This window comes from Petromyzon marinus, chromosome 74 (assembly GCF_048934315.1).
Source record: "Petromyzon marinus isolate PM22_M1 ecotype Great Lakes invasive population chromosome 74, UKy_Petmar_22M1.pri1.0, whole genome shotgun sequence".
Lineage (NCBI taxonomy): Eukaryota > Metazoa > Chordata > Hyperoartia > Petromyzontiformes > Petromyzontidae > Petromyzon > Petromyzon marinus.
Window position 1 is genome coordinate 272483 of NC_133740.1, and position 72089 is coordinate 344571.

General features: G+C 43.9%; 1 long non-coding RNA gene across 1 annotated transcript; it reads right to left on the reverse strand.

The window, feature by feature from the left end:
• Positions 1-21381: 21381 nt before the first annotated feature.
• On the reverse strand, positions 21382-27047 carry LOC142907037 (uncharacterized). The gene is made up of 2 exons (XR_012930627.1): positions 24252-27047; positions 21382-23827 (listed from the first exon to the last, which is right to left on the reverse strand). It is a non-coding gene; the product is annotated as an uncharacterized LOC142907037 (long non-coding RNA).
• Positions 27048-72089: the final 45042 nt, after the last annotated feature.

Here is a 72089-nt window from a genome sequence, read left to right on the forward strand (position 1 = left end):
ACAACAAAAATCACGACGTTTCAGCCACAACACAAGCGGCCTTCATCAGGTGAAAGGACCAGACTGTTTCGAAGACTGCGCTAGAGTGAAACAGAGCCAAGCTCAGACTACGACCTTTAAGCTGTGTGAGAGGGATTAAGGTGCCTTGACAAAGGAATTACCATAAAAAATTAGCATTTCATTGGCGGACTTAGCATGATGAAAGGTGTAGCACACGGCAGTGCACCTTTAAGCTGTGTGAGAAGGATTAAGGTGCCTTGACAAAGGAATTAGTGTAAAAAATTAGCATTTGATTGGCGGACTTAGCATGATGAAAGGTGCAGCTCAGTGATCGGCACCGGCAGTGCAACTGCCTGTGCTGTGAAAGTTTGAGGTACCACTACTTGAAAAAATATACTGTACCAATGAAAATTAGTTTAATGTTTGGTTCGATTTAGAACATCTTTCCAATGGTTGCTTAATTTGAAACCATCTTCTCGGTTGAAATTGTGTCTGTTTGTAGATTTGAATTGCCTCGTGATAAAAACCTGTGGGTTTGCAAAGAACCTCGGTATCGGAGAAAATTATATCGTGATCACCCACAGCGTTGTAACAGTGATCAGCCAAGGCAGAAGAATTCGTTCTGCAGTGTTTCAAATCAGGTTTTTATCAGAGATTTGTTCACGAGGCAATTCAGATCTACAAACACAGACACAATTTCAACCGAGAGGATGGTTTCAAATTAAGCAACCATTGGAAAGATGTTCTAAATCGAACCAAACATTAAACTAATTTTCATTGGTACAGTATATTTTTTCAAGTAGTGGTACCCCAAACTTTCGCAGCACAGGCAGTTGCACTGCCGGTGCCGATAACTATGCTACACCTTTCATCATGCTAAGTCCGCCAATCAAATGCTATTTTTTTACGCTAATTCCTTTGTCAAGGCACCTTAATCCCTCTCACACAGCTTAAAGGTCGTAGTCTGAGCTTGGCTGTGTTCACTCCAGCACAGTCTTCGAGACAGTCTGGTCCCTTCACCTGATGAAGGCCGCTTGTGTTGTGGCCGAAACGTTGTGATTTTTGTTGCTTTATTTTTTACCTACGTGACTTTACCGAGTAGAACCAAAGAGTATGGATCCTTGCAGTCACGAAAGCTTCAAATCTCTCCCCTCTCTTCTAACTCTACTCCCCTCCACAAACTCACCTGTCTCTCCCTTCTCATCTCACTCTGCTCTGCTCCACACTCACCAGTCTCTCCCCTCATCTCAATATTCTCTCCTCTACACTCACTGTCGCTCCTCTCAAATCCCCCTCTACGCCCCTCCACACACTCTGCTTCCTCTGTCCCCTCTCATCCACTGTACTCCACCTCCACAAACTTCCCTGCCTCTCCCCTTCTATCTTACGCTACTCCTCTCCAAACACTCACCTGTCACCCACTCTCGTCCCACTCGACTCCTCTCCACAGAATTGTATCTTACCTCTCATCTCAGTGCCCCTCCACACACTCCCATGCCTCTCCCTTTTCACCTCCCTCGACTCGGCTCCACACACTCACCTGTCTCACCCCTCTCATTCCTCTCTACTCCCCTCAAAAAAATCACCTGTCTCCTCTCATCTCACTCTACTCTCCTCCACACACTCAACTGCCTCTCCCCTCTCATCCCACTCTACTCCACTCTACACTCACCAGTCTCTCCCCTCATCTCAATGTACTCTCCTCCACACACTCCCCTTCCATCTTACTCTACTCCCCTCCACAAACTCACCTGTTTCTTCCCTGCGAGTTCGTGTTGCATTGTAGCCATGCCAGCTGCCCCGGGGAGCGCCAGGACCTGCGCGCAGTTCCAGGTAGGCGAGTGGCGCCGCTGGTGTTGAGTTCCCACCACACTCGCAGCGCCACAGCTGGGTGCAGACCCCAGCTGCGCTGTGGGGGTGGGGGGCAGACAGAGAGAAGCAGATGCTCGCCGAATGATTTGCTGCTGGGTGGACGACGTGGCAGCGCATCGACGTGCAGAGGGGGAGCGCAGGAGGGAGGAACAGGATCAGGATCTGCCTGAGCAGACTCCCACCACAGGGAGTTCATGGAATATTCTTGATTCCTCACGGGATACGGTTGTTCTTGCTCTATTTCACCCTTGCAAATGCTTCCAAGCTCCTCTCTCGAGTCCTCACCTGGTGACATAAAATCAACTCTGGGACACTTAAGAATCGTGTCTGGTTCACAGGTGTGTTTCTGGGTCGTGCCGCGAGGCTTGGTTCAGCACGATGAGCAACGTCTTGCTCCACGTGTTGGGGGCTCGTGCAGGAACTGTGGGGAAGGCGGTGTTGGTGGGCGGGGACAATCGGGGTGGGACGGCTTCACGAGTAGCGAGACAACATATGATGAGGACGCCTGTCTCCACGGCTGCATCCCATCGTAACAGCAATGCCGGCGATTGAACTAAGACACCGCGAGGCGGGTGCCGCCACATTTGGATGTTGACGACAAATTCCATTACTCGTCACAGATTAGCATCATGTGGGAGGAAACCGGAGACCCCGGGAGAAAACCTGCCATGTGTAAGTGGAGACAAGAGGCTGATATTTAGGAATCCACTGCACACGTATCACGTGTCGCTGTGCACCACCTGCCCTTCCCGCACGCGTTCTGGGAGTAGCCGGTGAGCCGGTGGCTCCACGCGCCAGCGACGATCGTGCAGATCGACTCTCCACCACCGGGGGGTCCTGGTCCTGAAACAACAACAACAAACACGAAGATTCCCCCATAGCCTCAATGCTACGTTGGGGCAAGTGCCGAGTTGAAACCACGTGCTGAGTCTGTATGGCAGGGGTCGGCAACCTATGGCTCGCGAGCCAGATGTGGCTCTTTTGATGACTGCATCTGGCTCGCAAATAAATCTTAGCTGACATTTCTTTAGTTGTATTCAGTGTTAAAAAATATTATATGGCTCTCACGGAAATTTATTTTAAAATATGTGGCTTTCATGGCTCTCTCAGCCAAAAAGGTTCCCGACCCCTGCTGTATGGTGTCTCCCTTTTTTGCAGAGTGTAGAGTGTGAGCGAGTATATATGTGTTTGGGAGCGTGTCTGAGTGTGTGATAATGTACAAGTGTTTGCGAGTGGGGAGCAGTAGCGTAGTGGCGTGAACCCAGCGAACCGAGTTCTATTCCTGCTCATGACCATTATCAGTGACAAATATACAAACCTGTTCTGAGCCTCCCCTAAATCAGCCTTAAATGAGTACAGGCAGTTCCTGGGTTACGGAAGACCCGACTTTATGAAAATGAATTTTGATTTAAAGCTTTCGTGACTGCAGGGATTCATATTCTTGGTTCTTTTAGTGAGAATTCTATTGTTTTATGAAAATGCTCTGATAAATGCATGAAAAATTTAAGATGCAGAAGAAATGTTCGCATAAGTTAAGCAAGCGCAAATAGTGCAGCGCGGTGAGGTTGCGGATGAATACCGCGGAGGGACGCATAAGGCACGCCGCCTTACACCTCACTCCACCAAAACGCCTCCTTCACCAAGCCCCACCACGATTATGGGCAATGTAATTTTTGTATACCATTACATTATTGTTTGTTTCCTATGCTTCGAATTATCTTTTCCCCCATGTTTCTATTGTTAGGTTTTTACTGTATTTAATGTGCGTGCATGTGTGTTCGTGTGTATGTAAAGTCTAGGCCTAGCCTAATGCACGGTAAACAAACATTCGGAAGTGACTGCTTTCTGTTAACGATTTTTATTAAAATGTTTCGTGGTATTCAGAAACAATTGGATCCAGAATATGTTCCATTAGTTTAATTATGGGTAGTGTTATTCGATTAAATTAAAAACGAATATGAAGTGCAGAGTATGTACAGCAATAGAATATAGGTAGCAATAGAAAACAGCACAATACAGTCCTGAGGGAAAACGAACTAGTATTCAGGTAGGGGAGGCACAACTATTTCTGGCTATTGGATTTTAGCTTTATTTCAGGGAAAAATTGTTCAGTTACTGACATATGGAAAATTCGGGTTACGGATCGTTCTCAGGAACCTAACCCTTTCGTAACCCGGGGACGACATGTACCTGGTGCTGTGTGTAAAACATCAGCACTGGGGAGACTAAGTCAGGTGTGGTGTTGGCCACCCACCCTCACGTGTGATGTGTCGACCTTCACAGGTGCTCTCGAACAGCACTTTTCCCAGGTAGCGTTTGTCTGCAGATTGCCCGATAATATAATCACAACTTTCTGGACCACAGAGGACGCGTGCTGCAGGATTGGAAGGATACCTTAGTGGTCCCCTTCTATAAGGGGGATCGTACTACCGGAGCATCTTCCTACTCAGCGTGCCGGGAAAGGTCCTAGCAAAAAAATGTTCAACATCGCCCTCTCGCCAAACACACCGAAGGCTTGCAGTGCCCGAGTGTGGTTTCAGACGGGGCGGCCTGCACGGATGTAGTATTCTCTGTCCGTCTGCTATAGCAGCAGCAGATGCAGCCAAAGCAGCTCCACTTCTCAGGAAGAAATGCGAACTTGGCTTCCGATGAGGTGGACTCGCCGTGTTCATAATGCAGGTGGTGTCCACCTCCATGAAAACAACCCCTCAGTGTAATAGGGTTTTTCCCCTTTTTTCTGGCAACGAAACTGAAACCTTTTTACAAGGATTCATGTCTGGTCGAGCACCAATTGGGTCGAGGCTCGAAAGAAAGCCGTCCCTTGGTGTGGACCAATCAGTTTCAAGGACAATGCATATATTATCATAGTATGTTTTCCTGTTTGCATTTTGACTGCAAGTATTGTGGTTAATGCAGACATGAATCCTTGTAAAAAGGTTTCAGTTTCGTTGCCAGAAAAAAGGGGAAAAACCCTATTATTATATTTTGGTACTGGCAAAGGAGGTCTAATGATGTAGATGCTAACCCCTCAGTGTTTAGTGGCAGCAGTAGTAGAGGAAGGCACGCCATAAAGGAGCGCGCGTGACAGAGGGGAGCACAGAAATTGTTATAACAGTTTATTATAGTCATGAATAATGTTACCATCTTCGAAATATTATCGTTGTTTATCAAGTAGAATGCAATGTTGTTCATTTTATCATAGTTTATTGTTCTAAACAATGTTAAGAATGTTATAAAGGTTGTCAATGTTGATATAGAAGAATGCAATGTTGTTAATGTCGATTTAGTTCATAATAAAGTTGACTCAATTATCCGCTTGCGATTTATCCGATTTGAGGATTAACCACGCACCTGATATTGACACAAATTAAAAACTCATGGATGTTTCCCTTAATCCCAAATTAATATTCTAAAAACAGTGATACACTTATTCATGGAAGTGTTTATTACAAGTCACGTGCTCCGGTTAATCTGAAATCCATGTGATCGCCCCTACGGTACAGTAGTTGCATATCTTTACAACAGTGGGCGGAGTTTGATATTGATTGGCGTGGCTCTGCTTCTGTCCACTTAGTGGGCCGAGTCTTCTGCGCGGGAGCAGGAAAGTTATCCCTGAGCATGTGCATCGTTCGGTCGATCGTTAGCATTCGTTCTAAATCAAATACTTTTGTAACAAAAAACAAGATCAATACATTCTTTACTAAAAAAATGTAAAAAAATTTATTTAAAGCTTTCGTGACTGCAGTAATTCATATTCTTAGCTCTTTCGGTAAAGTCACTTTTAAAAATTCTCACTATTCCCCCCTATGTTCACTCGTGAGAATTTTTATTGTTTTATATATATTTTATTATTTTAATTGTTTCCCTTCAACGTGACTTTACCGAAAGAGCTAAGATTATAAAAAATGTTGTTCATTAACAAACTCAATTTCCTTAACTTAAACATAATGTATATCTATATTAGTGTTTTTTGGCAAAGAGATCCACGTAAAATGGATATTTTTGGATGGTCCGCAATTTTTAAATTAGCCACGGCTGTCCTCCTCGGCATTAGCACGGATAATCAAGAGGCTACTGTATTGTAAAATGTTACCATTTATCAATGTTGATACAGTAAAATGCAATGTTAATGGGGGAGAACATACAAACTCCACACGCTCTCTTATACTCACTCTTATATTCACTCACTCAACCTCTTGCATACTCACACTGCGGAATAGCGGGCGAACATACAGAATCCACATGCTCTGATACTCACTCGCACACACACACACGCTCTTACCAAATAAATACATTAATTTTAAAAATGTAAAGGTGCAACCCTGGAATTGCTTGCTCACGTCACTGTTGGTGGAAGGGGCCTCCAGTAGAAGGAGCTCTAGTAGAAAAGCCGTGATCCAGCAGTACATTGAACATCGCTGTAAATAGAAATGTGTGGCACCCATGAAATCATAGAAGTCATGTTACCGGCTTCCTGGACTACCTGGGACAGCTTTCCCTGACACTCCCCACCGGCTCGCGGTTGACGACGCACTAACAAACCAGAGTGACTATGCCAATATAGTAAACCCTCTCTATTCACGAGGGTTACAGCCTTGTGTTGCAGTCGAAACGTCGCGAGAATTGTATTGTTTTATATATATTTTATTGTTTCCCTTCAACGTGACTTTACCGAAAGAACCAAGAATATGTAGAAATCTTGTTCACAGTAAAAATGTGATAAGTTATTGATAAGAGAACACAGCACTGGGTGGCGATAGCCGCAACACTTTCCCCGATTGCATTCGCCTCATTCTTGATGGATCTCACAGTCCACGCCAAAATGTCGGCCTATCACAGACGTGCTCTCGAGTGCTAAAATGATAACTGTGCGTTGTTGTTATCAAACGCCTGCATCTCCCGATGAGTCGTCCACCTGAATTCCTCACCATCTCCATTGTCATCAAATCATCATGAAAGGTAATAAAAACGAATTGTCATTCATATTTTATTATTTATTGTAGTCAGTGGTATTAAACATTTACTATTCCCCCCTTTGTTCACTCGTGCCAGGAACGTAACCCCATTTTTCCTGGTCAACAAGGTTTCTACATTCGCGCGCGTTTTCAAGAACATAACCCTTGTGGTTTGAGAGGGTTTACTGTCCATATTTTATCCTGGAAGAAGCCAGTGTTATTGACGAATGCGTCCATGTATTTGTTGTTGTGCTTGTGTACCACTGCCAAAGTAGAAACACCAAGTCATTCGCTGTGCGCTGTGTACATGAGAGCAAACAGTCGGTGCGGTAGACCAACATTGTTAACATGGGTGAGGGAATGAATCTGACTGCTCACCCTTCATCTAGATGAATCATCGATTGTGCATTTCATATAGTGTACCGTCAAAATACACGACTGCATTCTTCTTCAGGGTCATTTTCAATGACGCGACAACTGGGTGGGATCGTTTTGCATTATTTCACCGATTTCAGGCTCACAGCCTTGCAGGTCAATGCTGCGCAAAGAACACATTGGCAGTTCAAACGTCTTTTGTGTATTCCATGTCGCCTTGGGTCTCATAAAGCCATCCTCACTGTCGATGTGATGGTAATGTCTGTCACTAATGGCTTCTCTAGGCCAGTGGCTCGCAACCGGGGGGGGTACGTGAGGTGATTTATAAATGTGTGAAATTATAGCAAACATGAGTCACTGGTGAATAATCACGTATGAATCTGCCACGCTAACATCGAAGTCCATATCGTGACCTAGATCGGTATAAAAGACCTTTCTAAATTAATTATCAACAATGTTGTTTCCAAAAGTAACCAGCGAGCGCGAACAAATTACGCCGTTGATTTTTTTATCCGCTTACAAGTTACTGGCTAGTTAGGGATACCTCACAAAATGGACAACTGGTTAACATTGATGTCCATTAGTCATACATTTATTTCTCAGAGCCGTGACGGGTCAGGCAAGCGAGGGTAATCGGTTGAAACACAATTCTACAAGAGGGCTAATAGTAGCCAGAGAAGGTTGCATTCTTTATCAACGAATCTAGACAGAATATATTCAAACCTACGAACATAAATGTACAAAAGACACTTAAATTGACGACTTGGTTAAGTTTGACTTTTAAACGCTTATCTTAACACTTGTTTTCGATAGAAAGTAAAATAAACATTGAGTGAACCTCTAGGTGGGGGGAGGGGGTAACGCGCAAAACGATTCTGTGATATTTCCACGAATGTTAGTACAGTAGCATTTGTCCCGCCAAAATACTGTACACGTGAGTTACTCAAACTTGCCGCTATCAAAAACTGCAGCCCTTAAGCGCCGGGCACAAAGAGAAGGCTACATACCTGATATATAAAATCTATATGTAACACAACAATAATATATGCATAGTCAAGAGCTTACTTACCGACCGCTGTTGTTTGCGAGGGCTGGCAATTTGCGATGGCGGCCCCGCTCGCCGATCCTCGGGTGTGGGTGGGGTGGCTCACACCACGCCCGGCCGCCTTTGTCTCCCCGGTGGCGATGTTTACACACCGTACTCATTTGATGCCGAGTCGACCTCGGAGTGTCCCAGGACCACCTCGTACAATCGTCACCCGTGTTGGCCGTGAGCGGGAGTCGCGAGTAGCTCCCCACGCGCCGCCATGACAGTGCCGCCACCAACACCACGTGGCCCCCACCTGGGTCACGTGCTCAGGCAGCACGCGCAGCACAGGAGAGTGAGAATCTGACGGCTGGGCGCAGGGCACGTGGTAATACGATCCCATTGTTGTAGCGTAGCGGCCCTTGCCAACATGGGACGCGTTTGGTTGATCGGCCTCCGCTTGTTTCGGGAACATGTTCTCGTGTTGCGAACAAATTGAGCGTTATAGCAGACTCTCGTGAAGGAGAACGCTCGTTAAGCGAGACGCGCCTGTGGTTGGGAAACGAAACGACGTGAATGCAAATGTTGCAATGAAACCACAAATATACAAATGAGCGATCAAATCACAGCATCCGTGAGAGATGGTGTGTGCAAGATGAGTTTGTTGAAGTTGAACTGCCGGCTCCACTCAATTTCCAAAGTGTCTTTCCACTTGGGCGAAGACTCACCACCTCAGCTGCCTGGACGCACACTTCGCAAGCAATTTCCCTGATTTCGACGTGAAAAGGTGTCACTAGGCACGAAACCCATTTCAATGCCCAGCCTAAAACAATGGATGTGACCGCGGCTGAAACGAAACAACTCGTTGAAATGTCACGTGATTAGTTTTTTTTTTCTCACGGAAAAGAGAGAATCCGCAAACCCCGACATCTTAACGCGTGCCTCGAAACCGATGGTGCCCTTTGCAAGCATGTAGTGTACACGTGAGTGAGCGCACTGACTTTGGATGTGACCGCTGAAGGTGGGATGTGCAATGTCAGCCACACCGCAAGATTTTGAGAAGCTGTGTCGCATGCCTCAAGCAACACGCGTCTCGACACTCGACCTGGTGAGTCCAAATTATTGCTTCATTTTTTTATATATATAAAAAAATAATATTTGTTGTTCTATAATACCGACACAAAATTAACGTACAGAATATCCTGTCACTTGAAATGTTTTTAAATTATAGTTATTGTCAGTTTAATAGGAATTTTGTATTCAAATAGGGTCATATTGCAAAATTGTTTTGAAAGTGCTGCTATACAGTGCGGTTAAATTGCAATCTTCAGAATCGAATATTAGTGTAATTGATTAATTGCAAATATTGGAGGTTATTCCACACAATCAAAATATTCAAGTTGATCTGTGCAGAGTCCCAAAGACGCCAAGCGTCCAGCAACAAACAGCACCATCAAATGTCAAAGGAATGAGACCCACGTGAGTATTGAACACATCGAACACAGAGCCTAGGACGAGAGTGGGCGGGGCAGAAGTGGTGGTTACATCGAGTTTCCCCCTCCCAAAGGAATGTGGAATATTGACCACCTTGCTGAGATGCATACAGAATGGCATTGCACCCCATGCTCGTTTGGAGCAGCAAGACTCAGATTTTTGAGTTTATGCCAAAACACACTTTCATTTACAAAAGCAAACCTTACAGCTCATTTGCGAGTCCACTGCTGTACAAGGGCCTCCACACACCGTGTCGGACATTTTTGTTGTTCGACCATACTTGACCATGCTGCTCGGTATGGGTTGGGGGGGGGGTACAGGATCTGTTCAGATGTCACCGATGTCAGCCATGGCCAGGAATCAAACTCAGATGGCGCAGTGCATGAACCACTGCATCATCACTCCATCCATTATCTTGGATCCAGCTAAAGGTAAAAACAATTGCTGTAACATTTTTTTGTTGCAGCAGGAAACCATGAATAGCGAATACAGTACTATAAAGACAAAATCGGTAGCACACGGATACCTTGAGTTTGCTATATCGCAGGTGAGTTCGTTGTCACATTGTGTTTGATATGCCGTTATGTGACACGCACTTGCGAGATCATATGGATTTGTTTTACTGAAATCATGTGTTTTTATAGTGAATTCCTGATTTAGACCCCCACCCCGCCCTCAAGCTGGGCGATGGGTCTTCATCTTCTTTCGCATGGCTAATGTAGACACAGAGCAACAACTGCAATCTCACATTCAGGTGGTCAAGCCAGACAACCGCGCCAAGAGCAGTGGAGTGTATCATCACTGAGATGTCTCTTTCGTATTTGTGGATCGGGCGTTGCGTCGTTATATGCTGTACGGTCTGTTCTGGATGACCACAGTCACACACTACTGGGGAGTTTTTAATTTTCCACTTGTGCATCAGGTATCCGCATCTACTGTCGTGGTTTGTGCAGTGGATACAGTTAGGGTGGACCATGAGCTTCGTGGAAGATCAAACCCAGGGATCTTCTTGCGTTGGCTCTTTCACAACAAGGCGGTGTTTGTGGGCGATGGGTGAGGGGCATGTCTAGTATGCGAGACTGAGACTGCGAGCGCAAGACATTGAAACGTCTCCTCGTGGTACATGCAGGCAGTGGTTTGCAAGGCTGGCACGGCCCGGTTTTATTCATTCGGGCTTTAATCGGTTTTTATATAAAACCGGAGCACCTGGATCCTGCCCAAATCCGGTTTTATTCGGTTTTATTAAAGTGAAGTCGGGATTTCAGTCGCACGCACCCATTAGCGGCGTTCGGGCCGGGGCCTGGGCTCAGCCGCCGTGCGCACGGCGGCATGGCCACGTCGACCGCCGCTGCTGCTGCTGCGTCTGAGCTAAACTTCTCGACGATGGGATTGATCCATTCCAAGTTGAGGAACAGCCTGGCGCCCAGCACAGTCGAGAAGCTCGTCTTCATTAAGTCGAACCTCAACGCGTTCTACGACTACCCCACGCCCGGCGACGGCCACGACAACACCGAGTCCAGCGGCGAGAGCGACGACGAAGACGACGCGGCGGCGGACGACGACGACGAGGAGGAGGAGCAGGATTGAAGTGTGCACGAGACGCCGATAATACAACCAGGTTTTAATCGGCAAAATCGGGTTTAATTCCATTAAAAGCAATAACCCGATTTGTCGGGCAAAAAAATCGGGTTTTTCCCACCCTTGAGTGGTGGTGCTGGCCTATTTGGTGACCCCGAGCAGAAATGGTTTTGCCCCTACCCCTTTCCTATCCATAAACTCATTGTGAGGCGACACGGAAGATGTAGCAGTTTTATATTGAATCGCTTTTTTAAATATTCCTTCGAAATTGAAATCGAGCTTAAATTTAGTCGACCTCTAGTGTCCTGAGTTCAAGACCCTGCATGATTATACAGTTCTATTCCCCTATAACGCGGTAGTTGCGTTCCTGAAGAACACCGCGTTATGGAAAATCGCGTTACAATAAATAATGTACGGGGTGCTTAAATTGTTTTAATACTTGTGAGAATGTGCAACAATACCAGCCTCCGGGCTCTGGAGATCACCTAGAGAAGATTCCAGGCATGTGTTGACAATGATGGCGAGCAAGTGGAGACTCTTTGTGACTTTTTGCAGCTATTAACATACATTTCTTTATCATCTTACAGTGTATTATCCGTTCTTTTTCCATTAAAAACGATAGTCCCATATAAGTGTTAAAAACATGTTGAAGCACCCTGCATAATATAGGGTAAAGCAATGTCTGCGATAACACGTGATGTGCGTACGCAGCCTGAACAAAGACTGAGGCGTGTGGGTAGCATCAAGAGCATCCAGCAGCATCCCACCTTGTGTGATGCTACACCGAGGTCGCCTTACAACTGCTTGTTCCTACTCACGCAACGTAGTTCTGTTCACTCGATTGCTTTATAACCAATTCGTATGCGCGTTATAAAAATGTGTTCCCTAATACATTCATAGAATTATATCCAATTCGCCTTATGAAAACACGCAGCATTACAGAACAGGGGTTGCGCAATCAGAGGGGAGGCTGAGCGCGTCGCTGCCTCACCTCTCGTCTCTTCCTGCATTTGCAGCGGAGCTCCGCAAATTTGGCGACTTTGACTATAAAAATGTTTGGAATAGTACAGAAATGACATTTATAACACAGATCAGTGGGAAAATGTAAATTTTTATTTGATTATTCTTTTTTTTCGTAACAGCTATTCTCATCGGAGTATGACAGGTGAGGCTGTGCCTCCCCTGACCGCACGTCCCTGCGCTACACGTACATACAAGTGTATTTGATTTTACATTGAGATATGCTGTGCTGTATATAAGTTGTTGATCCTTGTTATGGAGGTGGTTTTATTGGAGACTAAAGAGAAGCCATTGAGTTTCAACAGCTCTCTGTGCCACCCCGCCCTCTATAACCCTATATATTGTACGAATTTACAATAGCTTGACATCACATGCCAAGCTATTGTAAATGATAGAGCAGCTAAGCAGTCCGAGGGGCCCGAAACGCCAAATTAGAAGATTGATCAGGTAAAAAGTATTTGTATTGTTTTAATATAATATAAACTACTTTAGTTTTAAAATGACTCCTTGTTAATTGAATTTCGTGGAGATTATAGAAACAAACGTACAGCCAAGCATACAGATTAGCCACTTATAGAGTAGATGCCCTCCAGTTGGCCAGTGGACCTCCACTAACCGATACATTTCAAATAAACCACCCCACCTCAGAAACAATTACGGCGTGTTTCAAGGTACCTACTGAATTTCTCTCTGACTACACAGCACGATAGCATGATGCATGAAAGAGCCATTGTTGTCACGTCTCACATGCCGACTGTAAATACTTTTTTTTCGTAACATTTTTCACCTCGTGCGCATCACTGTTTATGTGAATACACACAAAAAGTCAAAAACACGGTTAAAATCAAAACAATTACAAGAGCAAATTTTGAGTTAAAGCTTTCGTGACTGCAGTAATTCATATTCTTAGCTCTTTCGGTAAAGTCACGTTGAAGGGAAACAATAAAATAATGAAATATATAAAACAATACAAAATTCTCACGTTTCGACCATAACACAAACGGTCGTCATCAGGTGTGTCGGTTTGCATAAATGTATTTATTTTTAAACGGTGTATTTATTTATAAAAAACGTCAGCGCCACGCGCAGCGATTTGGCAGTTTATTTAGAAGGACTAGTCCATCTATGTTCTGAAAAGAGGAGGGGGGAGACGAAAAATTAATGTATGCTGTCTGAAAGCCACTGTAAGCGTGAACAATCAATTAAGACCTGAAATGGTTTATGGTTTATCTTGGGAAAGAGACGATGGGAGGGAATGTCGGCGTCACGGTCCAAATTGTGCAAATTGTCTGCAAAAGCCACTCATTGGGAGAAATGCACAGCAACATCACCCCCCCTTCCACTCCCCCCCGCAAAACTCCTGCGGGTCTGCGAGACAGAGAGAATTGGATCGTCGCTTATTAATGCTCGTGGCTGGCGATCGCGAGAGTCGGCGGAGTGGCGCTGTGGCCCTCCAGCTGCGCTCACCCTGGGGGTTGTAGCAGTCCTCGGCCATGCAGCTGAGCTGCTGCCCGGAAGGGCGCGCAGCGCTGTGCGTGTCGGGGCGCTGCACGCGCGTGGGCCACACGCCGCCTGGCACCGCGAGCACGGCGATGTGGGCACGCCCATCTGTCCCCAGCCGCTGCTCACAAACAAGCAGAATATTGATTTATACTGGAGGAATCCCATGAGCTATGAAACTCTTTTTCACAGATGTCCAGTTAGGGGCGGATCAGAACGTTACAACCACAAATAATACAAAACACGACAGCAGGACAAATTAGGGGCAGTTTAAAACAATATATAGTTGGTAAGGCCTTCTGAGCCATGAGCGCCCAGGGCATCAGAATACGTGCCACGCTTGGGGAAGGTCTTGACGACCCCATCGATTTGTTCCATGCTTGTGATCACTTCAGAAGGTTTATTTGATACGTCTTCATTATTCATCTGTTGTTTATTTTGATAATTCTCTATATTTACTACTTCGTAATCGTATACAAAATACATTGCGCTAATTATTTTCAATTATTTTCGTTCTCATCATCAGCAGCCATGTTCAATCCACTGCCGGATGAAGGCCTCCCCCAAACAATTTAATAATCCACCGAACACGAGCACCTGTGCGCGAGCCAATGTCGTCGCTCCATCTCCGCAGTGGACGCTCTCTGAGATGCGTTTCATTCCTTGCCTGCTGCCACTATCTGTCCTCAACACGGCTTTTGTGGTTCCAGAGGATTTGCTCTCAGTTCGCTTTCACACCCCCCACTTTATACTCTACATCACTATGCAAATGTATTTGAGTGGCGACATCCTTTTAAATGGTTTGCTCCTCTCGTATTACGATATACATTTTTTATTTATAAAACACCGAATCTCATGCGCACACGCGCACAACTCGCGTAAGCTTTGCGAATCAATGCATCAATACACACATACAAGCTGTCCCTTTTATCGCCGTCAACCTGAAGGTGTTATCGCAGGTTGTGCAGTTGAAGAGCGCTCCACTCCCCCACTCCCTGTCCCGTGGCACTGGCTGGTACTTCCTGTTGCAGTTCCTGCACTGGGACACCTGCACAGCAAAGACAACGAATGATCCACACCCCGATCAGCAACGGTGGAAGCAACAGAAGTTGTTGTTGGCGGTGGCATTGCCGCTCGTTGGCAAGGTTCACGATTCATCCCCGTGGCCACCCTGGTTAATGCCGTGGGTGTATTACCAGAAAATATATGCCGTATGCTCCACAGTGGATGTGACAAATCCCGTGACGCGATTAGGAAAAAGAGTAGGCCACGTGCACTAGGGTCATGGTTCAAATAAATACAAATATTTGCAGATTACCCAATTGATAAAACCCATAGAAACATTTCGGGCAACTGGCAAACTACTACCCACTTGCAGCCTGGGGCTGTGTTCACCTTGTGCCATATGGGGACAGCTGCCATCAGGGGCTCTCCTGGGTTAAAAATAAAGTTAAGTATTGGAATGATTGAGATGAGATGGAAGATGCGAGTTTCTGAGGCAAGCACCTTATAAATGGAACTGCAAATCCTACTCGATCTAATTTATATGAGGCAAGGTTCCAACTCACTGCACACTCACTATTGGCGTTCACCTAAGGCAGGGGTGGGTTACCTTTTTTCTGCCAAGGGCCATTTGTATATTTATAACATCATTCGCGGGCCATACAAAATTATCAACTTAAAAATTAGCCTGTTATATTTGGTCAAACATTTAATTAACTCGCCCCTAATGTGATGGCTGGAACTGCTTCTCTTTGGCGAGGCGTGTGATGATGTTGGCTGCTATTGATGATGTTGCTACTCGCAACTGCTTGTCCAGGTTTGCTCCTAGATTTATTGAATTTCGAGTCCTGCCTGCGGTTGCCTTGGCAGGGCCAGAGACCAAATGATTTCGCGGGCCACATACAGCCCACGGGCCGGACGTCCCCCACCCCTGTCCTAAGGTATGGGCTTCGAAGGAAAGACGAGTAAATAATACATGAGGGGAAAAAAGGGAAAATTAGTTCAGTGACGATGAAAGATTTGAAAAGAGAAGTGGAGTGAGCAGTGTGGCTGGCAGGTGGAATTACTTCTAGACAGTGGAGGCAACAAAGGAGAAGAAGCAACAGAGTGGGTGAGATTTACTGGAGAAGAGGACAAATAAGCCAATTGGGAATCAATTCATGATTGATCTTGAAACGTTGAAGGCAGTCGTGTAGCTGATCTGGCAGTGGCTTGGCAGCCAGTGAAGAGATCTGAAGATTGGGGTGATGCGGTCGCACTCATTACACACAAAGTCCTTGCCACAAATGAGCCACAATACCTTGCTGATTTCGTCGCAGTGGCTTTTGGCTGGCCATCGAACAAATACGGTCACTGCATTGCACGCTTTCAGATGCGCTTCTGCAACCGTCTGGAATGCTCTGGCTTCCGATATACGGAAGCCACTGGAGCTCTGCGCTCTTAAATCATCTCGATTGGAAACTTTTTTTAACTGCTTTTTGTGTTTAGTTTGTTGTCCTTCCCCCGCACATACGATGAGCATAGTTGGCTTCATATGGTGCAAAAGAAGTTCAACATACATTTATAGGCGAGTTAAAGCATGGTGCAGATGAGTCTCGTGATGGGATTAAAGTTCAGACCATTGTCCGCCGTGGCACGCGTCTCCATCACATGCTATCGTAGATGCTGCAACGCAAACTGGCAGTCAATTCTAGATTTGAAGCTTTCGTGACTGCAAGGATCCATACTCCTTGGTTCTATTCGGTAAAGTCACGTAGGTAAAAAATAAAATAAAAATCACGTTTCGGCCACAACACAAGTGGCCTTCATCAGGTGAAGGGACCGTGCTGTCATGAGGACAGCATTGGAGTGAAAACAGCCAACCCCAGGTCGTGTCCTTTAAGCTGTGTGGGAGGAAGCAAAACGCTTGACAAAGGAATTAGCATAAAAATGAGCACGATGTACGTAGGAGGTGCATGGGCCATGATGGACCAGCAGCGGGGGGGGGGGGGGGGTGAGTGGAGTGAGTGGAGTGAGTGAATGGAGTGAGTGAGTGGAGTGAGTGAATGGAGTGAGTGAGTGAGCGGAGTGAGTGAAGTGAGTGAGTGCGGTGAGTGGAGTGAGTGAGTGAGTGGAGTGAGTGAGTGAGTGGAGTGAGTGAGTGGAGTGAGTGAGTGGAGTGAGTGGAGTGAGTGAGTGGAGTGAGTGAGTGGAGTGAGTGGAGAGAAATAAGCAGCTGTGAAAGTTTGGGATACCACTACTTGAAAAATTTTTACTGTACCATTGAAAATTAGTTTAATGTTTGGTTTGATTTAGAACATCTTTCCAATGATTGCTTAATTTGAAACCATCGTCTCGGTTGAAATTGTGTCTGTGTTTGTAAATCTGAATTGCCTCGTGGACAAATCTCTGATAAAAAAACCCGTGGGTTTGCAGAGAACCTTGGTATCGGAGAAAACTATATCGTGATCACCCACAGCGTTATAACAGTGGTCAGCTACGGCAGAAGAATTCGTTCTGCCGTGTTTCAAGTCTGATTTGTGCTCGCGAATTCGGTCAGAGACATGTTGTTTCGTCTCCCCGATATAGCAATCACCACAAGTGCAGCTCAATTTGTAAACTCCGGGGTACTGTAAGTCAGGAACGACATCCTTCACGGAAGGGATCAGGTCACGGATTTTGTGTACTGTATTGAACCGGACCAGGATCTTGTGTTTGTTTAGAATTTTGGAGATCTTTTTAGTAACGCCTGCTATATATGGTAGTGTGATGGTTTTGACCGGCGTATCAACTGGTTGTTTCTGTATGGAGGGAGAAACAGCTTGGCGGATGGTACGGTCAGAGTATCTGTTTCTCTTAAGGGCCAGGTGTACATGTTTTAATTCACTGGTCAGGTGGTGTTGGTCCGAAATGCAATGTGCCCTGTGGTATTACGTTTTGATGAGATAATTCTTCTGAGCTGGGTGGTGGTGGGAATCAGGTTTCAAGTAGGAATCTGTTGGGTGGGTTTCCTGTAGACAGAATGTCCCAATGAGCCATCAGGTCTCCTCTCAAACAGAACATACAAGAATGGCAGCTTGTCATCTTTCTCCACTTCTATGGTGAATTTGATGGCGGGGCGTCTGGCATGAATGTGGTCTAGGAAAAGGTTCAAAGCTGGGAGGCCATGTGGCCAAATGACGAAAGTGTCGTCTACATATCTCTTCCACAGGGAAGGTCTGAGGGTGGAAGTCTGGATGGCGTCTGATTCAAATTTCTCCATGCAAACATTGGCTATCACTGGTGACAAGGGGGAACCCATGGGGGTACCCTCATTTTGTTTGTAGAAAGTGCCATTCCAAGTAAAGTAGGTATTGGTGAGGCAGTGCCTAACCAGCGCAGGTGTATCGGGGTCTAGTCCATGTTGGACCAAATTTTTTATTATTTCAATGGTATCAGGTACTGGGACCTTGGTGAACAGAGAGACCACATCGAAGCTGACAAGGATATCGTCAGGGGACAGTACAAAGTCTTGGACCATAGAGACCAATTGGGCTGAGTTAAGTACAGCTATTGTTATATTCATCGGCATGTTGAGCCTCGTTTAGTTTGTCACTGTTAATGTACCATATTATTGAGGGACTGTGTGTTAGCTTGGTGTGACGTTTTCCTTTAACGTGCATTCATTGACAAAGATATGACAGAGCATAGAACAGCAAATAAAATATATTCAAATATATTGACTAGAAACCCCCCATTACTTATTTAGGAACTACCAATTGATTATTTTGCGTGACGCATGAAGGCTGAGTGCTTGTACACATTTCTAAGTGTTGTTTTTAAACATATACAACCACTTGCTATAAATGTGTAAATGCAGTGTTTTCCGACTAGCATATGATCTATCTGCCTGTTGTGGGATGGATGCTCTGCTACCTGGCGAGATGACTTATCATGTAAGATGAACTGATGCGATGTTATTTACAAAACAGCCAATTCTGGCTGTCACCTGATAAGGCTGGTTGTAATTACTGTCGAAACGTCGTACTCGACTTTTTAATGGTGTGGGTTTACTCTCCAACACACAACCGGTGTGCTGAACGAGTAAGGGAAAAAAGTGGGAAAAACGTATTTGATCCCCTGCTGATTTTGTACGTTTGCCCACTGACAAAAGAAATGATCAGTCTATAATTTTAATGGTAGGTTTAATTGAACAGTGAGAGACAGAATAACAACAAAATCCAGAAAAACGCATGTCAAAAATATTATAATTTGATTTGCATTTTAATGAGGGAAATAAGTATTTGACCCCTTCTCAATCAGAAAGATGTCAGGGACAAGATTGTAGACCTACACAAGGCTGGAATGGGCTACAAGACCATTGCTAAGCAGCTTGGTGAGAAGGTGACAACAGTTGGTGCGATTATTCGCAAATGGAAGAAACACAAAAGAACTGTCAATCTCCCTCGGCCTGGGGCTCCATGCAAGATCTCACCTCGTGGAGTTGCAATGATCATGAGAACGGTGAGGAATCAGCCCAGAACTACACGGGAGGATCTTGTCAATGATCTCAAGGCAGCTGGGACCATAGTCACCAAGAAAACAATTGGTAACACACTACGCCGTGAAGGACTGAAATCCTGCAGCGCCCGCAAGGTCCCCATGCTCACGAAAGCACATATACATGCCCGTCTGAAGTTTGCCAGTGAACATCTGAATGATTCAAAGGACAACTGGGTGAAAGTGTTGTGGTCATGAGACCAAAATGGAGCTCTTTGGCATCAACTCAACTCGCCGTGTTTGGAGGAGGAGGAATGCTGCCTATGACCCCAAGAACACCATCCCCACTGTCAAACATGGAGGTGGAAACATTATACTTTGGGGGTGTTTTTCTGCTAAGGGGACAGGACAACTTCACCGCATCAATGGGACGATGGACGGGGCCATGTACCGTCAAATCTTGGGTGAGAACCTCCTTCCCTCAGCCAGGGCATTGAAAATGGGTCGTGGATGGGTATTCCAACATGACAATGACCCAAAACACACGGCCAAGGCAACAAAGGAGTGGCTCAAGAAGAAGCACATTAAGGTCCTGAAGTGGCCTAGCCAGTCTCCAGACCTTAATCCCATAGAAAATCTGTGGAGGGAGTTGAAGGTTCGAGTTGCCAAACGTCAGCCTCGAAACCTTAATGACTTGGAGAAGATCTGCAAAGAGGAGTGGGACAAAATCCCTCCTGAGATCTGTGCAAACCTGGTGGCCAACTACAAGAAACGTCTGATCTCTGTGATTGCCAACAAGGGTTTTGTCACCAATTACTCATGTTTTAAGTCATCTTTTGCAGAGGAGTCAAATACTTATTTCCTTCATTAAAATGCAAATCAATTTATAACATTTTTGACATGCGTTTTTCTGGATTGAAAATGGTCTTGCTGCCGCTGCCGTTTATTTGATTGGAAACTTTGGCATTAGTTCCAGCTTGGTATTTTTCTCCAGTTTGCACTGTGATTGTGTATTGCTTCACCCTAAGTGCTGTAATCTCCATATATATAAAATGGAAATTTGTGATTGTGTGTCTTTCAAATGTTTAGCGTTCTTCCCGACATGCAACAAACTTTAAATTTGCCATGTGGGTACTTTCCAGACTGTACACCATGCAAAAAGTATAAAACAGACTTTGGTATTTTGGGGGGGGGGGGGGCTCAATAATGCATGTATTTTTTTGCACAGCTAGTGAGCTGTGACGTCACATCTGTCATGTGACCCGTGTGCGGAAGCGAAACGGAGTGTGCCTGCTGATCGCGGCTGAAGTGAAATACAAATGTGTTGCAGGTCTAAGGCGTTCTTCGCGCAGAATTCCTTTATTATTTCCGTCGTTTACTGCCGAACGCACCCTGAAAGTTGTGTGTGTCTGCACAAAGACAATGCCACTATCAGGACATTGAGAGCTCGGGGTGAGCAGCTACATCATGGGACCTCCCTTGCCAGTATCAAAATATAATAGGTTTGACCCTTTCTGGCAATAAAACAAATTCTTATATTTTGATTGTCTCTGTGCTGTTCGCCCTTTGGCTTCTTCTGTCTAACTGTTTGAGACTTGGCTTTAAAGAAAGCGATCTCTGGTGTGGATCAATCCGTTTCAAAGACAATGCATATACTATCAGAGCACGTGTTTGTTTGCATGTTCACCACAAGTATATGTGCTTGATGCAGACATGGATGCTTGCAAAATGTTTCAGTTTGGTGTTTTAACATCTTAACACATTTTATTATATGAATTCCTGCAGTCACGAAAGCTTTAAATCAAAATCTTAACACCTGTTTTATTGCCAGAAAGGATAAAACCTATTATATTTTGATACTGGCAAGGGAGGTCCCATGATGTCTGGTGATTGTTGAGGGTGGGCAACATAGCAAGGGTGACACTAATGGTGGAATAACAACCAGTAAGTAGAGTGGAGAAAGGCCAGGGCTACCCTCTACTCCATGCAAAACAACCTAAATAGGCCATCATCCTTTACAAGAAAAAAACAAGTGATTTTCAACAGCCAAAGTAATGCAGTATAGTGTATCCTTTAAGTAATGGGTGAATACACAAGTCCGACATTTTTAAAATCTTTATTGTCGAGCACATGTCATCCACAAAGTTTAAGGCACTTCGGCAAAGTTTAAACCATACTTTTACAAACAGACATACCCCGATTTACGCCCAGGATGCATCCCTAAAAACCAGAAATTTAATCGAAGTAAAGAGATGGGATGGTGGATCAGTCAGGGACGCGAACGCTTCGGTGCCACCTGGCACGTAAATGTCGCTAAACAGCGTAAACAATGTTGGGTCTAAATGGTAAAGTTCGTAAATCTCGAGTATGTTATCGCAACATGCCACAGTATGTTAAACGGGATAGGGTATAAATAAGTTGAGTACGTTCTCGTTAACGTACATAAAACGGGAGAGCATACAGACTTAAAAACACTCGTAAAATAATAAAAATACATTTTTTGGATTTTTAAAAACCAGTAATATCATCTTCTTTCGTATGGCTGATGTAATGATCCCCGCTATGGGGTAAACAGTTCGATGAGAATAAGAGGTAAGGGCATCAAGTGGCCCAGCTGGAAAGTGGCAGGAGTGGAAAAAGTTGACAACCCCTTATCTAAGTAGGGTTGTTATCCTTTGAGCAAGTACAGGCAAGTTATAACATCCCCTGGTCGCATTTCTTTAGGAACCGACAGATTAGTGGGATGCCATCACCAAAACCCCAGACAAGAACTTTGATCACTCTGCACACACCTATCCTCGACCGGCTAGAGGCACCGAAACTTAATTATAGACTAGAAGCATATCGTCTTGTGGACAGTGAGGGATTTTGGATTATACGCAGCATTAGGTGTGGCACATAGTCTCTTGCCTGCTGTTCCAGGCTCACCTTTATCGGTGTTACTATTATATTTTCGGTAAGCCAAGTCACTCCTGTGTATTGTGGGTCAAGTCTAGTGAGAACAGTCGTGCCCATTCACCTGAGGCGATTCAATAGGGTTGGTCTGTCTTAAAAACTTTTAGACAAGCCACCCTGCCAGTCGTCACGCAGTAGCGTATCTCTAGGACAACACGGTGCGCTCACAATGTTACAGGATGACCCCTTTATCCCGACACTCACACCTAAGCCTACACGTTCCCAAACACTCACACACCCTTAAGGCACTTTTAGCCTTAGATGACGTTCACCACCCACTTTGGGCTTTGTGTGGTGGGGTGGTCCATATTTATCGGAAGCTGGGCACACTCAATTGTGATTGACACCTTGTTTGCTGCACACTTTCATAATTTTCAATTACTCCCTTTCCCTATACAGGTGGACCACATCCTCCCCATTATATTTTCCCTTGTTACTTGTACCATGTGACACTAGAACACTCTGGAATAAGCTCCTGGGCCAGGACATCCTCCAACAGAAATTAATTCAAATCTGCCAGGCCCCTGTGTCAGGCCCTAGATCGCTACAAATAAAGCTTATCCAATTCAAATGTATGCACGGCACCTATTTGACCATTGAAAGAGCAAATTCACAGAAGCTTCCCTAGACTGCCCTTTATTCCCTCCAGGCATGGCTCAGACAGACCTTAATGCCTTTTGGTCATGCCCAGATATACTGAAATTCTACTCCGACATTACGAATTATTTTAAATAACATCTGTGGCACTAACCTTAGCCCCTCAATCAAATCAACGCGATGGGGCCTCAAACCAAACGGTGCATCAAAACACACCAGCACGCATGACTAAAAATCGTTCATCTCACTGTAAGGAAGACTATCCTGGCAAATCGGACGAATCATGAACCTCCCTCCTGGAAAATGTGGCCAAACGCCTTCCTAGCCCTTACAGGAACAGAGCAACTTAGCCATAAGCTTAGGGGCAGGAAACGGGAACTTAAGGCTAAATGGTCCCTGTCCCTATTGAACCTGCCGTGAAGGTGTGCATGATCGAGGAGACCGGTGGAGGAGACAGACTCTTGATGCACCACTCCATGGACATGACATAAGGTAGTTGGTTGCCCTACGAGATTTATATTGATGATGACACGTTAACTCGGTGTGTATGTTAGTTTACTCGGTAGATCTCTACTCCCTTTTTCATTGCTTGTGCTCTGTACCGGCCTCTTTTTTCAATGCAAAAATAAGTTAAAGTAAAAGTTAGCATTAATGAAAGGTAATACATTTTTTTTATTTGAGTAAGATTATATGAATTCTAGATTTAAAGCTTTCGTGACTGCTAGGATCCATACTCTTTGGTTCTATTGGGTAAAGTCACGTAGGTGAAAATAAAAATTGTTATTTTATTTTCACCTACGTGACTTTACCCAATAGAACCAAAGATTATATGAACTTTCGAAAAGAGATGGGATAATTCCAAAGTCGAGCAGTGCTATGGAAGAAGCAGAAAGAGACACGGACTGGAATGAATCAGTAAGTGCTGCATTTGTTTAGGGTTCCAATTCTTGGTGATGACCCGCACTATGTAAGAAGCAGGTGTAGCCAAATCTTCCTGCACAAAAGTAAAAAATAATGGTTATTGAATTATATTGTGACCACAAATCCTGACAGTTAATTTAATTATTGACTAGTATTCAGTCACAAAAAACGTATATTTTACAGCATTATATAATAGCTATTTCGAAATACAATACATTATGATTGTATAAAACCATGTTGAAAGTATGCTCTTGCTAGCAAGCGATATCAGGGTTCTTGTCTATGTTACTACACAATCCATGGTTTGGTAATAACCCACGCATTCCTGGAGGCTGGCAGCATTTAACAATTCACTTAAAACTTGTGGAGTGGTAAACTTGCCAACCACGAAGCTATTCTGCCACCGATTTGTTTTCTTTTTATTACACATTCATTTAAAAACATGTATTTACATAAATAAGCATTTAATTACAATCATTTATGGAGGATTTACTCACCTCAGTTTATAGGAGAATTAGAAACCCGATTCAACCGTTCACAGTGATAAGATGGACTGTAAAAAAAAAACAATCATGATTACTTTAAGAATAGTTTGCAATTCCAACTTTTTAATTTCCTCCCGAAAGAAAATACCCACAATGATGGAATTGATTAATTAATCCAATTAACTAAATTAAATACTTATACTCCAAAGTGTATGCTCCCCCAACCTGTACTGACCAGAATAGTGTAGTATAATCAAGTTTATCCATATTATTTCCTATGGTTTACAAACATCAACAATGCAGAGAATCAGAAGTTATGTGATTTTGCCATTTAATTGCTTTGTTTGAGAAATGGCGAATTCATATTTGGGGGAGTGCGAAGTTACCCGGTCCATGGTTTGGAGTTCAATAGCCATAGTTGCACACAGAAAAGAGTCGGTAATTTAGGTATCAGCATTTTCCGTTCATGGATCCGAGTTACTCCTGCCCATTGTTAAGGTGAAAGTAAAATAAACAACTAAGTCGTAAGAATGACCATTAATAAACATCAACCGCACAAAAATATCAGTGTGCAGCAAGTGTGTGGTTTGCCAAGGATGAAATTAGTGATGCAACTATTATTTTATTTTGTTTAACCTTAAATAGTGGATAATTCAATAAAGTTAAAATATTATTTCAGTGAGTGTATCAATTTAACTAATAATATATTCATTTGGCAGGGTGGTCCAGTGGTTAGAGTGCATGGCTGTCTGTTATAATTCTATGTGTTCAGAATTAAACTGAAAGCTGACTCAGCAATTTATCCCTCGGGGTTTGAGAACAATTTTTTACGACCTTGTGGGAAGAGACAAGTCAACCTCCGTTGGAATCGCATGGGCCCGCTATAAATGCAGAGTGTTTAGCACGAGCTTGAAGATACAAGGAAATAAAACAACATCTTGAGATGCATTCAGACGCAAAATCGTATTGTAGCATAGAAACTCCACCCCATTTTTGAGTGGGAAACTACTTTGACACTGAACTTTATTATCTGAGATGTGTCAAAACGTGTCCCGTTTGTATTAGATCAGTAAGACATACTTAAACATCCAAAGTGAATACATAGGTTAATAGACATTAAAGTTAAATCATATATATTTTAATACAAAACACTTCCAATGCATTTTTTTAAATGAATTCTGATAATTAACCAAACCGAAAATATACAGAATAACATAGTATCGGTAAACATGTTTGCGGCTCTAGGATGAGTCATCAAATACAATAAATACTGTTGTAGTTGTCACATCCGAGACATTCCCTACAGCCAACACAAGGCAGTGTAATAGGATAAGCAGCCTAGAAAAGCACAATGCACCACAGAAAGCACCCTTCCTGGTCATTAACCACAGAAATATTCATTCAGAAACTGTGGATTGGCTTAATACATGTAAGTATGGATAAAAGGTGAACATCACAATTGGGAATGAAATATGACTCCTTCCACAGCAGGGTGGTTGCTTATGCAGAGAAATGGATGAGCCAAATGCGAAAACTTTACACACCACCCTGCTCATAAACACCACAGTTATGTCAGAAGAGACCCGTGGAGTGATATAAACTTACCTTAAAGAGTTGCAGCCATTCATTAAATTGGTCTAATTTAGATCGTTGCTCTGGCACGTAGCTGAAGACTGAATTTCATCACAATTCTCATCCATTTCATAAGCGCTCTTCCTGTAACGGTTCACACTGAAAGCCATGAGGTACTGTATGTATTAAATAAGGTACATTTGGGACAGTTTTTAATTACCGATGTGAAATGGCCATTGCTCAATAGAATTAAATGTGCGATGAAACACATTTATTTGCATGTTTACCAAAGTATGCAGTTTGAACATGAATGGGGCACGCACTATCATGTAATAAACATGGATACAACAAAATATTAATATAGATTTGTAACCCTTTCCAACATTTTCTGCTGGATGAGGACCTCCACACAAAGTGGGGGTCGTGTGAGTTAATTGACCATACTTCACCAGGCTAGTCGGTGCAGGTTAGTGAAGGCTTCCAGTATATAGATGTGGGAGCGTGGAAATGGATGTTGCTGCACTGCCCTCTGCTGCAAATCACGCAGCACTCCAGCTTCTTCTAAAGAACCTGCTGTGGTGGGTGCTCTTTCAAGCGCTATCCACCAGGCTCAACACTAATTCGAGATTAGATGCATCCAAGGCAATTGGTTATAGACCAGAAATAGATCAAAAGCCTTGATATCGACCCTGAAGGTCTACATTTGGATTTCATATTGAACCTTTTCTTTATGAAATACCAATTAAGAGCTCTCAAATAACTTTGGCTGGCTACACATCAGCACACACCTTAGCTATATAAAATAACAGGGAAAACAAAGTGCACGCTGACCAAGCATAACAAAGACTGCACTGATTGAGTGTGCTAGAATTAGAAAGTGTTTCCCAGTCAAAAATATTCCCCTGTAGCACCGGATAAGTGAGGCTAAGATGCTTGCCGTTATGGATAAGTATGATTTGTGGGTAGTTTTGAAGTGGTCAGCGTCATGTGGCTGGTAGCCATATAAAATTAATTTGTGGTCAATATGTTGCCCACAGGCCGTAAGTTCCTCACCGCTGTCCTAAAAGCAAACTGATGCTACGTCTCTGCGATTACAAACGCGACGCAAGCTGCGCTGTTCCTGGATTTGATTGGCTTGGTTCTTATCCCAAGATTGACTTGGATTAAACCCCTTCCCTGCCATCCCCTGCATGGCTGGAAGGCAACAATCCATAAAAAATATATATAAAGAACTTATGTTTGGGTTGTCTCAATGTTTTGAAAATGTTTACTATGAAGTCACCACTGTTTCCATCCTAGCTAAAGCAGGTCGAGTGGCCCGATCACAGCTTTCTTGACCTCGTGCCCCACTGCCGTGGGAACCCCGACTTGACCCACTTTTCCAGTTCCCAAACATAGGTCAGTCCACTATTAAATACATATGGGAATGCGGTGTATTTTTTCCCTATATGAAGCTCTGTGAAGTGGCTAAATCTGCCTTTTTATGCAAGTTCCTTGCTATCACTTGTATTTACTGACACCATCTGGTCAAATAGTTACAAAAATGAAACATGGAGAAAAAATATTCTCCATGGAAATACTACAAGGACAAGAAACAACAGCAGACCGAGGGGTAGAAGGAGTAGTCTGGATATCTGTGGAAACAAAAAAAGCAGCCACCTTGAGACATACAATGTAATCGGTTTAAACAGTTTTAAAATACAACACTACAATTGATACACAGTGATACCTCTGTCAACAAATAATCTGGGAAACGAATTCCTTCATAATGAAGTCAACCGTGCAGGGCCCCTTCTGCCCTATTTTTGCAAGAAAAATGAAAAAAATATCTTCAGAAATAATGCACAGTGATTTAAGAGTAAAAGGTTGAATGCTGGGCGTGCACATCACTTTGGACATTTGGACATCTGTGAAGAGCTTTATAGATCATTGGATTCCTCCAGGATAAATTAATATTCTGATTCTGACTGTGTCAGCAGCCAGTGAAGAGCTGTGCAAGTCTGCCTCACTTGGACCAGTCATCAGCAAGTTTCACCAGTCTTCCCTCATCCCGCTAGCCAGTGCTAGAGCTCAAATTTATATTTAAAGCTTTCGTGACTGCAGGGATTCATCTTCTGGGTTCTTTCGGTAAAGTCACGTAGAATGGAGATAAAATAATAATAAAAATAATTACAGAATAAAATTCTCACGACGTTTCGGCCACAACACAAGTAGCCTTCCTCAGGTGAAGAAACAGGACTGTCCGGAAGACAGCGCTTGAGTGAACCCTGCCAAGCTTGGAAGCGTCTTTTAAGCTGTGTGGGAGGAACAGAGCGCCTTGACAAAGGAGTTTTACATATACATTAGCATGTAACTGGGGAATTAGCATGATGTTGGTGTGAGGGATTAGCACCACGGAGAGCGACGAGCTCGGACCGGAGGAGGGAGAGGAGTTTACATATACATTAGCATGTAACTGGGGGATTACCATGATGTTGGTGTGAAGGATTAGCACCACGGAGAGCGATGAGCTTTGTTCAGACGGACGAGTCCATCTACACTATGTATTATTCTACTAACCCTACTGTATACCACACTGCTGTATATTCACTATACAATTACGGTACTATATATTGCCTTATGAAGTATGTTAAACATTACACTTTCGATTTAAAGCTTTCGTGACTGCAGGGATTCATCTTCTTGGTTCTTTCAGTAAAGCCACGTAGAATGGAAATAAAATGATAAAAATAAAACATAATAAAATAAGATTCTCACGACGTTTCGGCCACGAAACAAGTAGCCTTCCTCAGGTGAATAAACAGGACTGTCCAGAAGACAGCGCTCGAGTGAACATTGCCAAGCCTGGACCGCGTCTTTTTAAGCTGTGTGGGCGGAATTAACATATGAATTAGCATGTTACCAGCACCAGCACCACCGGATCGGGGGAGGGCGGGTACACAGAAAAACGGAAAGAAAAAAGGAATAGGATAGGTGCACTGCTCTGTCCTGTATTGCGTTAATAACTATGCTATAAACTGGACTACTATACAATGTAATATTATACCTTCAATCTAAACTACATGGTATATCATATCCATAGACAAAAAATTCACCTTTGAATTATACAATGCGTTACTCTACACTGCCCTATACTTTAGACTATAAAATATTAGACTTGTAATTTTACACTGTCTTATTTTATCAACCCCACTATATGCCACACTGCTGTATATTCACTATACAATTACGATAACTATATATTGCCATATGAATTGTGTTATTCATATTTGGAAAGGAAACTGCAGATCATAAAGAGGAGGGGTAGAGGCGGGAAAGATGAAAAGTGAAGTGACCCATTCGTTGGGGTTGGTGCCGTGCACCTTCAGGACCATTTTAAACCAAGCAGACGAAGTGAAGGCGACTGTGCAGCAATGTTTTCCTATTGTACCCCCTTCTCTGAAGTCCGGAAACGCATCCCCTATGCCTCAGATGTTATACCTAACTCTGGTAACGACGTTTCTGATAACAAAGTGACGTCATGGAATGCATTTACTTCGTTAACCGAGGTATTACTATACACACACTATGTATTAACAGATTATAAGCTGCATGCACACAGGTAAGTCTTAGCTCTACGATTACTTTTATTTGCCAATCTTAAGACTCCCTAGGGAAGGAGTTCTTAAATCCTATTTTAATATGACCAAAACACATGCGATGAGTAGAAATTTTAACTATCGATAGTGTAGTCAATAGTTTGATGAGAACTGTAGAGTAGCTATAGTTCTTGCCCATCGTGCCCCTGCGGCTTGACCATCCACAGTTGACCATGAGATGCCTTTATGCATCATAAAGAAGTACTGTACTCTAACTGCACTGCTCCCGATGATGAGACCATGAAATACACATGAAATCATCTTTCATAGTATGTAAAAGTATTTTTAGTTCATGTTTTAAACTGCAAAAAAAAGTACATGTTATTAACCTCATCTTAATTTTCATATTTACTTTAGCGTGTACAGTACAGCACTAGACATTACACTAAAAACATAATAATCATATTTTACATTTAAATAAATACTTCCCGCTCCATGGTTGGGTTAATGTAGAGTAACATAAAACAAAATGAGCAGTTGTCGTATTACAAATCAAACCCTATTTGTCTTATGCCTCAGAGTTTGTGGATTTCGTATTTGCCGATTGTGCCAGGGACCCTTGTTGACTCCAGTATGAAGGAGCGTAGATGGCTCGATTTTTTTTCCCCCAAAAGTATTTAATCAACAAAACGATATCAGGTACAGAGGATGTGAAAGGGGGTTGACACCAGTACAAACACACGTTACGAATTACAGTTCAATGGAAACCTGTCTAAACTGCATGTTTAAATACAATCGACAACCCCAGTCTTCCTAAGCTCTGATACCCCTGTAGGAAAAAAGGGAGGGGGGGAAGTGCCTAAATGTCCTAATGAATACTCTTAAGAATCAATGTCCACTGGAGGAGAGGTCGTGAAAGGGTTCCATGGTTGGTGGTAAGCTTCTTAGTTTGGCACTTAGATGCTCTAGTGGCAAATTTTGAAAGTTTATTGGCCCATTCCTGCACTGTTGGGGGAGCATGCTCTTTGCAGTTGGCTGTAATGGTGCGTTTTGCCATAACATTGAACATTTGGAATACAGTAATGTATTTGCCCCCCTGGAAAGGCCTTGAGGTTTCAACCTCAATAGGGATGTGTCTGGTGAGGGTGAGATGCTCGTTTTGTGAATGTGGTTAAAGTAGCAAGTGTTGATTTGAAAAAAACTTGTTAATGTCTGGACATTCCCAAAAGGCATGCCTGTATGTTTGAGGGGTATCCGGGGGGCATCGTGGGCAGTTGGAGGTTTGGATGACAAATGTTGACGAAATACATTTCTGTGAAATAAAACGTTTATACCAAAGTGACACATTTTTTAAAGATCATCAACAAACTATCCATCACAATTATAAACTAACAATCAGTGTAGTTATTTAAAACATTAAGTACCGTTTATATGCCATTATTTCTGCATCTCTTCAGTTTTTTCATAAATCCACTGCATATGATTAAAACTTCTCCCCAACAGTCTGCACATAACAATAGCCCCTATGTCATAAAGCAGGAGTTTTTGCTCACCTCTGGGATTTACATCAAGACTTATATTATCTTTCACCACTGCAAGGTTTTGGAAGTGTTATTTGGAAAATATATTCCCCACTTTCATTCTTCTGAACGTTGCTCAACGTTATTGTTGCTTTGCCCTTAAGGATGTATCCAGACCATGCAGTATTCTTTCGAGCAGATCATAGGTGTTCAAGGTAACCAAGGACCAAAGCAAAGAACATTTTTTTTATTTACTCATTAACGGTCTTTGAAATGTGAATTGTGGTATAAAATATTAAGTGCACCGTTAAAGACACGCAAAATAATGCACGTGCTAAAACTAATCATAGTAATTGTCAATGTTTTACTTTAAGAAAAACGTGAGCATCCAACAGCAATGTTGGTAATGCTCGTCATTGAAAATGGATAGATATATGGCTACAGAGCACCATTCCTGAGTAGATATTAAGGATCATGTTCAGGAAATGTACAAATTAAATTAGAAAACGAGATGACTCAGATGTTAGTGTTGAGTTAACACCACTCAGATCCTGGCTTTTAATGCCTTTAACTAAATCTAGGTTCTCAAGGTAGTGAGTTTATGGTCGCAACCTAGAGATCAATGATTGCACTAAAATATCTATATAAAGACCTTAATCTGCATGTCTCAAAAACCTCGAGGGTACTTCTCGACATGGTAAAAATCTGAAATTAGGCACAAAGGTAGCTTTGAGGACAAATGACAGGAAATATGAGAATCTGAGATTTTTCATTTGAAGGCCCCATAAAAGTACCCCCTAAAAATGTTTGTCATTCAGAAACCGTTCAAAATATAAGATTGCGGTTTTTTTCGTTTGATAGAGCATTAAACATCAAATAACATTTAATCGAGAACCATTGTTTCATCTTTTATTGTTTTTTACATATTTCGGACACATTATGATGTTCAAATTTGAATACTAAAACAGTAAAAGATAGGAGCTTCCCCTCGTAGTATTAAGAAAGCACCCTTGCTGGTCATTGACCACAGAAATACATTCATTCAGAAACTGTGGATTGGCTTAATACATGTAAGTATGGATAAAAGGTGAACATCACAATTGGGAATGAAATATGACTCCATCCACAGCAGGGTGGTTGCTTATGCAGAGAAATGGATGAGCCAAATGCCAAAACTTTACACACCACCCTGCTCATAAACACCACAGTTATGTCAGAAGAGACCCGTGGAGTGATATAAACTTACCTTAAAGAGTTGCAGCCATTCATTAAATTGGTCTAATTTAGATCGTTGTTCTGGCACGTAGCTGAAGACTGAATTTCATCACAATTCTCATCCATTTCATAAGCGCTCTTCCTGTAACGGTTCACATTGAAAGCCATGAGGTACTGTATGTATTAAATAAGGTACATTTGGGACAGTTTTTAATTACCGATGTGAAATGGCCATTGCTCAATGGAATTAAATGTGCGATGAAACACATTTATTTGCATGTTTACCAAAGTATGCAGTTTGAACATGAATGGGGCACGCACTATCATGTAATAAACATGGATACAACAAAATATGAATATAGATTTGTAACCCTTTCCAACATTTTCTGCTGGATGAGGACCTCCACACAAAGTGGGGGTCGTGTGGGTTAATTGACCATACTTCACCAGGCTAGTCGGTGCAGGTTAGTGAAGGCTTCCAGTATATAGATGTGGGAGCGTGGAAATGGATGTTGCTGCACTGCCCTCTGCTGCAAATCACGCAGCACTCCAGTTTCTTCTAAAGAACCTGCTGTGGTGGGTGCTCTTTCAAGCACCATCCACCATGCTCAACACTACTTCGCTTCTGAGATCAGATGCATCCAAGGCAATTGGTTATAGACCAGAAATAGATTAAAAGCCTTGATATCGACCCTGAAGGTCTACATTTGGATTTCATATTGAACCTTTTCTTTATGAAACACCAATTAAGAGCTCTCAAATAACTTTGGGTGGCTACACATCAGCACACACCTTAGCTATATAAAATAACAGGGAAAACAAAGTGCACGCTGACCAAGCATAACAAAGACTGCACTGATTGAGTGTGCTAGAATTAGAAAGTGTTTCCTGGTCAAAAATATTCCCCTGCAGCACCGGATAAGTGAGGCTAAGATGCTTGCCGTTATGGATAAGTATGATTTGTGGGTAGTTTTGAAGTGGTCAGCGTCATGTGGCTGCTAGCCATATAAAATTAATTTGTGGTCAATATGTTGCCCACAGGCCGTAAGTTCCTCACCGCTGTCCTAAAAGAAACTGATGCTACGTCTCTGCGATTACAAACGAGACGCAAGCTGCGCTGTTCCTGGAATTGATTGGCTTGGTTCTTCTCCCAAGATTGACTTGGATTAAACCCCTTCCCTGCCATCCGTAGCATGGCTGGAAGGCAACAATCCATAAAAAATATATAAAGAACTTATGTTTGGGTTGTCTCAATGTTTTGAAAATGTTTACTATGAAGTCACCACTGTTTCCATCCTAGCTAAAGCAGGTCGAGTGGCCCGATCACAGCTTTCTTGACCTCGTGCCCCACTGCCGTGGGAACCCCGACTTAACCCACTTTTCCAGTTCCCAAACATAGGTCAGTCCACTATTAAATAAATATGGGAATGCGGTGTATTGTTTCCCTATATGAAGCTCTGTGAAGTGGCTAAATCTGCCTTTTTATGCGAGTTCCTTGCTATCACTTGTATTTACTGACACCATCTGATCAAATAGTTACAAAAATGAAACATGGAGAAAAATATTCACCTTGTTTATAATGGCAATGGAAATATTGTTAACTACAAGGACAAGGAACAACAGCGGACCGAGGGGTAGAAGGAGTAGTCTGGATATCTGTGGAAACAATAAAAGCAGCCACTTTGAGACATACAACAATGTAATCGGTTTAAACAGTTTTAAAATACAACACTACAATTGATACACAGTGATACCTCTGTCAACAAATCATCTGGGAAACTAATTCCTTTATAATGAAGTCAACCGTGCAGGGCCCCTTCTGCCCTATTTCTGCAAAAAGAATGAAAAAAATATCTTCAGAAATAATGCACAGTGATTTAAGAGTAAAAGGTTGAATGCTGTGCGTGCACATCACTTTTGGACATCTGTGAAGAGCTTTATAGATCATTGGATTCCTCCAGGATAAATTAATATTCTGATTCTGTGTCAGCAGCCAGTGAAGAGCTGTGCAAGTCTGTCTCACTTGGACCAGTCATCAGCAAGTTTCACCAGTCTTCCCTCATCCCGCTAGCTAGTGGTAGAGCTCAAATTTAAATTTAAAGCTTTCGTGACTGCAGGGATTCATCTTCTGGGTTCTTTCGGTAAAGTCACGTAGAATGGAGATAAAATAATAATAAAAATAATAATAACAGATTAAAATTCTCACGACGTTTCGGCCACAACACAAGTAGCCTTCCTCAGGTGAAGAAACAGGACTGTCCGGAAGACAGCGCTTGAGTGAACCCTGCCAAGCTTGGAAGCGTCTTTTAAGCTGTGTGGGAGGAACAGAGCACCTTGACAAAGGAGTTTTACATATACATTAGCATGTAACTGGGGGATTAGCATGATGTTGGTGTGAGGGATTAGCACCACGGAGAGCGATGAGCTTTGTTCAGACGGACGAGTCCATCTACACTATGTATTATTCTACTAACCCTACTGTATACCACACTGCTGTATATTCACTATACAATTACGGTACTATATATTGCCTTATGAAGTATGTTAAACATTACACTTTCGATTTAAAGCTTTCGTGACTGCAGGGATTTATCCTCTTGGTTCTTTCAGTAAAGTCACGTAGAATGGAAATAAAATAATAAAAATAAAACATAATAAAATAAGATTCTCACGACGTTTCGGCCACGAAACAAGTAGCCTTCTTCAGGTGAATAAACAGGACTGTCCAGAAGACAGCGCTCGAGTGAACATTGCCAAGCCTGGACCGCGTCTTTTTAAGCTGTGTGGGCGGAATTAACATATGAATTAGCATGTTACCAGCACCAGCACCACCGGATCGGGGGAGGGTGGCGACTGGTACACAGAAAAACGGAAATAAAAAAGGAATAGGATAGGTGCACTGCTCTGTCCTGTATTGCGTTAATAACTATGCTATAAACTGGACTACTATACAATGTAATATTATACCTTCAATCTAAACTACATGGTATAATATCATATCCATAGACAAAAAATTCACCTTTGAATTATACAATGCGTTACTCTACACTGCCCTATACTTTAGACTATAAAATATTAGACTTGTAATTTTACACTGTCTTATTTTATCAACCCCACTATATGCCACACTGCTGTATATTCACTATACAATTACGATAACTATATATTGCCATATGAATTGTGTTATTCATATTTGGAAAGGAAAATGCAGATCATAAAGAGGAGGGGTAGAGGCGGGAAAGATGAAAAGTGAAGTGACCCATTCGTTGGGGTTGGTGCCGTGCACCTTCAGGACCATTTTAAACCAAGCAGACGAAGTGGAGGCGACTGTGCAGCAATGTTTTCCTATTGTACCCCCTTCTCTGAAGTCCGGAAACGCATCCCCTATGCCTCAGATGTTATACCTAACTCTGGTAACGACGTTTCTGATAACAAAGTGACGTCATGGAATGCATTTACTTCGTTAACCGAGGTATTACTATACACACACTATGTATTAACAGATTATAAGCTGCATGCACACAGGTAAGTCTTAGCTCTCCGATTTCTTTTATTTGCCAATCTTAAGACTCCCTAGGGAAGGAGTTCTGAAATCCTATTTTAATATGACCAAAACACATGCGATGAGTAGAAATTTTAACTATCGATAGTGTAGTCAATAGTATGATGAGAACTGTAGAGTAGCTATAGTTTTCTTTAAGGAAGACTCCAAATTTGAATTATTGAAATCCAATAGCATTGTTTAACAAATACAGATTCGATTGCAGGGCCTTCGGCCCTCTATAAAATTAAGAATTAAATTTCGCCAGCAAGCGTACAACATTTCTAAATTAATTATCAACAATGTTGTTTCCAAAAGTAACCAGCGAGCGCGAACAAATTACGCCGTTGATTTTTTTTATTCGCTTGCAAGTTACTGGCTAGTTAGGGATACCTCACAAAATGGACAACTGGTTAACATTGATGTCCATTAGTCATACATTTATTTCTCAGAGCCGTGATGGGTCAGGCAAGCGAGGGTAATCGGTTGAAACACAATTCTACAAGAGGGCTAATAGTAGCCAGAGAAGGTTGCATTCTTTTTAAACGAATCTAGACAGAATATATTCAAACCTACGAACATAAATGTACAAAAGACACTTAAATTGACGACTTGGTTAAGTTTTACTTTTAAACGCTTATCTTAACACTTGTTTCCGATAGAAAGTAAAATAAACATTGAGTGAACCTCTAGGTGGGGGGAGGGGGTAACGCGCAAAACGATTCTGTGATATTTCCACGAATGTTAGTACAGTAGCATTTGTCCCGCCAAAATACTGTACACGTGAGTTTTACTCAAACTTGCCGCTACCAAAAACTGCAGCCCTTAAGCGTCGGGCACAAAGAGAAGACTACATACCGGATATATAAAATCTATATGTAACACAACAATAATATATGCATAGTCAAGAGCTTACTTACCGACCGCTGTTGTTTGCGAGGGCTTGCAATTTGCGATGGCGGCCCCGCCCGCCGATCCTCGGGTGTGGGTGGGGTGGCTCACACCACGCCCGGCCGCCTTTGTCTCCCCGGTGGCGATGTTTACACACCGTACTCATTTGATGCCAAGTCGACCTCGGAGTGTCCCAGGACCACCTCGTACAATCGTCACCCGTGTTGGCCGTGAGCGGGAGCCGCGAGTAGCTCCCTACGCGCCGCCATAACAGTGCCGCCACCAACACCACGTGGCCCCCACCTGGGTCACGTGCTCAGGCGGCACGCGCAGCACAGGAGAGTGAGAATCTGACGGCTGGGCGCAGGGCACGTGGTAATACGATCCCATTGTTGTAGCGTAGCGGCCCTTGCCAACACGGGACGCGTTTGGTTGATCGGCCTCCGCTTGTTTCGGGAACATGTTCTCGTGTTGCGAACAAATTGAGCGTTATAGCAGACTCTCGTGAAGGAGAACGCTCGTTAAGCGAGACGCGCCTGTGGTTGGGAAACGAAACGACGTGAATGCAAATGTTGCAATGAAACCACAAATATACAAATGAGCGATCAAATCACAGCATCCGTGAGAGATGGTGTGTGCAAGATGAGTTTGTTGAAGTTGAACTGCCGGCTCCACTCAATTTCCAAAGTGTCTTTCCACTTGGGCGAAGACTCACCACCTCAGCTGCCTGGACGCACACTTCGCAACCAATTTCCCTGATTTCGACGTGAAAAGGTGTCACTAGGCACGAAACCCATTTCAATGCCCAGCCTAAAACAATGGATGTGACCGCGGCTGAAACGAAACAACTCGTTGAAATGTCACGTGATTAGTTTTTTTTTTTCTCACGGAAAAGAGAGAATCCGCAAACCCCGACATCTTAACGCGTGCCTCGAAACCGATGGTGCCCTTTGCAAGCATGTAGTGTACACGTGAGTGAGCGCACTGACTTTGGATGTGACCGCTGGAGGTGGGATGTGCAATGTCAGCCACACCGCAAGATTTTGAGAAGCTGTGTCGCATGCCTCAAGCAACACGCGTCTCGACACTCGACCTGGTGAGTCCAAATTATTGCTTCATTTCTTTATCAAAAAAATTCATATTTGTTGTTCTATAATACCGACACAAAATGAACGTACAGAATATCCTGTCACTTGAAATGTTTTTAATTATGGTTATTGTCAGTTTAATAGGAATTTTGTATTCAAATAGGGTCATATTGCAAAATTGTTTTGAAAGTGCTGCTATACAGTGCGGTTAAATTGCAATCTTCAGAATCGAATATTAGTGTAATTGATTAATTGCAAATATAGGAGGTTATTCCACACAATCAAAATATTCAAGTTGATCTGTGCAGGGTTTCAAAGACGCCAAGCGTCCAGCAACAAACAGCACCATCAAATGTCAAAGGAATGAGACCCACGTGAGTATTGAACACATCGAACACAGAGCCTAGGACGAGAGTGGGCGGGGCAGAAGTGGTGGTTACATCGAGTTTCCCCCTCCCAAAGGAATGTGGAATATTGACCACCTTGCTGAGAGCTGCATACAGAATGGCATTGCACCCCATGCTCGTTTGGAGCAGCAAGACTCAGATTTTTCAGTTTATGCCAAAACACACTTTCATTTACAAAAGCAAACCTTACAGCTCATTTGCGAGTCCACTGCTGTACAAGGGCCTCCACACACCGTGTCGGGCATTTTTGTTGTTCGACCATACTTTACCATGCTGCTCGGTATGGGTTGGGGGGGGGGGTACAGGATCTGTTCAGATGTCACCGATGTCAGCCATGGCCAGGAATCAAACTCAGATGGCGCAGTGCATGAACCACTGCATCATCACTCCATCCATTATCTTGGATCCAGCTAAAGGTAAAAACAATTGCTGTAACATTTTTTTGTTGCAGCAGGAAACCATGAATAGCGAATACAGTACTATAAAGACAAAATCGGTAGCACACGGATACCTTGAGTTTGCTATATCGCAGGTGAGTTCGTTGTCACATTGTGTTTGATATGCCGTTATGTGACACGCACTTGCGAGATAATATGGATTTGTTTTACTGAAATCATGTGTTTTCATGGTGAATTCCTGATTTAGACCCCACCCCGCCCTCAAGCTGGGCGATGGGTCTTCATCTTCTTTCGCATGGCTAATGTAGACGCAGAGCAACAACTGCAATCTCACATTCAGGTGGTCAAGCCAGACAACCGCGCCAAGAGCAGTGGAGTGTATCGTCACTGAGATGTCTCTTTCGTATTTGTGGATCGGGCGTTGCGTCGTTATATGCTGTACGGTCTGTTCTGGATGACCACAGTCACACTACTGGGGAGTTTTTAATTTTCCACTTGTGCATCAGGTATCCGCATCTACTGCCGTGGTTTGTGCAGTGGATACAGTTTAGGGTGGACCATGAGCTTCGTGGAAGATCAAACCCAGGGATCTTCTTGCGTTGGCTCTTTCACAACAAGGCGGTGTTTGTGGGCGATGGGTGAGGGGCATGTCTAGTATGCGAGACTGAGACTGCGAGCGCAAGACATTGAAACGTCTCCTCGTGGTACATGCAGGCAGTGGTTTGCAAGGCTGGCACGGTCCGGTTTTATTCATTCGGGCTTTAATCGGTTTTTATATAAAACCGGAGCACCTGGATCCTGCCCAAATCCGGTTTTATTAAAGTGAAGTCGGGATTTCAGTCGCACGCACCCATTAGCGGCGTTTGGGCCGGGGCCCGGGCTCAGCCGCCGTGCGCGTGAGTCACGCGCACGGCGGCATGGCCACGTCGACCGCCGCTGCTGCTGCGTCTGAGCGAAACTTCTCGACGATGGGATTTATCCATTCCAAGTTGAGGAACAGCCTGGCGCCCAGCACAGTCGAGAAGCTCGTCTTCATTAAGTCGAACCTCAACGCTTTCTACGACTACCCCACGCCCGGCGATGGCCACGACAACACCGAGTCCAGCGGCGAGAGCGACGACGAAGACGACGCGGCGGCGGACGATGACGACGAGGAGGAGGATTGAAGTGTGCACGAGACGCCGATAATAAAACCAGGTTTTAATCGGCAAAATCGGGTTTAATTCCATTAAAACCAATAACCCGATTTGTCGGGCAAAAAAAAATTCGGGTTTTTCCCACCCTTGAGTGGTGGTGCTGGCCTATTTGGTGACCCCGAGCAGAAATGGTTTTGCCCCTACCCCTTTCCTATCCATAAACTCATTGTGAGGCGACACGGAAGATGTAGCAGTTTTATATTGAATCACTTTTTTAAATATTCCTTCGAAATTGAAATCGAGCTTAAATTTAGTCGACCTCTAGTGTCCTGAGTTCGAGACCCTGCATGATTATACAGTTCTATTCTCCTATAACGCGGTAGTTGCGTTCCTGAAGAACACCGCGTTATGGAAAATCGCGTTAGAATAAATAATGTACGGGGTGCTTAAATTGTTTTAATACTTGTGAGAATGTGCAACAATACCACAAGAAATGTGCCTCCGGGCTCTGGAGACCACCTAGAGAAGATTCCAGGCATGTGTTGACAATGATGGCGAGCAAGTGGAGACTCTTTGACTTTTTGCAGCTATTAACATACATTTCTTTATCATGTTACAGTGTATTATCCGTTCTTTTTCCATTAAAAACGATAGTCCCATATAAGTGTTAAAAACATGTTGAAGCACCCTGCATAATATAGGGTAAAGCAATGTCTGCGATAACACGTGATGTGCGTACGCAGCCTGAACAAAGACTGAGGCGTGTGGGTAGCATCAAGAGCATCCAGCAGCATCCCATCTTGTGTGATGCTACACCGAGGTCGCCTTACAACTGCTTGTTCCTACTCGCGCAACGTAGTTCTGTTCACTCGATTGCTTTATAACCAATTCGTATGCGCGTTATAAAAATGTGTTCCCTAATACATTCATAGAATTATATCCAATTCGCCTTATGAAAACACGCAGCATTACAGAACAGGGGTTGCGCAATCAGAGGGGAGGCTGGGCGCGCCGCTGCCTCACCTCTCGTCTCTTCCTGTATTTGCAGCGGAGCTCCGCAAATTTGGCGACTTTGACTATAAAAATGTTTGGAATAGTACAGAAATAACATTTATAACACAGATCAGTGGGAAAATGTAAATTTTTATTTGATTATTCTTTTTTTTCGTAACAGCTATTCTCATTGGAGTATGACAGGTGAGGCTGTGCCTCCCCTGACCGCACGTCCCTGCGCTACACGCACATACAAGTGTATTTGATTTTACATTGAGATATGCCGTGCTGTATATAAGTTGTTGATCCTTGTTATGGAGGTGGTTTTATTGGAGACTAAAGAGAAGCCATTGAGTTTCAACAGCTCTCTGTGCCACCCCGCCCTCTATAACCCTATCTATTGTACGAATTTACAAGAGCTTGCCATCACATGCCAAGCTATTGTAAATGATAGAGCAGCTAAGCAGTTCGAGGGGCCCGAAACGCCAAATTCGAAGATTGATCAGGTAAAAAAGTATTTGTATTGTTTTAATATAATATAAACTACTTTAGTTTTAAAATGACTCCTTGTTAATTTAATTTCGTGGAGATTATAGAAACAAACTTACAGCCAAGCATACAGATTAGCCACTTATAGAGTAGATGCCCTCCAGTTGGCCAGTGGACCTCCACTAACCGATACATTTCAAATAAACCACCCCACCTCAGAAACAATTACGGCGTGTTTCAAGGTACCTACTGAATTTCCCTCTGACTACACAGCACGATAGCATGATGCATGAAAGAGCCATTGTTGTCACGTCTCACATGCCGACTGTAAATACTTTTTTTTCGTAACATTTTTCACCTCGTGCGCATCACTGTTTATGTGAATAAACACAAAAAGTCAAAAACACGGTTAAAATCAAAACAATTACAAGAGCAAATTTTGATTTAAAGCTTTCGTCACTGCAGTAATTCATATTCTTAGCTCTTTCGGTAAAGTCACGTTGAAGGGAAACAATAAAATAAAATATATATAAAACAATAAAAAATTCTCACGACGTTTCGACCATAACACAAACGGTCGTCATCAGGTGTGTCGGTTTGCATAAATGTATTTATTTTTAAACGGTGTGTTTATTTATTTATTTTAAAAACGCCAGCGCCACGCGCAGCGATTTGGCAGTTTATTTAGAAGGACGAGTCCATCTATGTTCTGAAAAGAGGAGGGGGGAGACGAAAAATTAATGTATGCTGTCTGAAAGCCACTGTAAGCGTGAACAATCAATTAAGACCTGAAATGGTTTATGGTTTATCGTTTTTACAATTACAAGAGCACTTTAAAAAGGAGGAAAAAACCTCCCGCCGGCCCTGATAAGTCCGGTATGCCCGATACCTTAGATGCCCCTTGGAACTGCTGCCCGGAGTGTCAAAATATTGCAATGTATGATGCGAGGGAGGATGTGGACTAAAATATTTTTCATGAATAAAAATTTGGGCCAAAAAAGAAATGGTCAAATATCCTCAAGCAGTGCTGTTCACGAGGGATGTTTGACTATACTTCACTCAGCTTGTCAGTGCTGTTTAACAAAGGGGGCATCCAGGACCAGTTCAGATACCACTCCGCACTGCTTTTTAGCGGTGGCCGGGGATCGAACTTGCTTCGCTGGGTTCACAGTGCAATGCACGAAAACCACCGCGCCGTTCATCCACCCCCATTTTCGATAAATAAGGGGTCATCGTTGGCTTTAGAAACGCAGTGTAAATATTGTGCTTCGGTTAAACGCAAATCAACTGTAGGCAAGTGCTATTTTTTAAAAGCTGAAGAAAACAAGGCACTTTCACAGCTCGATTTAAAAACACGACCCAACGCAAAGGCGCCGAGGAGGCTCGCGCGTTACTCGCGTTGGAACCTCGCTCGCGGCACGCTCAGTGGCGCCGATTCTCGTCCTCCTCCAAGAGGTCCTGCTCGATGAGGACGTCCTCGTGCTCCACGAGGCTGCCCTGGCTGACGCACGTGGCCACCGTGGAGGCGCTGCTGACGTGCGGCTCGCTCGCGTGCAGCACGTGACGCGCCTCGTCACGTGCAGGGTGCGCGCGTGCACACAGCACGTGACGCGCCTCGTCACGTGCAGGGTGCGCGCGTGCACACAGCACGTGTGACGCGCCTCGTCACGTGCAGGGTGTGCGCGTGCACACAGTGCGTCCCGGGGACCCGGGGGCCCTGCCACGCGTGCTCACGGTGCACAAAGCACACCGACCTGAGACTCTCACCACACTACCACCAGCGTATCGCAGTCGTCTACGGTTGGCCACGTACGGTGCTAAAGAAGTTCAACGTACGTACGTCTCTACTACTATCCTCACCACTGCCATCGTTACAAAGATGCTCACCACCATCGTCGTCAGCCAATTCCTATCCCTCCTCACCACCCCCATGATGACGCAGCCAATCTCCTTCTCTCGTGATCGTCATCCAACGTCAACCATCTGCCGAGACTTGTCATCGTAATCATTGTTACCCAATGAATATGTATGTTGAACTTCTTTCACGCCGTACGTAGAGAACGTGCTAATCGGGGGTGCGGGGGTAGGACAACATACTAAATAGGATTGGTTCAAGTGTCGCTCACGTTAGCCTTGGCTGAGAATCAAACTTAGGGTCACGGGGTTTTCATCAGTGGTACGTGTTAAATGCTACTGTACTGCTCCACCCAAACAATTACAGCAACAAACCTTATTGGGTTGGTTATTTATGCATGTCATGATGTCTTAAAGTGAGGTTTGTGTTTATATTATGCTGATAAAACGATAGCGGTATAGAGAACGGATCAGATAATTGTCGATTCACTCACGCGCTTTACTGCAGTGTTAATTTCTTCATCGGGATGCTGTCGGTAACTACCCCCAGAACAATATGCTGCCTTGCCCAAATCTTTTGTTCTATCACAGTTGCTTAGCACAGGCCCAAAATGCCCATCGGCCATCAACAAACAGCATTCCTGAAGTTGAAAAAAACGAAATATATTTCTTGCATTGAGCGAAGTTACAAGATCTTGGGAAAGAGCCGATGGGAAGGAATGTCGGCGTCACGGTCCAAATTGTGCAAATTGTCTGCAAAAGCCACTCATTGGGAGAAATGCACAGCAACATCACCCCCCTCCCACTCCCCCCCGCAAAACTCCTGCGGGTCTGCGAGACAGAGAGAATTGTATCGTCGCGTATTAATGCTCGTGGCTGGCGATCGCGAGAGTCGGCGGAGTGGCGCTGTGGCCCTCCAGCTGCGCTCACCCTGGGGGTTGTAGCAGTCCTCGGCCATGCAGCTGAGCTGCTGCCCGCAAGGGCGCGCAGCGCTGTGCGTGTCGGGGCGCTGCACGCGCGTGGGCCACACGCCGCCTGGCACCGGTGGCACGGCGATGTGGGCACGCCCATCTGTCCCCAGCCGCTGCTCACAAACAAGCAGAATATTGATTTATACTGGAGGAATCCCATGAGCTATGAAGCTCTTTTTCACAGATGTCCAGTTAGGGGCGGATCAGAACGTTACAACCACAAATAATACAAAAACACGACAGCAGGACAAATTAGGGGCAGTTTAAAACAATATATAGTTGGTAAGGCCTTCTGAACCATGAGCGCCCAGGGCATCAGAAGACGTGCCATGCTTGGGGAAGGTCTTGACGACCCCATCGATTTGTTCCATGCTTGTGATCACTTCAGAAGGTTTATTTGATACGTCTTCATTATTAATGTTGTTTATTTTGATAATGCTCTATATTTACTACTTTCGTAATCGTATACAAAATACATTGCGCTAATTATTTTCAATTATTTTCGTTCTCATCATCAGCAGCCATGTTCAATCCACTGCCGGATGAAGGCCTCCCCCAAACAATTTAATAATCCACCGAACACGAGCACCTGTGCGCGAGCCGATGTCGTCGCTCCATCTCCGCAGTGGACGCTCTCTGAGATGCGTTTCATTCCTTGCCTGCTGCCACTATCTGTCCTCAACACGGCTTTTGTGGTTCCAGAGGATTTGCTCTCAGTTCGCTTTCACACCCCCCACTTTATACTCTACATCACTATGCAAATGTATTTGAGTGGCGACATCCTTTTAAATGGTTTGCTCCTCTCGTATTACGATATACATTTTTTATTTATAAAACACCGGATCTCATGCGCACACGCGCACAACTCGCGTAAGCTTTGCGAATCAATGCATCAATACACACATACAAGCTGTCCCTTTTATCGCCGTCAACCTGAAGGTGTTATCGCAGGTTGTGCAGTTGAAGAGCGCTCCACTCCCCCACTCCCTGTCCCGTGGCACTGGCTGGTACTTCCTGTTGCAGCTCCTGCACTGGGACACCTGCACAGCAAATACAACGAATGATCCACACCCCGATCAGCAACGGTGGAAGCAACAGAAGTTGTTGTTGGCGGTGGCATTGCCGCTCGTTGGCAAGGTTCACGATTCATCCCCGTGGCCACCCTGGTTAATGCCGTGGGTGTATTACCAGAAAATATATGCCGTATGCTCCACAGTGGATGTGACAAATCCCGTGACGCGATTAGGAAAAAGAGTAGGCCACGTGCATGAGGGTCATGGTTCAAATAAATACAAATATTTGCAGATTACCCAATTGATAAAACCCATAGAAACATTTTCGGGCAACTGGCAAACTACTACCTACTTTTGGGGCTGTGTTCACCTTGTGCCATATGGGGACAGCTGCCATCAGGGGCTCCCCTGGGCTAAAAATAAAGTTAAGTATTGGAATGATTGAGATGAGATGGAAGATGCGAGTTTCTGAGGCAAGCACCTTATAAATGGAACTGCAAATCCTACTCGAGCTAATTTATATGAGGCAAGGTTCCAACTCACTGCACACTCACTGTTTGCGTTCACCTAAGGCAGGGGTGGGTTACCTTTTATCTGCCAAGGGCCATTTGTATATTTATAACATCATTCGCAGGCCATACAAAATTATCAACTTAAAATTAGCCTGTTATATTTCATCAAACATTTAATTAACTCGCCCCCTAATGTGATGGCTGGAACTGCTTCTCTTTGGTGAGGCGTATCCTTCTCTACATCAAAGGTCTGCCCGGCTAACCCACGATACCCCGTTGCCATTGGCCACGGCGTGCAAACATACTTTTCCGGCCAAACGGATGCTTCCCCTTGTGCTCGTGTGGACCTAACCGCGGTGACTGAGTAGCCTCGTCGTGACCATGCAATTGCACGTCAATTCATGGCTCCGCGGTGTAATTCAACCTGGGGGAAGTCGTCCAATTCCCTGGCCCCAGGAAACCGTGGGGGATGTCCCTACGAAGAGGGCCCCTGGGTGAAAACCTGGAGGCCAGGTGACTTCCCCACGAGGTCCTACGTGGGGGTGTGTGTGTTGTGTGTGCTCATTTGGGGGGTGGTGAGGGAGAAGCAGCGTCGGCCCGGACGCTCTCCCGTGGTGGCGTTGCAGGAACGGCTCCGACGGAGCGGCTTCGCTGTTGTGGGACCATACAGTCTCTCCAAAGGGCCACTGATACTCATTCTTATCCAAGTGCTCCTTACTTGTCTTACCCCAGAATGGACGATGGGTTGAGTCAACTTCCGACTAGCATATGATCTATCTGCCTGTTGTGGGATGGGTGCTCTGCTACCTGGCGAGATGACTTATCATATAAGATGAACTGATGCGATGTTATTTACAAAACACAGCCAATTCTGGCTGTCACCTGATAAGGATGGTTGTAATTACTGTCGAAACGTCGTACTCGACTTTTTAATGGTGTGGGTTTACTCTCCAACACACAACCGGTGTGCTGAACGAGAAAGGGAAAAAAGTGAGGGGAAAAAAGTATTTGATCCCCTGCTGATTTTGTACGTTTGCCCACTGACAAAGAAATTCTCTTGGTGATGACCCGCACTATGTAAGAAGCAGGTGTAGCCAAATCTTCCTGCACAAAAGTAAAAAATAATGGTTATTGAATTATATTGTGACCACAAATCCTGACAGTTAATTTAATTATTGACTAGTATTCAGTCACAAAAAACATATATTTTACAGCATTATATAATAGCTATTTCGAAATACAATACATTATGATTGTATAAAACCATGTTGAAAGTATGCTCTTGCTAGCAAGCGATATCAGGGTTCTTGTCTATGTTACTACACAATCCATGATTTGGTAATAACTCACGCATTCCTGGAGGCTGGCAGCATTTAACAATTCACTTAAAGCTTGTGGAGTGGTAAACTTGCCAACCACGAAGCTATTCTGCCACCGATTTGTTTTCTTTTTATTACACATTCATTTAAAAACATGTATTTACATAAATAAGCATTTAATTGCAATCATTTATGGAGGATTTACTCACCTCAGTTTATAGGAGAATTAGAAACCCGATTCAACCGTTCACAGTGATAAGATGGACTGTAAAAAAAAAACAATCATGATTACTTTAAGAATAGTTTGCAATTCCAACTTTTTAATTTCCTCCCGAAAGAAAATACCCACAATGATGGAATTGATTAATTAATCCAATTAATTAAATTAAATACTTATACTCCAAAGTGTATGCTCCCCCAACCTGTATTGACCAGAATAGTGTAGTATAATCAAGTTTATCCATATTATTTCCTATGGTTTACAAACATCAACAATGCAGAGAATCAGAAGTTATGTGATTTTGCCATTTAATTGCTTTGTTTGAGAAATGGCGAATTCATATTTGGGGGAGTGCGAAGTTACCCGGTCCATGGTTTGGAGTTCAATAGCCATAGTTGCACACAGAAAAGAGTCGGTAATTTAGGTATCAGCATTTTACGTTCATGGATCCGAGTTACTCCTACCCATTGTTAAGGTGAAAGTAAAATAAACAACTAAGTCGTAAGAATGACCATTAATAAACATCAACCGCACAAAAATATCAGTGTGCAGCAAGTGTGTGGTTTGCCAAGGATGAAATTAGTGATGCAACTATTATTTAATTTTGTTTAACCTTAAATAGTGGAAAATTCAATAAAGTTAAAATATTATTTCAGTGAGTGTATCAATTTAACTAATGATATATTAATTTGGCAGGGTGGTCCAGTGGTTAGAGCGCATGGCTGTCTGTTATAATTCTATGTGTTCAGAATTAAACTGAAAGCTGACTCAGCAATTTATCCCTCGGGGTTTGAGAACAATTTTTTACGACCTTGTGGGAAGAGACAAGTCAACCTCCGTTGGAATCGCATGGGCCCGCTATAAATGCAGAGTGTTTAGCACGAGCTTGAAGATACAAGGAAATAAAACAACATCTTGAGATGCATTCAGACGCAAAATCGTATTGTAGCATAGAAACTCCACCCCATTTTTGAGTGGGAAACTACTTTGACATTGAACTTTATTATCTGAGATGTGTCAAAACGTGTCCCGTTTGTATTAGATCAGTAAGACATACTTAAACATCCAAAGTGAATACATAGGTTAATAGACATTAAAGTTAAATCATATATATATTTTAATACAAAACACTTCCAATGCATTTTTTTAAAATGAATTCTGATAATTAACCAAACCGAAAATATACAGAATAACATAGTATCGGTAAACATGTTTGTGGCTCTAGGATGAGACATCAAATACAATAAATACTGTTGTAGTTGTCACATCCGAGACATTCCCTACAGCCAACACAAGGCAGTGTAATAGGATGACAAGCAGCCTATAAAAGCACAATGCACCACAGAAAGCACCCTTGCTGGTCATTAACCACAGAAATACATTCATTCAGAAACTGTGGATGGCTTAATACATGTAAGTATGGATAAAAGGTGAACATCACAATTGGGAATGAAATATGACTCCTTCCACAGCAGGGTGGTTGCTTATGCAGAGAAATGGATGAGCCAAATGCGAAAACTTTACACACCACCCTGCTCATAAACACCACAGTTATGTCAGAAGAGACCCGTGGAGTGATATAAACTTACCTTAAAGAGTTGCAGCCATTCATTAAATTGGTCTAATTTAGATCGTTGCTCTGGCACGTAGCTGAAGACTGAATTTCATCACAATTCTCATCCATTTCATAAGCGCTCTTCCTGTAACGGTTCACACTGAAAGCCATGAGGTACTGTATGTATTAAATAAGGTACATTCGGGACAGTTTTTAATTACCGATGTGAAATGGCCATTGCTCAATGGAATTAAATGTGCGATGAAACACATTTATTTGCATGTTTACCAAAGTATGCAGTTTAAACATGAATGGGGCACGCACTATCATGTAATAAACATGGATACAACAAAATATTAATATAGATTTGTAACCCTTTACAACATTTTCTGCTGGATGAGGACCTCCACACAAAGTGGGGGTCGTGTGAGTTAATTGACCATACTTCACCAGGCTAGTCGGTGCAGGTTAGTGAAGGCTTCCAGTATATAGATGTGGGAGCGTGGAAATGGATGTTGCTGCACTGCCCTCTGCTGCAAATCACGCAGCACTCCAGCTTCTTCTAAAGAACCTGCTGTGGTGGGTGGTCTTTCAAGCGCTATCCACCAGGCTCAACAACACTACTTCGCTTCTGAGATCAGATGCATCCAAGGCAATTGGTTATAGACCAGAAACAGATTAAAAGCCTTGATATCGACCCTGAAGGTCTACATTTGGATTTCATATTGAACCTTTTCTTTATGAAACACCAATTAAGAGCTCTCAAATAACTTTGGCAGGCTACACATCAGCACACACCTTAGCTATATAAAATAACAGGGAAAACAAAGTGCACGCTGACCAAGCATAACAAAGACTGCACTGATTGAGTGTGCTAGAATTAGAAAGTGTTTCCCGGTCAAAAATATTCCCCTGTAGCACCGGATAAGTGAGGCTAAGATGCTTGCCGTTATGGATAAGTATGATTTGTGGGTAGTTTTGAAGTGGTCAGCGTCATGTGGCTGGTAGCCATATAAAATTAATTTGTGGTCAATATGTTGCCCACAGGCCGTAAGTTCCTCACCGCTGTCCTAAAAGCAAACTGATGCTACGTCTCTGCGATTACAAACGAGACGCAAGCTGCGCTGTTCCTGGAATTGATTGGCTTGGTTCTTATCCCAAGATTGACTTGGATTAAACCCCTTCCCTGCCATCCCCTGCATGGCTGGCAGGCAACAATCCATAAAAAAAAATATAAAGAACTTATGTTTGGGTTGTCTCAATGTTTTGAAAATGTTTACTATGAAGTCACCACTGTTTCCATCCTAGCTAAAGCAGGTCGAGTGGCCCGATCACAGCTTTCTTGACCTCGTGCCCCACTGCCGTGGGAACCCCGACTTGACCCACTTTTCCAGTTCCCAAACATAGGTCAGTCCGCTATTAAATAAATATGGGAATGCGGTGTATTGTTTCCCTATATGAAGCTCTGTGAAGTGGCTAAATCTGCCTTTTTATGCGCGTTCCTTGCTATCACTTGTATTTACTGACACCATCTGGTCCAATAGTTACAAAAATGAAACATGGAGAAAAATATTCACCTTGTTTATAATGGCAATGGAAATATTGTAAACTACAATAAATGCAAAGTACGTACATTTTCCCCATGTTGATGTTATTTTGGTCCGTTGCAGCCAACTAATAAGAAACAAGTTAAAATCACATCCTCAGTGTTAAAGTGTTCTAAAGATTTAGCGGTTGTGATTGCAGACGTAAAAATAAAAAAATTAACACATAGGCTTTACACGACCAATATTATCCATAAGAGGTTTTTTGGGTTAGAGCGCATAAGTAGAAATGTGTCATATTATGGGTAAAAGATAGAAGTCATAACAGGTATTACACACAGGTACTGCCGGGGTCATGCATCCCCATAAAACAAAAAATATTCTCAGAAACAAAGTAGAAAGTGAATGTTAGTACCAGTTGCCACTTGTGGCCACATCAGCAAGTTCAAAAATTGCCTTTAAGCTAAAATGACAGCCTACAAAATACCGATTGGTACATAGCAATGTAAATTGATCTCTTGCTTATTTTTAAGTCACACACACTAACAAGATAAACATACCAATGCTACAAATGTTGAGACCATAAATCTTTACGGGAAAGTTCACAGGAACTAATAAGCCCAAAAGAGCCAGCATACACATTGATAAATAAGCACCCATCTCTCCTGTATAGCTATGCAGGAAAGGTCATGCTGATGAGCCCGATCAAGGGTGAGGTCGCTCATCTATAATTAGCTTTCACTGTAGGTTTGCTACTTGTCATAATCGGAATGCAGCCAATGTATTGTGGCCAACATGGAGTTATTGCATTTCCTCGATCACCCATCGAAAAAAGGGATCAGATAGCCACTAGTATCATGAGAGGGTCAGGTTGTGGGCATGGATAAAAAGGTATTTTGATTTGACCTAGGAGTTAACACTTTGACATTTGTACCTGGTGATAACTAGCATTCACATCCTGGGAACCTGGGGGAGTAGATTCCACAGCAGGAGATGACCTGAACATAAAAATACATATCTCAGTATAACAGTTGTGTTTTTCCATTTAAATGCAAAATCCAAAGTGAACAATTGCAAATAGGCTAAATATATTTACTTACTTGCATCGGTTTTTATACCATCTCAGAAGACGTTTTATGCACCGAGTCATGAAAATGCCAACAACAACTCCAATAAGGATTCCAATGCCAATGCCAACATCAAATGAAAGGCATTGAGTGCCCTGACAAGGAACAACAGCAGCAGACCGAGGGGTAGAAGGAGTAGTCTGGATATCTGTGGAAATAAAAAGCAGCCACCTTGAGACATACAACAATGTAATCGGTTTAAACAGTTTTTTAAAATACTACAATTGATACACAGTGATACCTCTTGTCAACAAATAATCTGGGAAACTAATTCCTTCATAATGAAGTCAACCGTGCAGGGCCCCTTCTGCCCTATTTTTGCAAAAAAAAATGAAAAAAATATCTCCAGAAATAATGCACAGTGATTTAAGAGTAAAAGGTTGAATGCTGTGCGGGCACATCACTTTGGACATTTGGACATCTGTGAAGAGCTTTATAGATCATTGGATTCCTCCAGGATAAATTAATATTCTGATTCTGACTGTGTCAGCAGCCAGTGAAGAGCTGTGCAAGTCTGCCTCACTTGGACCAGTCATCAGCAAGTTTCACCAGTCTACCCTCATCCCGCTAGCCAGTGCTAGAGCTCAAATTTATATTTAAAGCTTTCGTGACTGCAGGGATTCATCTTCTGGGTTCTTTCGGTAAAGTCACGTAGAATGGAGATAAAATAATAATAAAAATAATAATAACAGAATAAAATTCTCACGACGTTTCGACCACAACACAAGTAGCCTTCCTCAGGTGAAGAAACAGGACTGTCCGGAAGACAGCACTTGAGTGAACCCTGCCAAGCTTGGAAGCGTCTTTTAAGCTGTGTGGGAGGAACAGAGCGCCTTGACAAAGGATTTTTACATATACATTAGCATGTAACTGGGGGATTAGCATGATGTTGGTGTGAGGGATGAGCACCACGGAGAGTGACGAGCTCGGACCGGAGGAGGGGGGAGAGGAGTTTACATATACATTAGCATGTAACTGGGGGATTAGCATGATGTTGGTGTGAGGGATTAATACCACGGAGAGCGACGAGCTTTGTTCAGACGGACGAGTCCATTTACACTATGTATTATTCTACTAACTGTTGTATATGCCCCCCTTTCCATCTTAATATTAACAAGTAATTTTTCAATACATATAGATACATATTTCTATTGTTTCTTTTAATTTTAATAATGAATAAAAACACCAAACCAGGCCTCAGCATGGCATGTGGAGGTCATATTTACCTTGACCCACTAACACGATTTTGACGTTCAGAGCCCTCCCAGGGTCAGAGGGAGCAGATAGAGAGCAGAGCGCAGCGGATTGCAAGGGGCTGATGTAAACACAAAGCCAGGGTCACTGGGAGGTTGCGTTAGCCTAGATCTAGTTAAGTCAAAAAAAACTAATTGGTTCTGCATTACTATTAGAGTAACTTAAAGTCGGAATTTAATGACAGGGTAGGCTAAAGTTATTGATCTTCACATCCACTTCAATTGAACCCTGCCACAAGCTACGTCAATGTAACCATCACCCGTCTATTAATTTAATATGAAACGTATTTACATATTTTAATAATTTCTATACGACTTGACCCAAAGCCTAACAATCAGGTTTTCCTAAGTCAACATGAATGCTCTAATCCACCCATACGCAAATAATAAGCTGGGTTAAAGTAAGAGTAGAGAGGAAAAGAAATGCAAGCGCACAGCAAAACTGCAACGTAAGGAAAGGGCGATGTTAAACCCAGGGTCGGAGAGAAAGGGAGATCCCGGCCGTCTTTGTATCCCCGCAGCGCGGGGTAGGAGTGTGTATACGCTTGGGGAAACACGAGTCAAAGACCACAACGGGAAGCTGACCCAGACCTTGGATTAATACAGAATCATAACTGTGGAACTCTGATGAAATGAAATGTTAACTTAAAACTTTTTAACCATTTCTTTGTGCGTCGGTGAAAGTCGGAGGGAATATCACCCCTCCCTCCAGGTTGTGCACCCAGAGAGAGAGGCGCCTTCGAGACAATTTATAACATTTGATTGTTTTACTTGTGGGTTTTATGGTAGGAGTATGACAACGGAATATACCGTGGGTGATGCACACAATGACACACACTGACACATGTACGGACACACACGGACGCAGATAAATACGGACAAATCCTGACACAGCAAAAATCGAAAGAAACCCCGCCTTGTGGGCAGGATCCGAGTGAATGGATTTTTGGGCATAAAAAGAGGATCCTGAGCATTGAAACCTCAGTTCGACCGGGGGGGGGGGGTCGGCTCACCAGAGTTCGACCGGGGGATCGACTCTCGGGAGACAGTTCGACTCGGAGGAGCAACTCGGAACAGTTCGACAGGAGGGGGTCGGCTGACCAGAGTTCGACCGGAGGGGGTCGGCTCACCAGAGTTCGACCGGGGGGTCGACTCTCGGGAGACAGTTCGACTCGGAGGAGTTCAACTCGAGGGAGTTCGACCAGGGGGGGTCGGAACTCGGGGAGTTCGACCAGGGGGGTCGGAACTCGGGAAGTTCGACTCGGAGGGGTCGGAACGCGGGGAGTTCGACCAGTGGGTCGGCTCAGGAGCAGTTCAAATTCGGAACGAGAGCAACAGGTCGCCAGCCAGCGAGCTGCAGAGCAGGGGGCTGCGAGCAGAAGCCAAAGTGGCCCCGTCGCTACCCGCTGACGTTGGCAAGACTCGCAGGGTAGTGAGACGTCACCTAGTGTGATTTCCAAGAGCTGAAAGACAGAGTATTGCTGAAAGATTATTCTACATTGAGTCCAGCTGCAGAGCGACCGACGCACCAAGCAAGAGCTTCTGCAAACCAGAGCAAGAGCACGTGCGACTTGAGTCATCCAGCAGTGGAGAAAAACCTGCTTTCAGCAAACCAGCAATGAGCACGTTCGAGTTCTCCACCCAGAGAGAGGGAGCGTGCCGATGCAGCTCATCCAACAGCGGAGAGAAACTGCTGTCAGCGAACCAGCACGAGCGTGATCGCGCAACTCATCCAGCAGTGGAGAGAGGTGTCCACTGAGCAGAACTGAGAGCGATCAAGCAACTCTCCCCTGTGGACAGAGGCTGGCTGCTGCATGGAGGAGGGCGGCGATACGTATGATGCACTCCCACACACCTCACCGCTCTAAAGGGAGCGAGGCTACTTCTCCTACAAGCGATGCCAACTTCAGCGTATGGCAACGCAAATAATTAATTCCAAACACTGACTATTCAAAACAATTCATATCACTCAAACCTACACGGGTCCTTAACCAGAAGCGAACATTCAAGTCCGTGAACCATCTGGCTGTGGAAGCATAGATCGTGTGATAACAGTCCGTCATTTATAAGTATATTCATAATTTTCCTCTTTAATATTTTGTTTTGGACTGTACTTCTAATCGCATAAGTTACCAACCGATCCATCAATACGAATTAACCCTTGGCACCTTCGCCACGGAGCTATGCTCCCGGGGAGGAATCGTGCTAAACCGATTTTCTGATCATACTATCTTATTCACGAATTAATTAATTAATCTCCCGTGAGATAACACGTTCCGCCGCATACCCTCACACTAAGCCATTTCGGTAATCTTATAGTCTGTCCGGTGGATCTGTTACATTTATGCTTTTGGAAATAATAACTGTTTAATTGTCTTTTTATATGAATACCGTTGCATGGTAATCAATCGCCTGTGATAATGTGCTGACCATTTCAAGCATAATGATCGTTCATATAATGTATAAGCTTTTGTGTAGCATAGCATTTGCATGTCCTGACTCTCTCTCTCTCACTAACAGCAATCGCTTTATGCGGGGTCCATGTGTTATCAAAGTTAAATCGTACAGTCGTTGATGATACTGTCTTGATACCGTGTGGATACCGTGTTGAAGTTCCGAGATTGAGAGTTCACATACATATTATAGTTAAGGTTTAATTAGAAAATAAATTGATTAATACAGAAGTGGTCGTGTGATTCTTTCCTGAAATTTTTGCATAAGATCTGTATCCTGCGACGAGATAGGAACTCGGGAACCTAAACTATAAACACACCAATACACACTCATTAAACTAAAGCGAACGATATGAACATGGGACCTAAAATATGAACACTCGGGGAGTGTTAAAGCGAGAATAGTTGTATTATGCTGATCAATAATACGAAGTTAGACAACGAGGCCGAATTGACACTAGCGTAACTGCACACGATTGATTGCTTTATCCTGATTGATAACCCCACCTCGTCAACGAGGCGGGGCCTGATTATCATGAAGGCTATCATTAACACAACCACACCCACTCGTATAAATTAATACGATTACCTCTCTAATTAGCATAGTTACACGCATAATTACACGAATTAGCATAATTTCGGATTAATTATGCAAATTTCGAATTTCATTTAATTTTAATTATTTTTCATCAATTTTCACACACCCACAAAGCATTCAGGAAAATTGGATTTCATGTCATTTATCTTAACGCCGCTATCTTTTGTCGAAGCGTAATCATGTTCAGGCTTCGGTCTGTACAAGAACTGTGCGTGAAGACTTTCATGAGTTGTCAGGATTTCAATAGGACTTAAAAATCCGCAGACTGAGCACATCTCATAGGGCGACGGTGGATTCAACACCGCATTGGCAAAACTGCCGTTATTCACCAAGCCTGGTGCACCCTTTATCATGTAATCCTTTTCATGGGTCTTCAAATGCCTTTTTTAATTTTCCTAGCTGATCAAAGCTTCGTCCACATATGCCGCACCATTGATCACGGGTCTCCTCGTGCGTTCTTACGTGGGCTTCTAGGCACCATGCCAGTTGGAATTTTTTCCCACAGACGTCACAAGAGATGAGTTTTTTCACTCTAGTAACTCAACCGGATTGAGGTGTGGTTGAGACGGGTGCTGGTGAAGTGCCATCGATGGTAAAGGCAATTCTCCCAGCACCACCTTGACTCGCAGCGGAGTTGCACTCGCACATCTGAAACAAAAGACAAAGGTCACGCGCATGACACCCGTGTCACGAGTGTACTCACAAAGGCATACTTAAGGTGACATAAGATTCATATATACTACAACTCTTTATACCAGAACTCCACAATATTTCAGTTCCTATCATGTACCATTTTAGTCCTCTTATCCACCCAAATCATATTTTGTTTAACAACAATGACTAACTACCTCCATTTTCCTAATGTTACTCACCAAATAGGCCTTTCTGTATATACACCAACAATATAATGATGGCACCACACGCTCACTCCACTATTCACAACACTCTGACTCGCAATCTCCATGTAAGATTGTAATATCATTTCTGTACAAGGGCCCGTCAAAGAGTTTTGAGAATGGACACTTTTTTACAAACAACTACGTAAAATAGTCTTCATTAAAAGTACAGTATAGTACTACTAATGACACTTATAAGGGAACGTCATTATCTCTCATGCTAATTATTACAATGTTAACTAGTTACCCAGGAAAGCTTCATTGAGTCTAAATACTGCATTTTCAGAAAGGTCCCATTGCATTGAGATGTTTGTGTGAGTGGAACCCAGAGAGACCCCACCTTGCATATGGGGAAATAACACAACTCCACACAGATGGATTCAACCCACAAACTCAAAGCATTCCCTGTTCAACAAAGTGTTCAAATCAAGTTATTTTCTTTTTACCACAGTACTTTATGGAATCCACAAGAATTAATGCATTTTTAGAAGTATTAACTATACTTGAAGATGTGTGAGAATGTAATTCTGCAGATGCAAGCACAGGCAAACTCGTATCTGGATATACAAGTTTCTGGGCCTCCTCACTTCACCAAACCTGCATTGACCGGCATGGTGAAGTATGGTTAAACAACTCCCACGAACGACATGGTGTGGGGGAGGCCTCCTTCAAAACGCTGGATCGACAAAGGGCTGATACATGTCACGACATTGTACGTTAAGATCGTTCTCTCGTCAGCACAAGCCGTCTATGTGGACAATAGAGGGCACGACACACGTGTACACGATGTTTGTCTGCGTATATTCAGCGTGTGTATCACGTAATAATTATATAAGGTCGCGATTATGCTCAAAACGAACCAAATGTATAACATCACGAATAACTTTGGAGGTCTCCAGAGCCAGAACAATATTTGAAGTAGACACTGACCCTTGTCACGAGTTCTTATGAACTATAAACTAAACTATTTATATTTTACCAGGTAAGGCCCACTGAGCTATATAACTCTTATCAGACGCGACCTGGACACAAATGATAGCTCAACGAAAGTGGCTTATCATGTGGACATTTATAGCAGCCAAGTACTCTGAACTCACGTTTCTAAATGTGGAGGGGAAAACCGAAGGACCAGGAGAAGAATCTACGCGACCACAGGGGAAAAAAATAAACAAATACAGAGCAGGCGTCAGGGTCTGGATGGAACCTCCACGCTGCTGTAGGCCTGGCGAGGTAGTTAACATCTCGACACCGCGGCGCCCCTTATTAAAAGCTTAGCCATGTCTAGCAAGGTTATTGACTCATTTCACTCGACTCACGGCACCACAAGTAATGTATTAAACAAATAAAACAATAATAAAGTAGAGAGGCGCTACTTACATTTAACAATGTTTTTGTTAACTTTAAAAGGAGCGCGCTTCTCTCTGGCTTGCAGTCCGGCGATCGCGGTCTCCTCTGCGATTGGTCAGCGCAGGCGTCACCCAGGGTGACACGCCACGCCCCCTTTGTTATTGCACGCCCCCACGTAGGCGCGAGACTCCTCCCACTTCTTTGATAAGCCACGCCCTTCGCGGCTATGCCCCGCCCACTGGCGATCGAGCCACGCCCCCGCGGATCGGGCCAAGCTCACCGCACGGTTAAAGCCCCACATCCACAATCGGAATCTTTATTTACAGACAGTCCTCGACTTACGAACGCCCAAATTACAAACAGCCGCCCTTCAGAACCAACTGACATGAAATATAAATTATTTTATATCGCCTGAAAACGTGAACTCACGCGTGCAAACTGAAACCACGGAACTTTCTTTGTTCAGCGGAGCGATCCTCCGCGAGATGTAATGAGTCAGCCTCGCGCTGTGAGTGCGTGAAAATAATAAGCAAAAATCCAGATTCATATTCTTGGTTCTTTCGGTAAAGTCATGTAGATTGAAAATAAAAATAAAATAATAAAATAAAAATAAATTAAATAAAAAATAAATTGAAAATAATAAAAGTTTTTATTATTTTCAATTTAATATTTTTATTTGTAATTTTTTAATTGGCATAATCTACACACCACGTTGGTGGCCGGCAGATGGCAGCATCTACACGCCATAATCTTGGTTCTTTCGGGAAAGTCACGTAGATAGAAAATAAAAATAAAAAAGGAAAAGTATAAAAGCTTTTATTATTTTCAATTTATTATTTGTATTTTTTTAAATTAAATTCTGTAATTTTATTTTCTATCTACGTGACTTTACCGAAAGAACCAAGAATATAAATGTGGGTTTTTTGCTTTTATTATTTAAAATTTCACATTTTTATTTGATTTGATTATTTTTTATTTTCTATTGATGTGACTTTACCCAAAGAACCAAGAATATGAATTCTTGAAGTCACGAAAGTTTTAAGTCACAATCCACACGACACATTGGTGGCCGCCTGATGGCAGCATCTAAACGCCAGATTCCTGGTTCCTTCGGTAGAGTCGCGTAGATAGAAAATAAAAATAATACAATTAAAATAATACATTTAAAATAATCAAAGCTTTTATTATTTTCTATTTCTATTTTAAAAATGTTAAATAATAAATTGAAAATAATAAAAGCTTTTATTATTTTCAATTTATTATTTGTATTTTAAAAATGTTAAGTAATAAATTGAAAATAATAAAAGCTTTTATAAAAGTTTTAATTTTATGTTATTATTTTATTTTTAGTTTTATTTTCTGTCTACGTGACTTTACCGAAACAACCAAGAATATGAATCTGGGTTTTTGCTTATTATTTTCAATTTCTTATTTTTATTAGTAACTTTTTTTAATTGGAAGAATCTACACACCACGTTGGTGGCCGGCAGGTGGCAGAAAAATAAAAATGATAAAATAATAAATTGAAAATAATCAAAGCTTTTATTATTTTCAATTTATTATTTGTATGTTTTTTCATAATAAAAGCTTTTATTGCTTTCAATTTAGAATATATATTTTAAAATTCAATTATATTATTTTAATTTTCAAATCTACGTGACTTTACCAAATGAACCAAGAATATGGCGTGGCGTGTAGATTCTGCCAATTTAAAAATAAAAAATAGAAAATAATAAAAGCTTTTAATATTTTCAATTTATTTTTTGTATTTTTAATTTTAAAAATGTATTTTATTATTTTATTTTTATTTTCCATCTACGTGACTTCACCGAAAGAACCAAAAATATGAATTCCTGAAGTCACGAAAGTTTTAAGTCAAAATCTACACGCCCTATTGGTGGCCGGCAGGTGGCAGCATCTACACGCCACATTGGTCGCCACTCCTGTGGCGTGTTGATGCTGCCAGGTGTGATTGGAGAGGTGAGTGCGATTGGTAAGGTGTGATTGGGGTGGTGAGTCAGGTTGGTGAGTTGCATGGTGAGTGTTGTCGGTGAGCACCTGGAGGATTCTCCTCCACGGCGGCCTTTGTCTCCCCCAGTAGCGATGTTTACGATAGACCGCACCAGGTACTCATCTGAGGCTGAGTCGAACTCACACTCTCTCACTGTCTCAAAACAACAACCGCTATTCGCCACTAAGTGGCGGTGACGTCACCATGACGCTTGTGGCTGGCTGATGCACCACCTGTGCCCCCTACTGTGCCAATTTGCTGAGCTTTAGCCACCCGACGCTCCGCTCGTTTTTCTGAGCGTCGTTCCTCCGCCCTCCGTTGTTGTCGGAGGGCGACTGCCTCCAACTGCCCAGTAGCGTCCTTCACGAGCCTCCTCCACAGAGGCCGATCTTGACACCGCTGGTACCAGTCATCTGCAAGTCCACTCAGCTCACATCCTCCTGTACCACATCACTCCATCTCTTCTCTAGCCCGTCGCCACGCCCGTTTAGCCCCCTCGATCCGGCCGAACAAAAGCTGTTTGGGCATGCGGTGATTGGGCATGCGGGCTACATAACCCAGCCAATGCAGCCTTGCCTGCTGGAGGAGCTCACCGATGGGACTTTGTCCAGATATTTCGAGGATTTGTGAGCTCCTCACACAATCCAGCCTGGTTAAACCCAGGATTGATCGTAGGCAGGCCAGCCTAAATGTTTCCAACCGGCGAAGATGCTGCATTAAGGGGGTCCACGTTTCGCAAGCGTAGAGAAGGGAGGGAATGACTGTGGCCGAGAAGACCCGAAGCTTCATGCGGAGCGACAGACCAGGTAGCTTCCACACAACATTACACAACCGATGAAAATATAATGCCGCTCAACTCATTCGGAGTGAGACCTCTGCTGTTAAACTGGAGCTGGTCATAAGCACACTGCCCAGGTATGGGAAACTCTCCATTCTCTCCCCAACTGCCCCATCACCGATATGGAAGTTGTGGGGGTGGAGTGCCCGATGGCACAAAATACCCAGGCAGGTGCTTCGTTTTGGTGGGGCTGATGGTAAGGCCCCACCTCTTAGTGGCACACTCCAGTTTCAGCAGCAGCGCCTCCAACTCCTCCTCTGAATGAGCAGCAATTACCAGGTCGTCGGCATACATAATGTGGTTGACCAATAGGGAGCCATCCCTTGACCGCACCCGGACATCGCTCTGCCTACCATTGTATCTGTACCAGACAGAAATTCCTCTGGTACGGCTACTGAAGGCTTCACGAACTATGTGGTCGAAATAGATGTTAAATAATGTTGGAGCCAGAGGACATCCCTGTCGTATCCCAAGGTGTACAGGGAATGGCTCTGACTCCCGGCTACGTAGTTTTACCCGGGCCTGCTCACCATCATGAAGGTCCTTAATGAGCGTGAGCAGAGGGTCAGAGACTCCGAAAGCACGAAGAACAAGGTCAATAAAGCAGAGATGTAGGTCTTGTTGGAATTCCCTACACCTCTGCTGTAGCAGACGGACAGAAAATATGGCATCTGTGCAGGACCGCCCTTTCTTGAAACCACATTGGGTCTCCGCAAGCCTCTCCTCAGCGTACCTAGCAAGGCGATGTTGAATAATCCTTGCCAGGACCTTTCCCGGCACACTGAGGAGTGAGATGCCTTGTAGTTGTTACAGTCTGTGCGGTCCCCCTTCTTAAAGAGGGGGACCACCAGGGCATCCTTCCAATCCTGCGGAACCTGTCCAGTGGCCCAGACTGTTGTTATGATGTCATGTAGGGCAGTCTACGCACAAACGCCACCCTCCCTCAGCATTTCGCTTTGGAGATCATCTCTGCTCGGTGCCTTTCCTGGTCTCGGACTCTGGATCGCCCTCAGTACTTCCTCAACGGATGGTACCTCAGCCAGCCACTCACAGAGGGTGACTTCCTCCTCCAATATTTGAGGCACCGCATCCTCAGCAGAATCATCCCCACTTTGTCCCATGATGTTTTCCAGGCTGAGGGATTCCCCCTCCCCCAGGACCTCACAGAAATGCTCAGCAAATCTGCAAACCTGTCCCTGAGGGTCGGAGATTGGATCACCCTTCGTTCCCCTAATGATGTAGTGGGTATAAATTGACGAATAAACTTCTGATGAGGCAACACGATATTTATTGTCTTCCTTACAAGTCCCTAACACAAAGGGTATATCAGTCCCTTTATCCGATCCCTGGGGAGGTATGGCCTCCGGATTATAGGGCCCTATCACTGGGTACCCCGTTACCCTTCCTCCGGCTGGGACCCTAGGAGAGGCTATTTGACCTGACCGTACCCGGTCCATGGGTCCTGACCACTGGCCTCACTGAGCTCTGGCCCTTAGAAGGACAACGGAGCTTGGGGTCCAGAGTCCTATCTTCAGCCCAGGTCTTCGTTCTTCAGCTTGCAGATGACTGAGCCAGACCTCTGAGAGGTCCGGCTTATGGTTCGTGGCTTGCTCCGCCCTAGCCACGCTTCCCTTCTAGAACGTTCTGGAAGGTGACATCATCCCCCGGTTCCCCCCTCCCGGGGCCCCGGAGAATGTGTCCCAGGATCCGTTTGCTAGGGTTTGTCGTTGGCCCCTTTGTGGGCCATGGACATTAGCCCTGGCGTGATAGCGCTTCCGCCCCCTATTGACGATAAGGGGAAGCTACCAGCCCACAGAGTGGTGAGTGACGATTACCCCTACAATGGTAATAGGTGTGGCGCTGTAGGTTACTTTTTGATGGAGCTAAATAGGGATTTGTGATCGCGGGCCATTGAGGCAGACTCCATCTCCTCAGCAACCCGCGACCACCACCCATCCTTGCAGCACCTCACGGCTCTCCGAACCTCCGAGCGAAGGCTGCGGTAAGCCTCCTCATTCTCTGACGTGGGATGCTGTAGACGATTAGAGTGGGCCTGTCGCTTTTTCTCAACAATCCTAAACACCTCCTCTGTCAGCCAGGGTCTCTGGGGAGGTCTGGACCGCGTACACAAAGGAGCCATTGCAGCTGCATGAGTCACAAGCTTAAACCTCGCCCATTTACCCTCGACATCAGGAGGAGTGGGGGACGATGCTGTCTCACTCACACTCACTCACAGCGCGAGGCCGACTCATTACATCTCGCGGAGGATCGCGCTGCTGAACAAAAAAAGTTCCTTGGTTTCAGTTTGCAAGCACGAGTTCGCGTTTTAAGGCGATGGGGGCCATCCATAAATGACGTCACACAATTGGGGAGGGGGGGGTCAGACATTTGTGACGGGGGGGGGGGTTTGAGAAATGTGACGTCACGTCAAAATGTGCAACTTTAAATAAATAAAGACAACACGTTCTATTTAGTTAAATAGACTTTTTAATAAATGTTTTCTCCTACAACATCAGAGTGCAGCGCCACATTAAATACAATGACAATAGTTTAAAGCGATTTGAAGAATGTTTTATTTTCAAAATGAAAATATGGTTTTGGGGGGGGGGCAGAGCTTTGTGACGTCATACTTGAGGGGGGGGGGTTGACTTTTTGTGACGCCGTGTGACGAGGGGGGGGCTCAAAAATCGTCCAAAATCGCGTGACGTCATTTATGGTCGTGATATATAATTTTTTATTTCATTTTTCCTATCTACGTGACTTTACCGAAAGAACCAAAGAGTACTTATTTTGGTGGATAAGGAGTAAAATAGTAGATGATAGGATCTGCACTATTGAGGAGTTCTGTTATAATAAATCTGTTGTAATGAATCTTATGTCACCTTAGTATGCTTTTGTGAGTACACTCGTGACACGGGTGTCATGCGCGTGAACTTTGTCTAATGTATCAGATGTGCGAGAGCAACTCCGCTGCGAGTCATGGTGGTGCTGGGAGAATTGCCTTTACCATCGATGGCACTTCACCAGCACCCGTCTCGACCCCACCTCACTCCGGTAGAGTTACAAGAGCGAAAAAACTCATCTCTTGTGACGTCTGTGGGAAAAAATTCCAACTGGCATGGTGCCTAGAATCCCACGTAAGAACGCACAAGGAGACCCGTGATCAATGGTGCGGCATATGCGGACGAAGTTTTGATCAGCCAGGGAAATTCAAAAGGCATATGAAGACCCACGAAAAGTATTACATGATAAAGGGTGCACCAGGCTTGGTGAATAACGGCAGTTTTGCCAATGCGGTGTTGAAACTGATAGAGCCACTGGAATCCGATAGAGTCAGTAGAGTGAGAAAACGAATTTCTTGCGACGTCTGCAGGAAAACATTCCAACTGGCATGGTGCCTAGGGTCCCACATGAGAATGCACAAAACCGGCGGTCAAAGCTGCAACATCTGCGATCAAAGCTTTGATCGGCCCTACAAACTCAGAAGGCATATGGAGTAACCCACGGAAAGAACTCAAGGGGCGCACGTGGCATGGTGAATGACGGCAATTTTGCCCATGCGGTGTTGAAGGTGTGTCAGAGCTACTCAGCTGCGAGTCATGGTGCTGGAAGAATTGCCTTTGCCATGGATGGCACCAGCAGCTCCAGCAGCAGCAGCTTGTCGAGTCCTGGTGGTGAGGAGGCAGAGTTGCAGACAATGCCACCTTCTGCAAAGGGCGCACCTGCATGCAACGAAGTTATTGCTAACACAGCAACCGCGCATGGAACGAAGGCGCCTGCTGGGAAACGCCACGCCTGACCAGCGCCCGTCTCGACTCCACCTCACTCCCATAGTCACTAGAGTGAGAAAACAAATGTCTTGCCAAGTCTGTGGGAAAGCATTCCAACTGCCATCATGCCTAGAGTCCCACATGAGAACGGACAAAGAGACCCCTGACCAATGGCATCTGCGGTCGAAACTTTGATCAGCCAGGCAAATTCAGAAGGCATATGGAAACCTACGAAAAGGACTATTGGATATTTCTTTGCTGTTCTATTACTGAAGCTATCAACAGAAGGTGTGTACCGGATTAATTGCACTTGTGGAATGCTATGTTGGGCAAACAGGATGAATGATCAGCACGAGACTAAAAGAACACCACAGAAATATGAAATGCTCACAAATACAACTGTCAGCAGTAGCAGAACACGCGTGCCCACAAAGACACTCAATTGATTTTGATAATGTTGAAGTTCTGTGCAAAGCTAGTTACTACTGGCCAAAACAAATTACAGAATCTATCGAAATTTAAAGAAATAAAAATAATTGTAATCGTTTGGATAGCTACCGACTTAGTGCTGCATGGAAGCGAATCATTAAATTACCGTTTGTATGGCTATTTTAGTACACACAATGGACACTAAGTACAAGCTCAATGGGCTAGCATAATGTGCATGTATAATGTACGTTGATTCATTAATCCCCCCCCCCCCCGCGCTCAAAGAGAGCACAAGTGTTGTCACCACATCTACGCCTCTATATAAGGAATGAAACAGGTGGACTTCTCCCAAATCTTGCTGTTGCCTGATGAAGCTAGTTGTAATTACTGAAACGTCATACTCCGATGGTTAATGTTGTAGCTTGGCTCTCCAACACACCACACACCGGTGTGCTGTACTAGTGATGAATTGGCATGTTCTGTTTACGTGACAACCCTTACTAGTTGGCTGTCGGGTGGTGGCGGATTTAACGACACATTTATATATTTACGCGATCCAACCCATAAAACCTGTATTATGGATATTTATCGCGAAAGCGTACGTGTTAAACTGCCATGTATTTTTACGTCTATTGCTGTATTTTCTTACGTGCAATATATTTAATAAACCATCCTAATTTATTCATATTTTTGCTCGTAGTTATATCATTGTTGCGCGTGCGGTGTGGTCAGTGAATATTGTTCAGTGGATCAAACCGAGACAAATATTTTTGCAGCGGCTGTGGCTGCACATTGCAACAGCGCATTCCGAATGGTGTAGAACGCATCGCCCATAATCTGTATCTGTGTGCAAACACCAGGTATGGTTGGTAAGAAACACGTTTGGTTTTAAATGAATAGAACTCGAGCTTCAGCCATATTGTTCATTATAGACCCCACTTTGTAAGAATTAATCACGCAAACCTTGCGCCTGATTCATTTGAGTCGGTGTGCTCATGAGCAACAGGGCATTTGTGGCAAGGTGTTAATGTACCACAGATTAGCACGGTTGGCTACGCACACTGCGAAAGAAGTTCAACACATATTCTTTGGGTCTTTCCGTAAAGCCACGTAGATAGAACAATAAAATAATACAAATAAAGTGAATAAAAAAGTTAAATATATCACGTTTCGATCGCAACACAAGCAATCGTCATCAGGAGAAAAATGATGAAGATTGCTTGTGTTGCGATCGAAACGTCGTGATATTTTTATTAGTATTTTGTATTCACTTAATTTTTATTATTTTATTGTTCTATCTACGTGACTTTACCAAAAGACCCAAAGAATATTAATTCCTGCAGTCACGAAAGCTTTAAGTCAAGATTCAAGTTCAACACACATTTATACATTTTGGAAAGCAAGTATCCTTGCACGTACAATGCACTGGACCGCATGTTCGTGTTAAGTGAGTCAGGGGCTTTGTCACTGCCTACCCCATGATATAAATAATCTCAGGGAATTCAATTGCAAGTGTGCAATCTCCCTTCCGGTGGGCATCGAGGATGAGTCATACCCTGGCTTGCCAGGAGGCAGTGGATCACAACTGTGGAATCCTTTCCATCTGCACGGGATAGAACGTTGCCCCCTTGCTCACATTCGTTCGTTTTCTGCGAGTGTACTGGTTTCCCCCCACATGTAAACACTCAGTAAGTGGCTGCAAATATCGGAATGTAAAAAGAACCGCAGAGCTTGGGCGATTGTTGGGAGTGCCGGCTCACTGCCTGGTTGCTGTCTCCCCGCTCGTCTGTGGGAGATATATAGAGGTACTGAATTAGATTTATATTCTCTACATAACATGATTCCTATATACACAAAGCACTCACCGCGTGGAGTACAGCAAGTGATATTCCACGAAATAAAAAATAAACGTACGTGACCAAAACAGAAGCCAATGGGTACAGCTGTGCATACACGTACACACATATACACGATTCCTACTGATGGTTGGAACGATTCACGACTGCCGGAGAGTCAAGGAATTGTCATGATTCAGGATCATGAATGCAAACTGTCCCCGTTCTCAAATCTGAGTACGATTTAAAAGGTCATAGAACGCCTTTGTCGGAAGTAATTACTTCCCCATGTCACTGCGATGGACAGATTCATGCCGTTGCAGTCGGCTTATACATTGTCAGTAGACCCCCCATACGCAAGCGTACGCATGTGGGTTAACCCCTCCTCCCCCCTCCATGCATACATACTAAATGGATGCCCCCTAACAGCTACACCACCACTCCCCACACGAGACAAGCAGGTGACTCTTGGTGTAAATGGAGCCGGAGCGCGAATAAACGTGCCGATGCCCCAAGTACAGTTGCCACCATTTCCACGACAGAGAAAACCCAGGCACATTTCTCAGCGAGCTGAGGTCTATTGTTAAAACTGTGCAGTTCACGGTGATAAAATTCAACCATAGCCATACCCGGGGTACCAGATCTCGACACAAATCAATTCCTGCTGCCACTCGAACACTGTCCGGGGGTCAAACGCGGACAGGTGGCAGCCCCAGTCGCGAGGCCACATCTGCACCGACTCACGGTAAACGTGTGCAGGGCCAGCAGGAAGAGCCCCGGGATCTCGGAGCGCAGCCACTGGTTCCACGCGCTGTCTTGGTCCACGTCCTCGCGTGACGACGACGACACTTCAAAATCACCTGACCGGAAGGAGGGGGTGGGAGGGAGAGTAAGAAGGTACGAAGGGGAACCTTCTAACTCTTTCACAGTGACGCGTTCTTCGCGTGCGTCACCCTGCAGCCAACCTCTCTGTTCTCGTGTGTGAACGTGGGTCAGTTTGGTTTAATCGTTCAGAATGAATGGGGCATGACCCTTGCCCTTGTGCAATTCATTATTTTCCATGAGATAATACCAAACACATCATTCATGTGTGTGTGTGTGGCCTGCAAGCAAAACCTACATGCTCTCGAGTCATATATCGGGAGCAGTCACAGGTGGGAAAGCATTGCCGAATTCCTAGAAAGGCTCAGCTCTCTCCAACTTATGTTGAAAGCGTTTATGCATTAGTTCTGCCCGTACCTCTTTGTGCCTGTGTAGTGGGCTGGCAAGTGTGGTGGAGCAGCAGGTCCAGCACACGGGGTGTCCAGCAGAGGAGAGGAACTCCCCGTGGCCGTGGCCGGGGAAGCAGAGGTCGGCGGCGCTGGGAGCGGCGTCAGTTGCGCGGCGTCTGTGGGAGAAGGCACAGGCCTCTGCTGAAGATTATCATCCGCAGACACATCACACGGCTTGCCGGACACGTCACGCACTCGGCCCTGTGATTGTGGAGGTGAGACAGGTTCGCGCGTGGCAACGAATGGCTTGTCGCTGGACAAACATCGACGGCAACATCGGGAGAACGCGGCACGAACTCGTGCAGAGTTTCTGGCACCGTATGAATTTACACTCCTTGTAGGTATGTACGTTGAACCTCTTTCGCGCCGTACGTCAGCCAGCCGTGCTAATTGGAGGTGCAGATGGATGCAATTGAAGGACGTGGAGCAGAGGTTTCAAAATGAAAAAAATTGATACAGAAATTACACAAGTCCAGAGGACTTCACCAAGGCCGTGTTATCCCAGACTCTGACAGAGCACAAAGGAAGATTGGCAATGACAAAAAATGGCTTCATAACTTTCATTGTCAGATGGCACACTTGCATCTTCAGTCGGCGTCAGTAATTTAAGAATGCACGCATGATGCGTGACACCAACTAAAATGGCATCGATGCTGACTAATCACATCCTCTCCAAGATGTGGAACTCAAGAGACGAGGATAGCCACTTCCAAACAGGACTACCCTTGACAATTGAGTTGTCGCCTGGGTAAATATAAAATGAACTAGTAGATTTCAACTTGAAAATCCAAACCATCGCACCAACAGTAATGGACGGAATCCTATATGAGGCGCACACTGCAGGAGCTTCAGGTGGACTCTGGTACCTGCTTTAATGTCTGTGAGAAGCATCTTCTCCCACTGAAATTCAAACAAAGTTTACAGTTAGACAGGACATGTTTTAAAACATCCGCAGTAAAATTCAAGTATGCATACCATTAAAGTAAACTATTTTTTATTTACCAGGTAAGGCCCATTGAGAGCTATTAAGCTCTTTTTCAGAAGCGACCTGGCCACAAATTATAGCTTAACGAAGTAGCTTATCACGTGGAAATTTATAGCAGCCAAATACTCTAAACGCATTACTTACAAATAGCTCACAAAGCAGTTATCCTCCCACTACCCTTGGGTTACCTCCTGTCCCGGTCCAGCCGAGACAGTCTGTGAATTGGCATCTGTGTTTGGGTGGCATTAATTAATTTGTACCGAGATCTGGTACCGGTACTGTGCTGAACTTAACTACTGCATGGTTGTTGACAATCCTAGACTGACTGAAACATAGGTCTGGGTTTGATCTCCATAGTGGAAAAGGTGGTAACCCGAAAACTAACCCAAACCTTTCCACATTCAACGATAAACACTTTAAAACCGAGTTCGCTCGGAAATGACCCCACTAAACCGCACGTATGTAAACGTTTGACTTCAGTGGTTCCTCCGCCGCGTGCGAACGATGAAGTGCACGGCCTCTCGTGATGATGACCTCACACCCGCATGGCTGCACGAAAGGCGGTGCTGACGAGCATGAGGCAGGTGGAAGAGGCAAAACGTGGAGGCAAGATTAGAGTGCTGTAGTCGGTGGGGTATAGTGAAGCCTATTTCCGAATGATTGATTTATGTGGAAATGAAATTGGTCAAGAGTCCGTTACTTTGTAAACATTAGCATGTATCTACTTTAATACCAAGTCTGCAGGGGTGGGAAAGATGAGGTCTGTTCATTCTGGTGAGCAAAGAGAATTTAGACACTCCAAGTTAAGTCTGGTGGCATACGGATGAAATGCACCTTACAAATGTAAATAATAATGATTATTAATCCATCTTCTTCTTCACTCCCACGGTGTTTCCAACCAGGGTTAGGCCATGTAATGATCTGACGTGCTGTACACTTGTACAGTGTTACTGAATTATTGTATCATTATGAATTCAGTGCCCCTTCTGCGACCTTTCCCTAGATCCCCCTCTGGTGTATAACCTGGCCTGCTGACGTCAGGGCTGTAAGCCGCAGATCCCTTTCCCTGCCAGCAGCCAGCGCTATACTGTTACATTACCATTCAATGCCACTACACAGGGACTCCTCTACTTACGAACATTCGACTTACGAACATACAGAGATATGATCAAACCTGTCCGTTTGTCCAGTTTCCTGTTTGGACCGAGAGTCGCAAGTTCATGGTGGCATCTAAATCTGCAGAACGTGAAGAACCAGAGGCAACTTTTAAAGCCATTCCCCGTGTTTAGTGTACAACCCGTAAAACGTGTTTGAAATCGACGGGAGTAAAGTTGGACTCACGAACAAATCGACTTACGAACAGACCTCTGGAACCGAACTCGTTTGTACGTACAAGAGTCTGTATATGGTGGTCACTCTGAACAACACAGACCCAGCCTCCTTTTTGCTATTTTTGGTCCATTAGGACATTACCAGACACATCTTTCTGTGCTAACGACCACACAATACACATTAGACGAGTCATAACAGGTCACGTTTAATAGTCTAAACTTGTCTGGAGTAAGTCGCATACGGAAGACATTTCTGCACATTTGCAGAATTACATGTCTATGATAATGGAACCATGTGTATTGCATTACACAGGGGTGCTTGATCATGTGTGGATGCAGATTCCCGCAGCAATACAGGGAATAGGTTGTTCGCAGCGCCACTGATTAATCAGAATCAGAATCTTTTTTTATATCCTGGAGGAATCCGATGAGCTATGAAGATCTTTTTTCACATATGTCCAGTAGGGGCGGGTCAGCGAGCTTTTTCCAAAAACCGATGAGATGCAAGATGGAGAAAATGTAAGCAAATTGATAAAAATACAAAGTACATACATTCCTGCCAATTTGTCAACAAATGCAAGCTTGGGCAAGGTAGCAACACAACAACCACGGCTCCAGACCACGACAAGACTCCACAAAGTCCCTCAATTGCATTGCATTAAAATTGAACGTTTAATGAGCGATATTTGAAATAGCGTTACCAAATGACAATATTCCCTTCGAATACCTGACTAATGAATGAGGCTAAGACGCTTGCAGTAATGTTCAAATATGCATCACAAGCCATTCAGAAGTGGTAGGCCTCACGTGACCACAGGGCACCACAGTGGCAATATGTTAACTACCTCGCCTGGTACGCAGGAGGCCGTGGATTCAATCCGGACCCTGTCGCCTGCTGTATATTTTGAGGTTGCATGTCTCTCTCACTACATTTAGAATAAACATCACGCGTTTAGAGTATTTGGCCTCTATACATTTCCACGGGATAAGCCACTTCGTTGAAGATAACATTTGTGAGGCCAGGTTGCTTCTGAAAAATAGCTCCATAGCTCAGTGGGGCCTCAAACTGGTAAAATAAAAAATATAGTTTATATTCTTGGTTCTTTCGATAAAGTCACGTAGAAGGGAAACAATAAAATAATAAAAATATAAAACAATAAAATTCTCACGACGTTTCGAATGCAACATCACCTGATGATCATCATCACCTGATGATTCCTTGTGTTGCAGTCGAAACGTCGGGAGAATTTCATTGTATTATTTTTTATTATTTTATTGTTTCCCTTCTACGTGACTTTACCGAAAGAACCAAGGATATGAATCCCTGCAGTCACGAAAGCTTTAAATCAAAATATAGTTTAGTTTAAAAGTTATAGTTTGAGAATGACGGTCCGATGGGAGGGAGTGAAGGGGTATTGTGAGGAGGCGTCATCGGGAGTGGAAGCTGCTGGTGGGAGCATGGGAGGTGTGGGGAGTGTGAGGTGCATCGGCATTGTGGAGAGGGAAGGGGTGAGAGTGTTGTAAGCGATGGGGCTGGGGGAGGAGTGGTGGATATGACGATGTGGAAGCTGTGTCGGTGATGAGGTGTGTGCTTGAAGTGAGGATTACATGGGGAGCGGTGCCGAAGTGGTTAGCGCACCGTGCGACGGGATCCGGCGACCCGAGTTCTATTCCCACTCACGGCCAACATCGGTGACGAGTATCTGAACCAATCTCGGTCCCATCCCAGGTCTATTCTGCCTTAAAATGAGTATCCAGGTTTGGTGAATGGGAGGAGACAAAGGCGGCCAGGCGTGGTGCTGGCCATCCATCCCATCTCAGCGTGTCGACCCCATGGCACCTGGGTAATGGAGGTGGTGATGAAGATGGTGACGACGGTGATGATGATGT